This window comes from Abramis brama (assembly GCF_963993115.1).
Source record: "Abramis brama genome assembly, chromosome: 4".
In the NCBI taxonomy this organism is placed as follows: Eukaryota; Metazoa; Chordata; class Actinopteri; order Cypriniformes; family Leuciscidae; genus Abramis; species Abramis brama.
Window position 1 is genome coordinate 20,090,821 of NC_139966.1, and position 72,089 is coordinate 20,162,909.

The 72,089-nt window shown below is 40.6% G+C and overlaps 1 protein-coding gene across 1 annotated transcript; it reads left to right on the forward strand.

Moving 5' to 3' along the window:
* The first annotated feature begins 19,606 nt into the window (after positions 1–19,606).
* Positions 19,607–51,184, forward strand: LOC311081121 (NLR family CARD domain-containing protein 3-like). The gene is made up of 8 exons (XM_084111528.1): positions 19,607–19,669; positions 28,147–28,425; positions 28,554–28,616; positions 30,077–31,883; positions 32,142–32,315; positions 36,580–36,753; positions 42,206–42,252; positions 50,090–51,184. The coding sequence occupies exons 2-8, from the start codon at positions 28,167–28,169 to the stop codon at positions 50,632–50,634; spliced, it is 3,069 nt and encodes a 1,022-aa protein (XP_083967654.1). The 5' UTR covers positions 19,607–19,669; positions 28,147–28,166; the 3' UTR covers positions 50,635–51,184.
* Positions 51,185–72,089: the final 20,905 nt, after the last annotated feature.

The following is a 72,089-nucleotide window of genomic DNA, read 5'->3' on the forward strand; positions in this document are numbered from 1 at the left end:
ATATTTCAAGAGAATCGTTCACTTTGGTATAGAAGCATGAAATTTGGCACAGATACTCTCTAAGGGTCACTTTTTGGGAAAAAGGCGTTGGCCACCCAAAAATTCAAAATGGCGGCCATTTTTTCAAGATGGCCGCTATTTCTGTCAAATGCTCATTGTCAATCATTCAAACAGTGATGTAGGCATAACATTTTGTGAAAATACTCTCATCAGAATGTTTTTTTGGAAAAGGGTGCATTTTCTGAATTCGGAGTGGCAGTTGGGAGTTGAGAGTTGCCATGACGACTGTGGTATCCTCAAACAACACAGAGAGGACCACTGAAATTACACAGTTTTTGTTTCTCTTACTCTCATTTATTGCTAAAGGTTAGTAAAAATGATACGATTTCAGAAAAATAACTGTTATTCAGATGCTTTGGCATCTAATATTTTAATTCAATTGGATGTTCGTTTTATTAATGATTTTGGTTTAGTTCTATTATAGAAAATCTGTTAGTGTATCAATCATCTAACGTTACTGTGTGAAACAACTGTGAGAGAGTCTGGAATATTGTATTTATTATTATTATTATTATATTTGTTGTTTTCTTTGTGTGTATATTTGTTTACTTATTTATTGAGAGTTAAGAAAATTAAATTTGTTTAATGACATGGAAAACTATGATTAAATAATAAAAACAACACAGAGAGGACCACTGAAATAACAGTTTTCATCTCTCTCACTCTCATTTATTGCTAAAGGGAGTACTACACTTACCTGGAAGGTGTACAGATCAAAATGGTAAATGAAAATCCCATGTCAGCCAAGAGGCCAACTGATTGGATGAAATGTTGTATTTGTCAGACAGACACAAAGGAACCCATCCAATCACCACCTACCCATCACATTTCTCAACATGATGGCTATAAAATGATTGCCACCAACATTCCATTCTTTCACAAGATGAACAAAATGCCAATGACCCTGGATCTGGAATGACTGGATGAAGGTGGTGGTATAGAAGCTACTTTGAGAAGGAACCAAGCGAAGTATCACTACAATTGTCGACTTCGGTTCAACAACACGAAGTTACTTCGTGCCCAGAAGCAACAATCCGATGCTCAATGTAGTGAGACAGATGAAGGCCAAACAAAGTGTCGAAGAACCATGATGCAGAAAAGTCTAGATGATTAGGTTTGCTTTCTTTGTGAAAACATATCTCCTGAATCTGACCTACATCAGGTAATGACAATGCACCTGAATGACAGACTACATGAATGTGCACAAACACTGAATGATGGTAAATTATTGTCTCAGCTAAGTGGTGCTGATGCCATTGCACAGGAGCTGAAATACCATCATTTATGTCTCATTCATCTTTACAACAGAGAGAAAGTCCACCTCAGAAGGCTTGAGAAAGAGTCACAGAGTGAAACGATTCAACCAGCCATCTTTCCTATGGCTCTTTCTGAACTGGTCACCTATATTGTTGAAACCAGTCTCAATTCTGATGGTCCTTCCGCATTCCGTCTCGCAGATATGTGCAACCTGTACCAGCAGCGTCTAGATCAACTGGGTTTTCATCCCCCTACAGTTAACTCTACTAGACTAAAGGAAAAGCTGTTGGCTGAGATCCCTGAACTCACGGCTCACAAACAGGGCAGAGATGTGCTCCTGGCTTTTCAGAAAGATGTTGGCTTGGCTCTCTCTCAAGTGTCTGAATACTCAGAGGCACTAATCATGGCCAAGGCTGCAAAAATCCTGAGAAGGCATATTCTGGATCATCAGTCCAGATTTGATGGAACATTCCATGAGGGATGTATCAAAGAGGCCATCCCCCCATCTCTCCTGCAATTTGTTGGTATGGTAGAACATGGAGCTGACATCAGATCGCAGCTGAGATTTGGCACTTCACAGACTGCCCAGGCTATTGCACAACTGTTGCAGTATAACTGCTTCTCCCGGTACAACGAGGGAGCAGCTGCCCACAGACATTCCAAAGATAGAGAAACTCCATTCCCAGTATACATTGGTATGTCTGTGTTCGCCAAAACCAGGAAGAGAAGCCTTGTTGAAATGCTGCATGAACATGGTATGAGTATCTCATATGACCAGGTGCTGGAGATATCAGCTCAACTGGGAGAAGCCACAGTAAGCAAGTGTGTTGAGGAGGGTGTGGTCTGTCCACCGGTGCTCCGGAAAGGGCTGTTCACCACTGCTGTCACGGACAACATTGACCACAATCCTTCTGCAACAACTGCTACAACATCATTCCATGGCACCAGTGTCTCTGTATTTCAGCATCCGACAAAGGACAGCAGTGGTGAGGAGCGTCAGCAGCTTAGGTTTGGTCCAGAAAAAGTCAAGTCTGTTCCAGAACTTCCAGACTCTTTCACCAACATCCACCCTGCTTTTTTCAAGAAAAAGAATCCTTTACCACCAAATACCCCAATGCCAAACCCCGACACCAATGTTTTCAGGCCACAACTTGCCCTTGAGTATGAGTGGCTAGAGAAAGTAACAGTTGTGGAAGAAATCGATGATGCAGTTAACCTTACATGGTCAGCACATCATGCTTCATTAAAGAGGAGCCCAGAATTTAATGTAAGCATCACTTCACTGTTGCCACTCCTCAGAGACCAAGCCCACTCTGTTGCTACCGTCAAGCACATGATGGAGAAAGTGTAGGATATAGTGGCATATCTTAACCCAGGTCAAGTACCCGTCATCACAGCTGACCAGCCAATATATGCTCTTGCAAAGCAAGTGCAGTGGCACTGGCCAGAGCAATATGGAGAAGACAAGTATCTTGTCATGTTTGGGGGTCTACATATTGAAATGGCAGCACTCAAGTCCATTGGCACTCTTCTTCAGGGTAGTGGATGGACAGGTGCCTTAGTTGAAGCTGGAGTGGCTTCTTCTGGCACTGCAGATTCATTTCTGTCAGTTGCCAGTGTCACTAGAACTCGTCAAATGCATCAGGTAACAGCATGTAGTCTCTACAAGCTCTTGAAGGTAGCATACACTGATTACTGCCAAGAGAGGGCAGATAACAGTGAAGAAAGGTTGGGCTTTTGACGCAAAGAAGAAAGTCCACAGTTTCAATACTGGCACTTGATTCTTTCCATGGAACTGGTGATCTTCTTGCTCATTAGGTCATTCCGTGAGGCTAATTTTAGTCTTTACTGTGAGGCACTGAGTGAGCTGATTCCATACTTCTTTGCCAACAACAACACCAACTATGCTCGCTGGCTTCCCATCCACCTCAGGGACATGTTATCTCTGGACAAAAAACACCCAGAACTGGCTCAGGAGTTCAGGCGTGGCAACTTTGTTGTCCACAAAACCGTCGCAATTTCTCTGCACTTGCCCTTGATCAAGCCCATGAGCAAGCAAATGCCATCATCAAGGCCGACGGTGGAGCTATTGGTCTCACAGAGAATCCATCTGCGCTGAGGAGATGGATGGTCGCTGGCCCTGAGGTTAGCCATCTGGTGTCACTATATGAAACTGAAGTACAAACCAAAGACGCACAAGAGCAAACAGTCCACCATGAGCAAACTCCTCAAGCTCAAAAGACATTCCTGGAGAGGGTCAAGAAACTGTCTAACTGTCTGCAAGACCTAGGCAACCCATTTGAAGAAGAGAGTCGTGATCTGTATTCTATAGATACAAGAGATATTGTGAATCCCAACTTTGCTGCACTCCTACAGACACACCTTAAGAAGGGACAGACAAAAGCCCAGGACTTTGCACAAGGTCTGCAAGAGAACCCAACCACTTTCTATGATCCACTCAAGAGAAATAGAGTCGACTTCTTCAGCCAAGAAACCGCTACTGTTGAGCAATCAAAGCAGAAGTTAGTGAAGGAGGATTGCCAACTATTCTCCAAACTCTTTATCTCCTGTCAGAGCAGAGAATGTGACCTGCAGGAGTTCTTCCAACATGAGAATCAGCCCTACCCCACTGCACTGAGTGATGGTGGAAAACTTTATGCTTGCCAGAAATCGCAGCTGGTCTCCATCCTTGAAACCTACATCACATCCCCAGAAAAAGAACCAGACACTGAAGTCATCATCATAGATGGTTCAGCTTTGGTCCATACACTACCACCAAAAACATCGAAGACATTTGAGGACTATGCAGCACTGGATGTTCTACCCAGTATATATGCTTATGCCATGAAGTACAAGAGCACACATATTGTGTTTGATGTGTACAATCCATCAAGCCTCAAAATGGAAACAAGATCTAAACGAGGCCAGGGAGGTCGACGGCAAGTGACAAACAAGAATAAAGTTCCATCAAATTGGCGCAATTTCCTGAGACATAATGATAACAAAACAGACCTCTTCCACTTTCTGGCTGACAAGATTGCTCAAATGACTGTGCCAAACATAGTTGTTGTAACCAAGGGACCTGATGTCTTGAGTACATCTGAAACCTGTCTTGATCGTCTAGACAAATGTTTCCATGAGGAAGCTGATAGCCGCATCTTTGTACATGCCAAACATGCCACAGAGAAGGGCAGCAAATCCATAATGGTCAAAGCCAATGACACTGATATTCTTGTTATAGCACTGAGCATCTTCCCATCCCTCCGGGATCTTGGTCTCCAGCAGCTGTGGGTTGCATTTGGGCATGGTGTGAGCCTACGGTGGATTGGTGTTCATGACCTGTACCATGTTATTGGGCCAGTTAAGACCAAAGGCATTCTATTCTTTCACACATTTACAGGTTGTGATACTGTATCAGCATTTCGCAACAAAGGCAAAAAGACTGCCTGGCAAACCTGGGACATTTTCCCTGAGGCCTCTTTCATCTTTAGCAAACTAAGTCAATACCCTCCTGTTCTGACTGATGGTGACCTGGAGATCCTTGAGAAGTTTGTGGTCCTGCTGTATGATCGATCAAGCACAGCTGTTAGTGTAGATGAGGCTAGACTTGACATGTTTGCCCGAAAGCAGAGGCCATATGAAGCCATTCCTCCAACAAGAGCAGCTCTGCTTCAACACACTAAACGTGCTGCATACCAGGCAAGCTGCATATGGGGTCAAGCAACCCAGTGTCAGCCAGAAGCAAAGAGTCCTGCTGACTGGGGATGGAAAAAGCTTGGTGAACAATGGGGGATCTTCTGGACAGCAAATGCACCAGTTGCACAAAGTTGTGAACAACTAGCCAAGTGTGGCTGCAAATCAGAGTGCCGTGGAAGATGCAAATGTTTTAGATTGGGTTTCACTTGCACAGAACTGTGCAAATGCAAATGTGAATAAAAAAATGTGTCCATCTTGAAAATGGTCACCATCCTGAATTTTTGAGTGGCACATACCTTTTTCCAAAAGAGTGTTTCTTGAGTATTTCTGCCTAATTTTATGCTTGCATCACCATTTGAACAATTGAAATAATTCATATTCGACAGGAACGGTGGCCATCTTTAAAAATGGCGGCCATCTTTAAAAATGTTGACCATCTTGAATTTTTGAGGGACAAGCATCTTTTTCCATTAACATGTCCTTTAGAGAGTATTTGTATCAAATGTTATGCTTGGATCACTGTTTGAATAATTGATATAATAAGCATTGAATAGCAATGGCGGCCATTTTGAAAAATGGCCGCCATATTGAATTTTTGAGTGGCCAACGCCTTTTTCCAAAATAGTGGCCCTTAGAGAGTATCTGTGCCAAATTTCATGCTTCTATACCAAAGTGAACGATTTTTTTACTAATCAGCTGCACTACATGTTTAAAATACACGTATGATCTTCATGACAACTAAATATTTTTGCTATGGTTATAAATATTAAAGAATGCTCTGTGCAAAATGACACTATTATTATTATTATTTACCACAGATATTTTGTTTTGGAAGTCACGACATTCGACGAGTATAACATCCTAAGATACAGTCAGGAGTTTACGTCAGTTTTAAAATAATTTTTATGTTAATTATTGCTACATTAAAACCATCCTTTTAACCTAAACCGAGTCATTTCCAGAAGTGGTCCAGATCATACAGCAGAGCCGACCAGTTACGGTGAACATGAATCGGCCCAGTGCTTTAAAGCCGTAACAAAAATGCATGTGCCAGAGCGAGCTGCGGGCCACAATCGGCCCGGTTAACACACGCCGATGCCGAGTCTGAGCCGCAGGCGCCGCGGGGCAGCCGAGCTCGGGCCGATTATACATGCTATCTGGGATCGCACTTCTGTCGGCCAACGTTAACAAGTTGGTTTTCCACGGGACATTCTAAAATGCTTAACGTGAAAAAAGCATTTAAAACACTTAAAGTGCACTTTAACGTGGCTTAATGTATGTACACAGTACACACTTTATTAAGAAACCATACTATGTGCAGATAAGCAGAGAATATGAACACAATGCGTTCCTCCTATAGTAAAGCGTTTTCTTTACATAATTTGATATTTTAATTTAAAGCACCTGTTCCTGATTATGGCTGCGGTCTGCACTGCATAAGGCCATAAATCTTTAGGTAACTCACTCTCTATCAGCATGCACCGTGCCATGTCAAAAAGTGTACGCCAATTTCGCTCTGCCGTACCATTTTGGTGGGGAGAATATGGCGCAGAAGTCTCGTGTCTAATACCATTCTTAACCAACAGAGTTTTGTATTGCTTTGCAGTAAACTCAGTGCCATTGTCTGATCGAAGACGCTGAATTTTACCATATGGGGCCATATCGGCAAGAAACCTCTCCGTTGCTTGTAGTGTGTCACTTTTACTTTTAAGACTATATACAAACACAGCACTGGTAAAATCATCAGTAAATGGCTCAGTGAAACCGGCAAGCGCGGGCAATGTGTCCCTTCAGACCACATCTGTAGCACACCACATCCGCTGCAGCCCATTCAGTTGAGCCTGCACTGGTGGGTCTCGCAGGCCACTGTTTTGTCCGCACAGCCATTACATTATCCTCTGCAGCTGGAGCACGCATCTTTTCAATGTCCTCGTAGCTCCGAAGCTTTGTTTTAAATTCAGCAAACGTTATCCTGTCATCCGATTGCGTTATATGGATGGCAAACTGTTTAAAAGTCTCAGGAAGCCCCTTTAGAACCATAGCAACCAGCAGTCCGTCACTCAAAGTCTCTCCAGCATTTCGTAAAGCCGTGATAGCAGTTTCAGCACGAATAACATATTCAGTCACACTCTCGCTGCTTGATTTTTGAAGCGAGGTTAGCTCAGTATACAGGCTTATTACTCGTGGCTTTCCTTTACCTGTGTAGTAGTCTCTCAAAATCTTTAGCGCTGCGCGCCCATCGTCGGCTGCTTCTCGCATTACAAGCGACAAACTTTTATCGTCCAAGAACTGGATTAATTCTGCATATGCCTCGGCATTTGAAGCCGCTTCTTCCGGTGTCTCAACACCCGCTGATTCCGTAGTAATTATCTCTTTCAGGCCTTGCAGCCGGAGGTGGCCCAAAAACTTAACCTCCCAAAGTTTGTAATTCTTTTCATCCCCGTCGAACAGTAGCCGCGACCAGCGACCGCTATGTTCCGTTTTTCTGGCGTTAGGCCTACTCATGGCTCTACTTAAACAAACGCTTTACTTCTTGACTTTCTGGGCCCATAACCTATTCACAGAGTAAACGCAACAACGTATCTGACTTGCAACACACACACAGCAGCAGCTGTGCTCAATCAAGGTGATTTTATTAATTAAACAACCAATCACAAATGTACACACCCCCATTACTCATCACGTGCCATTTCATTCAGCTCGAACAATTCAGACATAAATATCAATCAATAAAGAGACAAAAAAAAAGAAAAAACCTTAATGCACATTGAGAGCACACGGTTAACACTGCATAACCAATGCGCTGTGAGGATAATGAAATATTACATAGAAGCTTTTTCCTTATTGAAAATTGTCTAAAACATTTAGATCCATTACAATGAATTATAGGCATATAATTAATTATTAACAGTCTATAATATGTCCGAACACTGCACTGATGAATTATCAATGAAAATTAAAAACAGCTTTATTTAAAAAACATTGTTTAACAAATTAATAAAACAGGCACGGTGTAGATACATTGCAGGTGGATTGGGAGACGTGGGTAATGGTTAATCCACTTTTCAACACGAACTGGAGTTAAGCAACAGTAATTTATAGCTAGTTTGAACTACAGAACTTAAAGATCTCCCTCTTTTCGTTTTTTGTTTTTTTGGGGGTTTTTTTGCTGCAGATGAAATGATTAAACGTCTGTTTTAGCCAAGCGGCAACCTCCCCGTCTCTCTCTTGAAACCAACACGGAAGTGAGTTAAACTGCAATTCATTAACTGGCCGCTTGAGGCTGGCTGCACAAGTGAGTCAAATCTGTATCTCCCCCATGTTAGTGAGTCAAATCTGTATCTCCCCCATGTTAGTGAGTCAAATCTGTATCTCCCCCATGTTAGTGAGTCAAATCTGTATCTCCCCCATGTTAAAATTACCAACTTTACAGCAGAAAAAAACATGTTTACAGCCTGGATCTCTCTGTGGCTTTGGTCTATACAGCTAATTTTGCCCTTCATAACAACTGTGAGGGGGGTGAATTTTTTCATAACTCATCCGTTTAGTTGATTAATATTTAAAGTTCCGCATAATTAAGGGTGTGTCCACTTGAGTGACAGGTGGATTCCCGCTGATGTCAATGCTAGCCGTTTGTTTGCTGTTACTGTCCGTCACTTCACCTCAGCAAATTTTTCGTTGTCGTCGAGTATTGTTCGAGAGAACAACCAGCGCTGTATTTCAGTTGTTTTCCTCTGTGAACATGCACTAATGGATGTCTGACAATTTCGTTGCTTTTTGGAGTTTTCAGATTTAAAAACGTCAATAAAGGCTTGTTCGTTCTGCTCTCGCGGAACAGATAGATTATATGTAAGTTACGGTCAGATGAAATCCTGCAGTTGTCGGCGCTTTCTCCATCCATGCAATAAATGCACATCCTTGAATGAGCGCGGATTTTCTAGCGCATTTACTTGAACTTCATAGGTAATATATCTATGGTTTAACCCATTTGAGAGGCGGCCAAAATCAGAATTTAAAATGGACTGAATAAGCTCTCTAGGTACTTGACGAGCGATGCCGCGCTGACGTACCGTAGACTATAAAAAAAGAGTGACTGACATGTAACGTTATGCACATAAATCACTGTCACACACACTCTCTCAGAGTAATAGTTACTGCATAATACATTTTCAACTAGCAGAATAGTACAGAATCACGATACACAGTCTCACTTGTAGCCATGTCTTTTAACTATTTTAATATTTCGAAGGGCAAAAATAGGAACTTTTAATTGGCGTTACATCATTAACTGTCAGTTTAGTGCGAGGCCCTGTGCAGTTGAAGACTTGGTACTGTCAGTAGTATAACGTTATAGCATTACCTCCCCAGCCTGAGCTAACTCGATCACGTCGGGCGTGATGATTTCAGATAGCCAGGCTCCTCAGCTCCACTCACGCCCCGCCTCTTTGCTCATTTTCTGTTATCCGGGAGTGACGCAAGGCCAAGACGGCGACGTCCGGCTCCACCCACTTTAGGGTTCAAAAATGCTCTTCAGAAACCTATGGGTGACGTCACGGACACTACGTCCAAATTTTTTTTACAGTCTATGGTTTTAGCGCAGGTGCAGTGAGGAAAAAGCAGTTTAGGGCAATCGGTTCGTAGCTCTGCTTCAACTGTGCGATATCACGAGGAGTGACCAAAATTTCTGACATGCAAGAAATTCATCCGACCATCCAATTGCTGGTTGTGTAAAGAAGGACTTGCTATTTATGTTCGGGGTAACGGGAATCAGCCAATCAGCACTTTTGTTTTGGAGTCAGAGAAAGGACACCTGTTTGCGCTGACTGATAATTTTCGTTTTGAGTTAGTAGTGGGAGTGGGGGAAGGGAGCATGTCACATCTACTGCGGGTTTCACAGAGGATGCAGAGGCTCAGAGAGCATCACAATACATGTGCTCGGAGACATGAACAGACAATCAAACAAAAACAACAGGAAAGAAAACAGATAATGGAAAGTAAGAGCAATCAAGAAAATGAGAATAACCACACATACTGTACACTCACGAAGACAGATAACCATCTGCTGGCTGTCAATAAATCCATTGAAGAGCATTAGAGCATTTGATTGCATTCTTAATGATGCATCACAGTGGTCACCTATTCTCAACTAGCTACAGTTACAGTCCTAGCATTTAAGTCACCATTACAGGTCGGAGAGGTTAATCGCCTCTCGTTTCCCCCTGAACACTGCACGACAAACAACGCACGACAAAGCTGAAAATCGGCCCGACCCGAAATAGAGTCGCACGAGTCAGAATTCGTCTCAAAATCGGATGAAAATCGCACAGTGTATGCCCGCCTTAACAGGCGTCAGGCGACTATCACAAGCTGGCCTCCATTCGCACACAATCCTAGAGAGGATGTTTGATTATTATAGCAGAAGCGCAACAAAATAATGCTTTACAAAAAAATAAAGCGTAGATGATGAACGAATGACAAGGAAGCACAAAAAATTAATGTAAAGTTCACAATAATTACAAACAAGAGTTGGTAGTTAGTTGCCAACAGCACAGCAGACACACAATGACACTCAAAACCAGTGTTACTTACGTGTGGAGTGAATCAAAGCAACATCCACGTCTGTTTTCAGGCCTTCCCGCTTCTCCCTTTCCAGCGCTGGAAAGCTTTTCTAATATTAACACGAGTCCTAAAACTCTTGCCACAGACATGACCCTTTATTTTCCAGTGATTTCCTCTGAGCTTTTCTCTTTTGTATTGTCTTATCTCTCTTTCTACAGTCTTTCTTCAAATATCCCTCTTGCTCGTTCTTTCTCCTCCACTGTCATACGCCCCCTTAATGCTGATTGGCTACACACGTTTGTTTGTGTGTAGGTTCGACTAACTTCCAAACAGCATTTTTCAAATATCACTTACCCCACCTTTAAGGCTGCAGATAGTAATTGACGTGACCTGTGCTAGGGCTGTGCCGGTAAACTTGAGAATCCGCACCGGTAGTGGTATGCAAAACACTTTTTTTGTATATGTATCTGTTTTACCTGAATATTATGACGCAAGTGAAGCACAAACCTTTGTTTACAAAAGAAATAATAGGTTAGCAATTAAGTGTTACATCGCAGCCATGAAAACATTTGGATTCATGCCGAATAAGAGAGGTACGTCACGTGAGCCCATAGCTTTAAGCTTTGTCAGCTTTGTGTTCTGTTTTGCAATCTGGTCACCCGATTATCAGCGAATTTAACAGTATTCCATTAGGCGAGTTATTTCACTGGACATGAAATCCTTTCTTTTTCCAAATCTTCACTCACATCTCACCTATTTCCGCAGCGGATTATAAACGTTTCTCCCTTTTGGTTCACGTTAATTACGTGTTGAACACTTAGCATAAGGTTATTAATGTGCCGGATTTTTTATTTAATTGGACGTTGCTGTACTGAGTCATTAATATTGCCAGAGTAAAAATGACTTGGAACAGTGTAATCTTCCAATTCACTGTCCAGAAGGATGAGCATCCCGTCATCTTCTGACACTCCAATGATCTCCAACTCGCTTCGAGGATCTGGCGCTCAACAATCTGGTGGAGAAAGAAATACACACTTAGGGTTAAGGTTAGTGTTACAGTTAGATTCTTATAAACAATGAAAATGTATTTAATTGAACATTCATTAAAGGTGCTGTAGCCATTCTAGAACATCTGACACTTACTGACCCAACGGATCAAATTGTTTTGGCTTTTCCTGAAATTTGTCAATTTTGTAGCAGAGAATATTTATCATTTTTGTGATGTCAAAAGGTGTTGAACAATCTTCTGTAATGGAAGAAACATATTTTATTACTTCTTTAAAACTATTGTTCACTTCTCCATTTATTGCACTTTAAACAATGTAAATGAAAATGACAGAACAACGTTGGTCTGCTCAACACTGTGAACTCTATCTTAAATGTGAAAATGTCATTACTTACAGCTTTTCCAAACCTGTATGAATTTCTTTATTTTGCTGTCTGGTTACTGACATTGTTCTTAATATCTTCTTTTGTGTTGAACAGAAGAATCATAAAGGTTTTTAACAACTAACATTTCGTTAGTTACACATTCGTTCTACTGCTTTTCCAGAAATGATTGTAGAAGTCTGTAAAGTTTTCTGTGAAGTCAACGTCATGATTATATCCGATCAATTCTTCCATCTCACTGTAAAACTCACATTTAATGACACCTCATCCATTGGATTTATTGTCGTGTTTAATTTTCTTAAAGGCGTCCTCCAGAGTTGCCCACGCTCTTGCCACCTTTGGCTGATCACATGTTAAATGAAACGTCTCAGTGAGTTTCTGGGCCACAACAGTTTCAGATGAATATAAAGTTCAATGAACAGCATTCACGTGTATTTATTCAATTTATTAAAGCATTTATTAGATATAAATATTTTTTAACATTATAAATGTTGTCTGTCACTTTTGATCAATGTAATGCATTCTTGCTGAATAAAAGTAATAAAAGTCTCTTTTTTAATCTGATCACAAATGAATGAATGGTATCATTGTTTCCACAAAAATGTTATGCAGCCAGACAGTTTTCAATAATGATAATAATCATAAATGTTTCTTGATCATCAAGTCATCATAGACTGATTTCTGAAGGATCATGTGACACTGAAGACTGGAGTAATGATGCTGAAAATTACAGGAATAAATTACCCTTTGTGAATATTCACATAGAAAACTGATTTAAACTGTAATAATATTTTCACAATATTACTGTTTGTACTTTATTTTTTATAAAATAAATGCAGCCTTGGTGAGCAGAAGAGAGTTTCAAAAACACTAAAACTTTTTCAAACGTTTTACAAACTGAATGTTTCTATGAGCAACTTTTATCATTTTGACTAAATTGATATCTCCTTCAACGTGTGTAACCTTTGTTGCTAACTTTGACAATCATCTCCCTTTCAATGTCCATTCATAGATCTGGGTCATCAACCAGGAGGTAGATTATTATAGTAATTATAGTAGTAATATAGTATAATTCTTATTTACTGAAGAACTTGGACATACATGTGTGGTTCTGTAACAAATTATACAACAGAAAAAACTTAATGTATACATACATATATTCCACAAACATAAACATCCATTTAAATAAAGAGTATTCAGTCATCCACCAGTACTCTGCCGCCTCAGCGCTGATGACGTCACAGCAATAGAGCACGCTGGTTGGTCAGGATCATTCGGGATCTAAACACAACCTGGCCTATGTTGTTCCAAACCCGTAAGACTTTTATTCATCTTCAGAACAGAAATGAAGATCTTTTTGATTGGGTTGTGCTGGTGTAATGAATTGGTCAAAAAAAGTCAGCGTTAGTTTTTTTTTCTGACAGACCAGCCCATGAAACACGTAGATCAGCGGCCCATTGGTTCTTTTCTTGATTGACACTGGGCTGGCTCAATCACAACTTTAAACGAGTGAGCAAGCATGCAGCAGTGTCAGTGTGTATCTGTCAAAATAGTCAGCGAGATGGAGAAGAAACGCAAAGAATGTGCAGAGAAATAGCGTGAAACAATAGAAACAGCCCCTTAAAGCAGACACTGTAAAATGTGTCAAAATATATGTTTTCTGACCTTCATCAGCTCCTGTGGCAGATGATGATAGTGAGGAGGATCAGGAGAGAGATGAGAAAGTGTAGAGCCTGTGGTAAGCAGAACTACTTTCAAAACACTTAGGCTATGTCATGAGTGTAGGAACCCATTACCCAGTAACGCATTATTTCCACATCTGCATTGTTTGACGATTACCGTAATCCACTAGAAATTTAATGAGAGGCGTTTGTAAACCATGTTTTCCGTCAAAATAAAAGCTTGATGCAGTTTGCGTCAAAATAAAAGATTATGTGTTTATCTCTTTCAAGTATAGAAATTGGTACAAAACTAATTATGAAAGTTTCTTTTATTTTTTAGTGCATTTGTTTTACAAAATTTGGTTATTACTGTCATTGGATTAATATTATAACTATGTAGTTAGTAGGTGTAATGTAAATAGATACTGTAACTAAAAGAGGTTTGAATATTCATGCCCCAAACCCCCCTAGAAGGACCGAGGTCCACCAACCACAGTTTTACCAAAACTCCTGTGAGAAACACTGGTATTGCGATGCCAATGCAGCTTATAGCTTGTTTTAGGATTCATCACTGTGGAGCATAGTTCAACTGTATTAATAAATGTCAAATTTTACTTATTTCATCTGTTAACTCTCACTCGTTCCTATACTCACTCATTACATGGCATTAGTGGTTTTAAGTAATAGGAGTTGGTATGCATATATTTAAGGGCGTGCAAAGATGGGTGGTGTTTATGATCATATAGTGACAGTATGTCACGTTATAAAAAGGCCCTAAAAGCGGCCAGGGCTGAGCACCTCCGCAAAGTAATAGAAAACAACCAAAACAATCCTAGGTTTTTATTTAACACTGAAACTGCGCTCGTTAAAATCACAAATTATTTATTTTTAGCTTCTGACCAAGGCTGTATCTCAATACTAGTTTTACTTGATCTTAGTGCTGCGTTCGATACTATATGTAACCCCTCTCACCGGGCCCTTCACACCCCGCTCCGTGCGGGTCTCGAACCCGGGTCTCCGGCATGAGAGTCAGGCACTCTAACAAGGAGGCTAAAGACTGCAGCCTTTAACATATGTCGCTAGAGCGCCTACTGAGATCAGAGGAGTGAGGTTTACTCGCACAGCAACTACTAGATGGCCTCCGTTACATTCACCCCCCTAAACCTCACTCCCATCCGGGTCACAGGACCAATGTAACCCCTCTCACCGGGTCCTTCACACCCCGCTCCGTGCGGGTCTCAAACCCGGGTCTCCGGCATGAGAGTCAGGCGCTCTAACAAGGAGGCTAAAGACTGCAGCCTCTAGCGTCTGTCGCTAGAGCGCCTAATGAGATCAGAGGAGTGAGGTTTACTTGCACAGCAACTACTAGCTGGCCTCCGTTACACTCACCCCCCTAAACCTCACTCCCATCCGGGTCACGGGACCAATGTAACCCCTCTCACCGGGTCCTTCACACCCCGCTCCGTGCGGGTCTCCGGCATGAGAGTCAGGCGCTCTAACAAGGAGGCTAAAGACTGCAGCCTCTAGCATCTGTCGCTAGAGCGCCTACTGAGATCAGAGGAGTGAGGTTTACTCGCACAGCAACTACTAGCTGGCCTCCGTTACATATAGATCATACAATACTCTTAGATTGACTACAAAATTATACAGGTGTTCAAGGACAAGCATTAAGCTGGTTTAGATCATACTTATCTGACCGCTACCATTTTGTCTATTTAAATGGAGAAAAATCGATCATAATTCCAGTAAACTATGGAGTGCCGCAGGGATCTGTGTTAGGCCCTCTATTATTCTCAATATATATGATGCCACTTGGAAATATTATAAGGAAACATGGTATTAGTTTCCATTGTTATGCTGATGACACTCAAATATATATTTCATCACGGCCGGATGAAAACGCTAAATTATCCAAATTGACAGAGTGTGTTAAAGATATAAAAGATTGGATGACGCGTAATTTTCTTTTATTAAATCCAGACAAGACAGAGGTAATACTTATCGGTTCAAAAAAACGCCCACAGAACCTCTCACAATACAACTTTGACATCGTAGGATGTCCTGTTACTTTATCCTCTACAGTAATAGACCTGGGTGTTATACTCGATTGTAACCTGTCTTTTGAAAATCATATTTCGTATGTTACAAAAACAGCCTTTTTCCACCTTAGAAACATTGCTAAGCTACGTAATATCCGTAATATCAGTTTCTGATGCAGAAAAGTTAGTTTGTGCATTCATGACCTCGAGACTAAATTACTGTAATGCTTTATTAGCCGGTTGTCCTGCATCCTCAATAAACAAGCTACAGTTAGTCCAAAATGCAGCTGCTAGAGTTCTTACTAGATCAAGAAAATATGATCATATAACACCGATTTTATCATCACTACATTGGCTACCTATAAAGTTCCGTATTAATTATAAGGTATTGCTACTGACTTATAAAGCCCTAAACGGCTTAGCTTCAGTCTATTTAACGGATCTTCTATCACCCTATAATCCATCACGCTCTTTAAGATCAATAAATTCAAGGCTTTTGGTCATACCTAGGATATCCAGATCAACCAAAGGAGGGAGAGCATTTTCACATTTGGCTCCGAAACTCTGGAATAGTCTTCCTGATACTGTTCGTTGCTCGGACTCGCTCTCCCAGTTTAAAACTAGATTAACCCTCTGGGGACCAAGCTGTTTTTGGGGTCCTTGAGATGTTCTGACCTGCCCTGACATTTGTGCTTTTTTCAGTTATTTATAAACATGTTAATGGCAAAGGTGTAAATTCACTCTATATAGCACAAACAGGGCTACCATAATATGCGAGCAACGTGTATGTAGATGTTTGTATTTTTAAGAGAATAATGTTTATGCGTGGTTATTGGAAAAAATTAAAATGAAAGTTGCTGAATTAAGACCACAAAACACATATTAAATATGTGTCCACAAGACTTTTGACTAATGGATGTTGTCCTTTTGAGTTCTAGCTTCAAAATGATGTGAAAATAGTCTTGCTTTATCATTCACAAAAAAAATACATTGATTTAAATGGTGTAAAACAGGTTTTGCTTGGAAAGCCAATATGCGAGGGGGAGGAGTAGTTTACACCTTAGATTACAATGTCCCACCCACTCTGCATAATGACTCTGCATAATTAGCCATTCATTCAGGTGTGACACTGACTGAGCCACAATGCAAGGACAAAAGATGTATTTAGAAGAAGACTTATATTGACCATTTAAGATTTCGCTTACATCTCTCTTGTAAATATGTTTTGCTATTTTTTTAAAAATGTTACAATTACAACAATAATTACAATTTCAACAATATTTCAAGTGTACTCTTTCTTTGTAAAAAAAAAAAAAAAAAAAAATCCCTACATTTTATCATATGTATTCATTAGTTTGAATATAGCCAACATTGGAACATCTAACATCTTAGTCTATGAATTTATTTTTGACAAAAATAGTATTTTTTTGCAGTTTAATATGTTGCTTATACAAATACATTTTATTTCAACATATTCCAGTCGATTTTTACTCATCTCAGTAGGCTATAGCAAAGCAGTTTATTCTTTCACAAACAGACGCGCGATTCATATTTAGGCTAAACAGTCTTTACAAATATGTCCCCTTCATTCATCTCACAGAAAGGCGAGTCATATTATAGAAATGCGATTCATCTTTTTGCGGTTTACATAGGCCTACACTAACGTTATTCCATAACGTTATTCCACACGTGAGAAAAGAAAACAGCCTACCTCACTCCTCAGCGGAATCTGCTCCCCATTTCAGGAGATATTGCTCCTCATCAGCACTGTTCTGAGGAATCTTTTCTCCATAAGGTAGGCTATAATGTCTCACTCGCGAGGAGTCGCGACGCGCTTTGTTTACAGCTGATGTGGGCGTTTCACAGCTCTGAAATAGTTCTCAGAATTTGCGTTTGAATAGCACGCGCTCTCCGGGGAGTGGTCACATTACTGTGAATTAGCTCGTAATGAGCTCGACAGGAGTCGCTCTCTTTTTATACAGATTACAGAAGCTGAGAATATTTGTTTTTTATATAAATGACTTCATTTAAAAGATGCGATCTCAAACGTTATGCCCGTGGGTCTGTTTGCCTGTTTGACTGAATTTTCGCGGAGTTATAGATCATTTTCGAATGCGTTTCAAATGGGAGTTTACTGACAGAGAGAAGGCAGAAATCGCATCATGTTAATTTTTCTTTATTTGTCAAAAAGCAAAACACTTTATTTTTATTGTGAGTATACAGAAAAAAAATAGAAACTGAACAGGATCGATTGATGTATTACACGAAAATGAAAGATCAAAATTAACAGAGCATTTAGTGTTTATTTTCATTGCTAAAAAAAAAACCCAGCAAAACGCGCGGGCGCGCTTGTGGTCCCCAGAGGGTTAAAGACGCATCTTTTCGGCCAGGCATTCATATAATATTGTTAATCTCACAGTTCAAACTACAATCCGGCCTCTAGTTCATAAATGCCAGAGGAGAACTGGCCCCCGACTGAGCCTGGGTTCTCCCAAGGTTTTTTTTTTTCTCCATTAGGTCACCTGATGGAGTTTTAGGACACCATTAGGTCACTTGATGGAGTTTTTTCGGTTCCTTGCCACTGTTGCCTTTGGCTTGCTCAGTTGGGGATATTTTGGGGATATTTAATTTTATTCTATCAATCAATAAATTCCACTAGAAACAAACTTTGTTGTATTATTTTATTTTAATTTAATACTGTGAAGCTGCTTTGATACAATCTGTATTGTGAAAAGCGCTATACAAATATACTTGATTTGATACTTGATTTGATTTTGTTTTCTTTTCTGGTTTGTTTCTTTAATGTTTGGTATTTTCTGAATTTGTATTTTTTTCAAATCATTTATTGTGATTAATGTATTGATTTTATCTAACCATTATTATGGTTGAGTTATATTGTCAAATTATTGTTTTGCCTATGCATATCTCTATTCCATCTTAATGTCCATTTCTCTCTTGTTGTCTGCAGGATCTGGGCACCCGGGGGCAGACGAGTGACCTTGTTTGGGTGGTGGCATCCTTCACTGTGTGTCGTGCTCTTAACTGACATTAGTCGGTGTGTGCTAGTGTGTGCGCACTGTGATTTGAGTGATTTTCCTTATTTAAGGGTGATATTCTTTCTGAGACTGCCCCTGTTGGTAAGCCACATTCCTTTGCCAGTAATAATTGAACTTTCCAAATGAGATGAGTGTGGCTGTCTGTCAATGCCTCTTTTAAATTGTCTATGCCTCTTTTAACTGTCAATAAAATATTTTTGTACGATTACGTTTGTCTCTGGCTCAAATGGTGATGAGAACCTGTGCGTGCTTTTAGAGGGTGCTTTAAATTCCATGGGCGAAATTCCCAAGGTGGCGTAGTCGGAAAATGATATCAATTTGAGTTTGCTGAGCACGTTCATAATTAGTGCTCTGCCTCACCCTATAGTCCCCGCTCTGCCACACAAACATCACGTGAGCTTCACTACGGGACGCAGAAAGTGTCTTCAAACTTCACGTCTCTGTTTTCAGCGACTCTTGTCAATTGGTTACATCCAGCCAATGTCCAACACACCTAACATGACACATTCACAAGAGGAGCACACGGCAAGAACACATGAGGGAAAAGGGAATCACATGACAGGAACCTTGACCATAGGTAAATTACAAAATTAAATACATGAAACATTGAAAGTGAAAACAGAACCCAAACCAGTGTGACATTTTTTCCCTTCTATTATCTACAGTCTTCTGCAATGCCATCCAAATCTCGTGAAGCCTGACAGTGCACTTGGAGATCCAAATAAGAGACACAGAGATCAGATTGCTGCTCAGTTGTTTCTCTGTTTAATACAGCTGGACAGAGGATATGTGTGTCAATACACGCATTAGCCTGTTTTCTGCTTGCGTCAAAGTTGCAGGCAGGAAAATCATAAAGAGGAAGAGAAAGTGTAGACAATGCACAGAATGGAAACTCAAACAGGGTGACAGAGAGCCAAAACATATTTTACACTGGCACAAATATCACATCATGGTAAGTCTTCAGGAATTAATCTTCAAGATTATAATAATATCGAGCTCTAGGGATTCTGCTTTTATTTTAGATTAATTTACAGACTCTTTACAATCTGAAATATACAGAGGTGGAAAGTAAACATGTAAATGTTCAACGCTTCCGCTCTTCTGTAGGCCAGGCGTTGATTCACAGACGATCAGCTTTAGTGAGAAGATCGATTATGACAAACAGATGTATTTTTGATGGCTACAGAAAATCTATACTCTCCAATTAAAGCGTCTGGATTGTGATATTTAAAGGAAGAAGCCAGAGTAAATAAAATAATAAATTATTTAATGTTTTTATTTCACCTATGCTCAATAATAATAATAATAATAAACTAGATTAAAAATTTTGTCGAGACAAACTTTAAGTTGGCTTGAGAAAGTTTGGACCAGAAAGTTTGAAGAAGTTTAAAGTAATCTGAAGTTTAAATTAGTTTGAAGTTTAAAAAGTAGTTTGAAGTAGTTTAAAGTTTGATAGTCGAACACCAGTATTTGTGGCAAACGTTAGATGCATTTGGGTTCAGCTCTGGCCTTATAAACATGATCCAAGTCTTGTATAGTGACATTGAGAGTATTTTAAAGATCAACGGTGGTTTAAGTGCTCATTTTAAAGTTCATAGGGGGTCAGACAAGGATGTTCATTATCTGGTATGCTGTACTCCTTGTCCATAGAGCCTCTTCTGCACAAAATAAGACAATCTATTTTCGGTGTAAACCTTCCTGGATGTGAAACATATACTATACTCTCATTCCTGCGTAATAATCAAGAAACTTTGCTGCCGTACCATGGGTGCAGCAGGCGTAATGATATGACACAGCGCCTGAAAATAGGTCTAATTAGTTAGACAAACTTAGTCCCAGTCACATTGGAAGTTATCGAGCTGGGGACTATTTTCAGGCGCTGCGTCATATTACGCCTGCTGGACTCATGGTACGGCAGCAAAGTTTCTTGATTATTACGCAGGAATGAGAGTATAGTTCCTAGCCATATCAGCTTAGAAAATCGCAACTTTTCATTTTCTGTCGGTATTAGTACACAATGTAACTACAGAAGAGTCACTAAAATATCTAAACTCTGTGGTCATTTTTTTGAGAGAGATGCTAATGGTCTTGTCCGATTCAATGATCTATGCTAAGCTATGCTAAAAGTGGTACCGCCAAACACAGAGTTTGGCTGAATGGATTTGAAAACGGTAAAACTCAACTGTTTAACTCTGGGGGAGTTGTAAAATGAGCCTATTTCCAAAAAAAAGTGGAGTATCCCTTTAATGTATGGAGTTCTGAAACACTGATTAAACAGGAAGTGTTTCTCATTCCTTAAAGAGAATACTTGAGTCAACATATGCATCAGATTTTCACAATGACTTTTGGAAATTGCAGGGTGAAACTTGTGCTAAATGCAATTTTGAACCATTGACAAAATCTAATTCTTACAGATTCTTACACACTTTTTCTACTTTACAAAGTAAATTTGCTTTAAACAGCACAAACGCAACTTCAGCTTAACTCACTGACCCCTTCTCTCCTAAAGGCTGAGGAGGTCTGGCTTAAATACTCTAAATTACAAAACAATTACGAAAAAAAAAAAGAATGTGCTTTGCGCTCATGTGTTTCTGTCACATGGACCAGGTGACGATATCATAACTGCATCTCATCGTCACAGGGCCACTGTGGAATCATTTGAAAGCACCTTTATTAGTTTCAGGAGTGTTTCTCATCAGACTCTTGTTCATTGGTTTGTTTTGTGAGACACTCGACTGTCGTAAGGCTTTCATCCAACGTCAGACACACACTCTCAACTGACGCTGGTATACGGTACAACAGAGAAGAGCTGTTCTGTTAAAGAGCATGTAGAAGGAAGAGTACGACCTGATCACACAAGCTTTTCAGAGTATGTTTTGATCATGATCATTGCTTGCATTTATCAGTCTATGTAATCCAATGTTTTGATATATGATTAAGAGGAGTAATGAAGGATCTAATGGCTTGTTTCCACTGAGTGGTACGGTACTGTCACAGTGTCTGGTTTATGTTCCTTGGGTCACCACTAGATGTCCTCTGTGTCCATCACACTCTTGAACTACATCCCCCATGATCCTTGTCTTTTCATTGCACTCAGCTGTCCCTTATCACTGATCATTGCACTCAGCCTGTTCCCCATTAGCATTGTCATTTCCCTGTGTATATAACCCTGTCTGTTTTAGTATGTGTCACAGAGTCCTTGTATATTCACGCCTCTTCTGAGTTCTGTTATTGCCCGTTGTCTTGTTCCTGTTTATGTTTGATTGCTACCTTGGTTTTGACCCTTGCCTGGACTGTTTCTGAGTAACAGATTACCCTTATAATAAACATTAGTGATGGCAAAATGAGGCTTCCTGAACCACTGAGACCTCGCAGGCCATTGCTTCAGCTAAAGGTTCATTACTCGAAGCTTCATTCAGCATTGCTCACTAGTGACACCTAGCGACTGTGCAAAGAAATAGCAGACAAAAAATTAATTCATTCTGAACCAGTGTCGCGCCCTCCCTCCCTCCCTAATTTTATAAAAAATATTTTATTAAAAAATATATATTTTATAAAAATGCTTTTATAAATAAAAATATTTATTTGTAATGTAAATATATTTATATTTAAATGTATATTTTATAAAAATATTTTTATAAATAAAAAAATATTTATTTATTTATTTTGTACTCACTGTTGATGTTTGTAACCTTTCATTTGCAATAATAAAAAGACATGATCAGACATTTGTCCATTACTGTGTATAATATAAAATATGTATCTTTCTCTGTCTGAATTTACTTGTCCAGAGTAACACTCACAGTTCATTAATTATTCATAAATTGTTTGGATAGGGACAGTATGAACAACAACAGTGACACTGTTGAGTGCAGTGCTTATGTTAGAGGGAGTGTAATAAAGTACATTTATTAATTTAACAGATTATAGATAACAGATTAAAGTAAACTGCAACAGAATAGTCCGGAAGGAAGGAAAATAAAAATTGATTTTTTTTTATTGAGAAACAGAATTATTACAAGTGTGTTGGGGTTTAGACGATTCCTCTTCTTGGACAAAATCTCTCTAGCCTTGGAAAAGATCCTTTCACAAGGAACAGAGGATGAAGGGGAACGTAAAAATGGCAGTGGTACAAATGAGGACACTGATGCTTCTGTTGAGCCCAGACAGGGGAGGATTCCCTCTTTCTTGCTGGCTCCATTACCTGGAAAAAGGAAGAGTCACAAAAAGCAAACAAATCCAAAAGGGCAATCCAAATCAAAAAGCAGTCCAGTCCAGATCCAAAAATCCAGAGCAATCCAAATAATCTTAACTAATTAATATAACAAGACTATAATATAGGCCTACTATAATAATAATATACTATAACTATTCATAACTATTCTAACCTGATAATGTAATAATATACAGCCCTCACATATGACACAATACAATGATAGTTTTATAACTCTCTGACTCTCTTACTCTACAACTGCTTCTACTACTGCTGACAACACCCACAAGGAGGCGCGAGTTTCGAACTGGCTTTAATCCGGAAGCGACACTCAGACCGAACCGATGACGTAGCCACACAAACCGAGGCCTCGTTTGTCATTAGTCACGTGATTTTCACGTTAACAACACAAGCCTCGAATCGCGGCTTCATCTGGCACGCCCACTTTTTCTCGACACACGCTCCGACGCCTCGGTTCAAATGTCACATCACTAATAAACATACTTACTGCGATTGGATCTTCGCCCTATTTCCTGTGTGTGAGATCGTGACAGGTATGGTACAGTACGGTACGGTTCGGTAAACCATGAATCGGCTTGCGGTTCCACTTCCAACAGTACCCTTACTTGATAGGCGTGGTGTAGCCTATGCCAGAAAGAAGCAATCGATGTCATTTTTGCGCGAAGAAAGCGACATAAACAACAATGGATGACATACAGCAGATCTTGTTCTTGCTTCTCGGCGTGTTTGTCACAAGAAGCCAAGTGCTGACATAGGAGTTTCTCAATAGCAAGTACGCAAAGTTCAGACTTAATTGCCAAGTCTGACTCAGGAGAATGACTCCTGAGGACGCGAGTCCGGTAATTCTGCAAATGGAACAGCGCGTTCTTCAAAGCATCACTCAGCTCACTCTGCTACTACAGTTATCTCTGTATGTATATTTTAGGCAACATTAAAATGAAATATGTTATAAAAAACCACACCGCCTCTTTTCGTTTTCATTTAAAGAAATCTTAAACATTATAGCCACACAAATGTGGTTCAGGCAATGCGTATTGATTATATTCACTGCATATAATGTTAGCCTATTTATAACAAAACGAAATATAAAACACAAACCTGCCTCTTTTCGTTCAAATATAATATAAAAATATTAAACATTTTAATATGGTCCAGGCAATATGTGCATTTGTACTAAACAACAGATGTTGCAGTAAACAACATTACAAGTTTATTTATATAGCACATTTCATACACAATGGCAATTCAAAGTGCTTTACATAGAAGAAATTAAAATAATAAAAAGAAATAAGAATAATTAAAACAGTTTAGAAAAATAAAAAATAAAATACAGTACAGTACAAACAGTCTGACGAACATTGGCACAGTGCTCATTCATTAAATGCATAGCTAAACAGATGTGTTTTTAGTCTGGATTTGAATGCGACTATTGTAGGAGCACATCTGATCTCCTCTGGAAGCTGGTTCCAGCGGCGGCTGGCATAATAGCTAAAAGCGGACTCGCCATGCTTAGAGTGAACCCTTGGTATTTCTAGCTGATATAATCCTAGTGATCTGAGTGATCTGTTGGGTTTATATTTAGTGAGCATATCTGCAATGTATTGAGGTCCTAGGCCATTGAATGATTTATATATACCAGTAATAATACTTTAAAATCAATCCTAAATTTAACTGGGAGCCAGTGTAAAGACCTGAGGACTGGTGTGATATGTTCATATTTTCTGGTTCTGCTCAGAATCCTGGCGGCAGCGTTCTGTATGAGCTGCAACTGTCTTATGGTCTTTTTGGGAAGGCCAGTGAGGAGTCCATTACAATAATCCACCCTGCTGGTGATGAAAGCATGCACAAGTTTCTCTAAGTCTTGTCTGGAAACAAAGCATCTTATTCTTGCAATATTTTTCAGATGATAGTATGCTGATTTAGTTATTGCTTTGACATGACTACTGAAACTAAGGTCTGACTCTAGTGTCACACCAAGATTCCTGACTTGATTTTTAGTTGTTTGAGTGAAGGTATGCGTTCACCTTGAGAACTTCATCTTTGTTTCCAAATGCAATGACTTCAGTTTTGTCTTTGTTTAACTGAAGAAAGTTTTGACACATCCAACTGTTGACTTCATCGATGCATTGGCACAGGGAGTCAATGGGGCTGTAATCGTTAGGCGATAGGGCTAAGTAAATCTGTGAGTCGTCTGCATAGCTTTGGTAAGCAATTTGGTTCTTTCTCATTATTTGGCTCATTGGGAGCATATACAGGTTGAGAATAGAATAGTGGCGCAAGAATTAAGCCTTGAGGGACTCTGCATGTCATGGATGTCCACTCAGACTTATGGGCCCGGTTTCACAGACAGGGTTTAGACTAAGCCAGGATTAGACCATAGATCAATTAGGACATTTAAGTCATTTTTATAAACATTCTTAGAAAAAAAACATTACCGATGTGCATCTTAAAAATAAAAAGGCACTGATATATTTTTAAGATCAGTCAGTGCAAGTTTATTTCAGTGGAAACAGCTCAGACTTACATTTTAGTCTAGGACTAGTCTTAAGCCCTGTCTGTGAAACCAGGGGATGATCTCCTATACTCACATAATAACCCCATCTAAGTATGACCTGAACCATTTTAGGACTATCCCAGAAAGCCCCACCCAGTTTTCCAGCCTGTCAAGAAGTATGTTATGATCGACAGTGTCAAATGCAGCACTGAGGTCGAGTAGTACCAGCACTGATAATTTGCCTGAATCAGTATTTAAGCGAATATCGTTTATTATCTTTATGAGCGCTGTCTCTGTGCTGTGGTGCGGTCGGAAACCAGATTGAAAATTGTCATAGTATCCATTCGAGCATAAGAATTTGTTCAGCTGATTGAAGACAACTTTTTCAATGATCTTGCCTATGAAAGGAAGATTTGAGATCGGCCTATAGTTGCTTAATATGGTCTTATCCAGATTGCTCCTTTTCAGGAGGGGCTTGACAACTGCAGTTTTTCAGGGAGTTTGGAAAACTCCCAGAGAGAAGTGAAGCATTTACCATTTCTAGAAAGTATGATATTTTACAGATCATCTTTCTTGTATTAAAATTTAAAATGACAAAACTCAACCCTGTCTCTTTTTGTTAAATTTCTCTTTTATCAATATTAGCAATTATAAAAGTATAAGTAAAAGGTACAAGAAGCTATACAAATAAAGCAAACAATTCAGTCAAACATACAAAGTCAGCGCTCTAGTCTAACCATACAACGGTAAAGTTAAATAGCTTATATGAAAGTTATGAAACTTCACTCAGCCCTCAGACAAAACGATTGACCGGGGAACAAATTATAGATTCACGAGACCAAAAATCGCCCGTTAGATACTCAAGACGAATTATATCTCATGTTTAACCACTATAGAGACGTCAGAGTCAGCGGCAAACGTCAGAACGACTAGCCAAGGAAAGGCTGTTCCAGGCCTGTTAAAATTTTCATAAATCCTTATAAATAAACCACAGATTTGAGTTAAACAACTACATTCTACAACTACAATGTAGTTAAACAACTACATTCTCGCCTGAAAAGCTCTTAAAACTACATTTCATGATACAAAAACAGTAGTATTATATTTATATTTATATTAAAAAATGGTGCTTCTTATGTTGTCATTCCCCTTGTAGCACGCGCAGGTGACGATGCACTGTCAACCAATCAACGTTCTGCAGTGAGTCTAGCTCCACCCTTTAGTACCGTACCACTGTGCTAGGTACCCCAGCAGAAGGGTACCTAAAAAGTCGTACGGTATGGTTCGGCATTTTGGTACCATTCACAACTTTTGACAGTGGAAATGCAAATAATTGCGTATCGTACCGTACTGCTCAGTGGAAACGAGCAATAAGGGTTTTCAATAACCATTGTTTTATTTTCTTTCCTTTTATATTTAATTTAATATTAATTTATGTAGTTGTCATTTGATTTATGATTTGTTGATATTATTATTTCATTTACATAATTTATTCATTTTATCATTTAGTCATTATTATTATTAATTTGTCATTGTCGGTTATTCAATTTTATATTACTTATTTCTCTGCTCTTGCAGTGCTTGTTGTTGTTTAATCTCATGATTGTGTGGGTTGAAGGGATGTTTGTCTTCATGAGTTAGAGATGAGAGAATGTCTCCATTTCAAGGTTTTTAACGTCACAGGACGATGTTGTGAAGCAGTAATTTTCCATTGCTTTTTTCTTGATAATGGCAGCTTGATAGCAGCAGCTAATTTGCATTTAAAGAGACAAAAACAGGATGAGATAATAAACTACATTTAAAAACTACATCGAGACAAACTTTGAAGTTGGCTTGAGAAAGCCTGACCAGAAAGTTTGAAGATGTTTTAAATGCTTAAAGTTTGAAGTTTTTGAAGGCAATACAGTCTATCAGAAAAACAGACAAGACAGATAGATAGATTGATTTCAGGGTGTTGCTATGCGGTTGCTTGAGTACTTGGGTTGGTTGCTAGTGTGTTGCTCTGTGGTTGCTAGGGTGTTGCTATGCGGTTTCTTATAATGGTTGCTAGGTGTGATGAGGTTCAAATATTGTGGGTGTAGGAAGGAAGAAGACAGGGGTCGGCGTGACTGGGACTCTCGCTTTATTTGTCATAAAGTTAATCAAAACAAAAGAAAAGTGTGCAAACAGCGCGTTCACCGTGCCCAAGCAAAGCAGAAACAAAACAATACTTCAAAGTCTCTTTTGATGATCTCTTCTCCAGTTGACAGCAGCACACGAGGTCCCAGTCCAAATCTCTCTCTCTCTCTCGTTCACGCCGGTTTATATCCGGTCTCTCCACGCCAATTACTGCAATCAGACACAGGTGTTCATCATCTGCACTTGACCTACTTACTCACCGCTCAGCCCCCTCCTCTCTCTCCCGCTACAGACTTCGTAAAACCACGCCCCCCTCACCACACTAGGGTACTCTGGGTGGACATTAGGGTGTTGCTATTTTGTTGCTAGGTTATTCTGGATGGTTACTAGGGTACTCATTGCTAGCATGTTTCAGATAGATGCCATGCAAAAAGGAGCATTATAGGACCCCTTTAACAGATGAGTTTGGATGAGAGTCCTGATCCGATCACAGCTTCATTTCATAATCCATATAACATTTGAGCCCTTAAGTCAACTTGTTAAGAGTGAAACTACTTCAGATCTTTTTCTTTTTATCCTGCAGCTGTGAATCTGTGAAGGACGATGGCGTCTGTTAAAGAGCTGCTGTTAAACTCACTGAATGAACTAGTAGAAGCTGAACAAAAGACATTTAAGTGGCACTTACAGAATGATTATGAGTGTATAACAAAGAATGACATGGAAAAAGCAGATATCTTAGACACAGTGGATAAAATGGTAGCATGTTTTGGACCAGAAGAAGCTGTGAAGATCACTGTGAAGATCCTGAAGAAGATTAACCAGAATAATCTGGCTGAGCAGCTGGAGAACAATCACAAGCAAGGTAACATTTAATTCACAGTGACTGTGACTGTTTACCAATGTAATGGTTTGAATTAAACTTTGCTCTGCTGATGTGTTTGTGTGACTTATGTTTCCCAGTGAGTGATCCTCTCTCTCACACACACACAGGTCAGGCTGAAGGCAATATGAAGACATCTGCAGCTGTTGGAGCTCATTCAGAAGTGATCAGGGGTAAATAATCCCTGTCTGTACATGGAAACAAGAGAAAATATAACAGCAGCCAACAATTACAGGGCCAAGAAGAACAGCAGCAGATCTTATAGAAGTACATTTATTAGAACAGACTGTCTAGTCATTTTTTACGAATGGTTAAATGGTTTACAAGAGTCTTAAATGCTGAATTAAAACTTCTACAAGCAACTTCTACATACGCAGGGTCATTGCAATAACCCCAAACTAACACTAATACAGTCTCATGTATTGTTTGTGTCATGATCCTGGCTCTTTCCTTCTCTTTTTCTTTCCTTTGTCTCCCTCTGCTGGCTGTTTTACGCCTTACTACCTCCTTGCTCACACACTTACGCACACACTCATTAACGCTTCACCTCATCGCCCTCAGCTGTTTCTCATTCGCATCCCATCTACACACCTGTTCTCTATCTTTCACTTTTGTCTTCGCTATATCTAGTTCTCTCTTTCGTGTCTGTATTGTCGGATTATTGTTTCTCTGTGATGCACGTCGGCTGTTATTGCTCTGTAGGAATGTCCTGTCCTGTCCTGTCCTGTCCTGTCCTGTCCTGTCCTGTCCTGTCCTGTCCTGTCCTGTCCTGTCCTGTCCTGTCCTGTCCTGTCCTGTCCTGTCCTGTCCTGTCCTGTTGAGTAATACTGTGCCACTGTTTTCAACTGCTGTGAGTTACCTCTTCTGTACTGTACCCAGTGTTCTCCGTGGAGAGTAGCAGAGGGTTCCACTGCTCACCTACTTCCAGTCCTCGTTACTCAGGAGTGGTCCAGATCGACAGTTTTCTCTTCAGTTTCTATTTACATTGAGAGAAGCAGCGAACGAAACCTTTGTTTGATTATTTGAGAAGTGACGTTCTGTTATCAGCCTGTACGGCATTTTCCTTGTTTCTATTAAAAGAACTGTACCTGCTTTTCGTCTCTGGACCTCTCTGTTTCATCACAGTTTGGTGTGCTAGATGTCAATGGTTTGATCAAAAATCTTGTAAGAATTTTGGTCAGCATGGCCTTAAAGGAATAGTTTACTTAAAAAGGATAATTCTGTCATTTACTCACCCTCAAGTGGTTTCAAACCTGTATGAATATCTTTCCTCTGCTGAACACAAAGGAAGATAGTTTGAAGAATGTCGGTAACCAAACAGTTGATGGACCCCATTGACTTACATAGTAGGAAAAAAAAATACATTCATACAGGTTTGAAACCATTTGAGGATGAGAACTATTCCTTTAAGTTGGTCTGAGTCCAATAGTGACAATCCGATAAATCCAATTCCAATTGCATTCAAGTTTTAATCAAGGCATTTCTATGTTGTCAACTTCAGCATAATCAGTGTAAGATGTGCTTGTAAACACTATTGCAGTAAGAGTGTGATTCATTTGAATATAGTAGAAGCAGGAATTTATGAAAAACACAATCACTTACTTTTTGCTGTATTTTCCCCTATTTCTTAAAGGCTCTCTGTGTAATCATGAAGCTACACTTCATGATTACACAGAGACAAGCCGCAGACTGAAGAACAAATTAAAACGGGACTACGAGCAGATATTGGTTGGTAATTCAGAGACGGGTCATCGGGAATACCTGAGCGATGTCTACATTGATTTATATGTGGTGGGGAATGAGACTGGAGGAAGAGTGAACGACCATGAAGTGATACAGATCGAATCAAATCACAACCGACTGACTGCCAAGGAGAAGCCAATCGTGTGTAAGGACATGTTTAAAGTCCAGTGTGACACAGGTCGACGAAACAGAAAAGTGCTGACAACGGGGATCGCAGGAGTTGGAAAAACTGTCTCTGTCAATAAATTCATCTCTGACTGGGCTGAAGGAACAGAGAATCCAGATATAGTCTTCATATTTCCACTTCCATTCCGTAGATTGAATTTGATTAAAGAAGAGTACAGTCTCATGGGACTGCTCAACAAATACTTCTTTAGAAGTCCTGAAGAATTGCCCTCTCTTCCTGAAGGTGATGGTAAAGTTATGTTCATCTTTGATGGGCTAGATGAATGTCGCTTTAATTTGAACTTTAAAGAAGATGACACATTTACAAATGTAAATAAAAAAGCAACAGTGAGTAAGATAATAATAAACCTTATCAAGACACATCTGCTTCCCTCTGCTCTCATCTGGATCACATCCAGACCAGCAGCAGCCAGTCTGATTTCCCGAAACTACATTGATCAAGTGACAGAGGTGCGAGGATTTAACAATGAGCAGAAAGAGCAATACTTCATCAATAACAGCAGTCCTGAGGTTGCTGGAAACCTCATCAGTCACATAAAGAAATCCAGGAGTCTGTACATTATGTGCCACATCCCTGTCTTCTGCTGGATCTCTCTTATTGTTCTTCAGCCTCTACTGGCTCGAGAGAGTAATAACAAAACTCCCACAACTCTTACAGGGATGTACACAAGCTTCTTAATTTCTCAGAAGAAACAGATGGAAGAAAAATACTGTGATGAGTCCGAACCTAATTCCAATGCAGTGTCTTTTGATCAGATTATTCTGAAGCTTGGGAAACTGGCCTTTCAACAGTTGGAGAAAGGAAACCTGATTTTCTACAAAGAAGATCTTGAGGAATGTGGACTAGATGTCAGAAAAGGGTCATTGTACTCTGGGTTATGCACTCGAATGTTTCAGGAGGAAAAGGTAGCAGCAAGAAACGTTTACAGCTTCGTACATCTCAGCGTACAGGAATTCCTTGCTGCTCTTTATGTGTTTATGATGGGCAAAGATGAGAAAGCGGACCTATTTCTTCAATCCTGGAGAGAAAAACTGACATGGAAACTGTCCAAAAAGCCTCAGTTTCAGCTTCAAAAGGCTGCAGTCAAGAAAGCTTTACAGAGTGAGAACGGACACCTGGACCTTTTCCTCCGGTTCCTCCTGGGTCTGGAGTTCAATCAGAGTGACCTGAAGGGACTACTGCCAGGACTGGAACTCAGAACAGAGAACATGAGAAACACTGTTAACTATATCAAAAAGAAAATAGAGAAGGAGGAATCAGTAGAGAGGACCATCAATCTCTTCCACTGTCTGAGTGAACTGAAAGATAACTTTGTGGAGGAAATCCAAAGGAATCTGAGCTCAGGAAACCTTTCAGCACAGAATCTGTCCTCTGCTCAATGGTCTGGTCTGGTGTTTGTGCTCCTGATGTCAGAAGAGACTCAAGAGATGTTTGAACTGCAGAAATACAGAAGATCTGATGAAGCACTGGTGAAACTGCTGCCAGTGGTCAAAAACACCAGAAGAGCACTGTAAGAGTCTCCTTTACATTAATTTATAAACACTGTTAGTCTTTTGTAATTGCCTTCATTTTAAATTGGTGACTTGTTGGCCTAGAATGTTCAGAAAAATGAATAAATGTATTGTGTGTGAAAATAAATGCTGGTTTGATGTTGAAGAGATTGTTTTAGCTTTGCTTAATTCACTACAGTTAAAGTTTTTTTTTTCAAGCTCCAGATTATAACCGCTAATAAGCATTACTACTGCTCTTTGTTTTGTTCTCCACACAGGCTACACAGCTGTAATCTCACAGCTCAGTCCTGTGAGAGTTTATCATCAGCTCTACAATCCTCAAACTCCTTTCTGAGAGAGCTGGACCTGAGTAACAATGACCTGCAGGATTCTGGAGTGAAGCTTCTTTCTGATGGACTGATGAGTCCAAACTGTCAGCTGGAGATCCTGAGGTGAATGGTTTTAAAATAATTAACTATGCTATAATCAGAGGCTGACTTAACCAATAAGCAAGGTAAGTGGCCGCTTAGCACCCCAAGAGACAAAACATTTGCAGGAATGTGATATTTTTCCATGTTTATACAGATGTATGACCCACATAGACTGCATAAGTTTAAGAAAAATATTGTTCGGGGAAGGGAATGGACTGTATGAAGATTGAATTTGCAACAGTTACTAAAACTGTAAAATGCTTATATTTCATGCATGATTCGCTTCTGACAGCACTGAACAAGCTAGCAGTGCCATCTAGTGGCTGTGTGCAGGACACAGTTAGCATCTCAGCCAGGGTTCAAAATTAACAACAGACACCAAATGGCGATTAACTGAAACAGAGTTACTTATCAGTTGGCTGGGATTTTTTTTTAATTAATACTAACAATGCATTGTTGAGAGAACAGGACATGGCTTAGTATGAATATCAGATTGTGAAGGTTGTGATGTATTCATATAAATATACATTCTGACTGTTAGGACCAAGGTTAGAGCTAGGCTGTGAGGGCTGAATGTAGAAGGCTAATGATAAAGTTATTCCAAAACTGTAACTCCAGTTGTTCCAGGGTGAGTGTTTCCCAAAAAGGTCAATTAAAAACATCTAAAAATGTCAAAGAGAAAATATAAGGACAACAAAAGTAAATGTCAGAAAATCAAATAGCGAGAAGAGCAAATAAATCCAAATAAAATCACAAGAGGCATTTACCAAAGACTGGAGAGGTTGGTCTCAGCATATCAAACACAAAGCAAAAACAGAGGAACAGAGCTACTTAAATACACTTACAGGGAATGAGGCACAGATGAGAACAATAACACATGATATGATGGTGGGAAACTGAAATGAAACACAATGAGGGCCTCTTGTGGCCAAAACTAGTCAATACGCTGATTTCACGCAGCCGCCATTTTGAAATCGAAAGTGAGGCTCCGGTGGAAAGAACCCCGGAAGTAAAGATAAACAACAATGCCTTGGACTACCAACCCGAAGCTGCTGCCGCGATTTACACTATTGGATGTTAATATCCAATATAGGATATGTATATAGTTCATTCCTGCTTCTTTTTTTACTTTCTGAATTATATATAAAAAAAATATTTTATTTATAAATGAATTTCACTGTATATAGTCTGAAGTATGAAAGAAATGTATGTACAGTTTTAGAATTGACACAACATCATTAAACACAACAATACGCCATCGCATTCACGACTCCTTTGTGATTAAAGGCGACACTTTCGGTTTTCTTCCCACCGGAGCCTCGCTTTCGATTTCAAAATAACGGCTGCGTGAAATCAGCGTATAAACCTAACACTGACATGCTCTGTGTTTCAGAGTGAAGCATGGCACTGTATTCATTTACACAAAAGCAACTCATGATCCTGGTTTTTCAGTGTGTCAGAGCGTCTTAGTTCACAGTAAATCATTGGTCTCAAACTGAGCTCCTGGAGGGTCACTGTCCTGCAGAGTTTAAATCCAACCAGCTCCAAAACACCTACCTGGAAGTTTTTAGTAATCCTGATCACTTTGATTAGCTGGATCAGATGTGTTTAATTCGGGTGGAGCTAAACTCTGCAGGGTGGTGGCCCTCGAGGAACTGAGTTTGAGTACACTTCAGTAAACAGAGCGAGCTGGGTGCCCGGAGCTCTGGAAGTCCTGGAGGGAGAGGGCCTCCAGGACCAGTCCAAGCCCAGCCAGGGGCCACTCTGGCTGGGGACGGAAAACAGAGCGAGCTGGGCGCCCGGAGCTCTGGAAGTCCTGGAGGGAGAGGGCCTCCAGGACCAGTCCAAGCCCAGCCAGGGGCCTGCTACTCCACATGAACTTCTGCAAGTGATGTTCCCTCGAGGAACATTTTACCTAGATTTCTGTATTTATTTCAATGTGTCCCAATTTTTATACCAAAATCTTTTTTTAAGACTCTAAATCAACTGTAAGATTAATAAGGGAATTAGGATCAATATAACTCAAAGGGGATTGAATTATAGTGAATAAGAACCGAATTAATATGCAAATTATTCAGAATTAATATTTAACACTTTATCAACTATTCGTCCACCGATAAGTTGAGATTAGGGTATTTTATAAATTCTGGACAGAATATTATCCCGTGGCCTAGGGTAATAATATCATAAAATTATGATAACTGATTATGAGCAAGGTAACAAAATCTACAGTTTAAGGCAGTAACTTGTAAGCACACAGCACAAGACGCTTGTATGTAAAATCAACCAAGACTTTACTGAACTACTCTAATACACACAAACTAAACTAACGAAAACACACAAACATTTATTCAAACAGTGACAGAGAAAAGTGATGTTATTAACGGAGGGTGAATGGAGTCCCAAATGTCTAGCGTTAGACACTATTTCTGTTGTGAAACAGAGACGGATACAATTGCAAGTAAAAGGTTTCTTTATTGTAGAAGGTCAGAGGCACACAGGTTGAGGAAACAAACACTCAGATGGTGAGATGACGCAGGGACTTCAATGGGCAACCCGGTGATGGCGTGCGGTGATCGACGTGCTCAGGAACCAGGAACAATAAACAATCCAGACAGCATGAAATACAACGAAGAGGGTCCACGAAGACAGGAAATCCACACGAGGAGACGAGAGCGAAACACAGGAACAGGACACGACACTGGGGAAGCCACAACGATCTGACAACATGAGATGGGAATTACTGCACATATAAAGGGAACGGGGATTGATCACAGCTGGCTACACTAATCAACACAATGAGTAACCACACACACACACATCAGAATGAGACAGCCGATTCATGAACCATGACAATTTCTTGACCGCAACCTGAGAGAATCAATCTACTAGCACTTTAATCTTAGTTCGTTTTCTTAATAAGATTTGCACCAGTTCAGCCAGAATTAGGAAATATTGTGTACTTGCGTTTGGATGCTCCTGTGAGCGCGTGCGTTCCCTTCTGTGACGAAGTTGCTGGAGAGGGAATCTCTTTGGCACTGATTGGCTGGCAGTCAGTCGATGATGCGTTCTGAGGGACAGCACTCGATGGTGAGTGGTTGGTTGGCTTTGCCGGGTGGCGCTTCGTTCGCGGGATTTCCTGAATTTCGGGTTGCTATGCAACAGAGTTTCCTCTGAGTCTGGAGCGAATCTGAGAGGGTTTTCTTTGACGAAGTTCAACGAAGGATCTTATGGAAGAGTTGATGAGTTTTGAGTGAGCTCTTGGTGGTTTGAAGAGTATGTAAGCATACACGCTGGACGATGGAATGGTCAGCACAAACATAGGCAAGAGCAAAAGTCACTGCAAAAGCAAGGCAAAAAGCAACCAAAAAGCTGCTTGTCATTGGGTTATAAGCGTGTCCATCTGACCCGTCCTTCCTAGTGCGACAGCCAATCAGATATTGTCTTGGGCGGGACCTACACCCTGTTCTCCGGTTCTTGCATGTAATTAGCGTAATGTCCACGTGATCGTGTGTGCCCAAACTCCTGAGAGTTTAGTTGAACGCTTTAATAAGCAAACTTAATAGCTTAAATATGGTGCATCCTACACACATCTTTATATCAAAATTCTAGAAATCATTTACCCATCAAGTAGGTACCAAAATACATATACTTCCCATAGTTGAGGTGGAAGTAAATAAGGATTTACCTGTGATAAGTGTTTAACACACAAAATTAACTTGAGTAATATAAAGCATACATAATACAGAGAATACACATGTATGAGGCAACTTCTGGTGATTAGTTCCTATAACTGAGGTAGAAAACCCTACAAATAGGCTGTAATGAAAGTTAAACACACAGAGAGAACTCCACAGGTTATATAAAACATACATGATACTTAAGATATATGTGAGGTAAATACTGGTGATAAATTCAGCTTATTGGAAGCACCATGACTGTGTTTTATGACTTACTAATGGTTCGATGGGGAATCGTTCCGAACTGTGGAATGCGGTGTTGGGTTCATATGAAATGGACTGTTCAAGGATAATCCTAAACAACACATCTCATCTTTTATTTGGAACAAAGGACCAGCCAGAATCTGTAGAGAAATACTTCAGAAACCAAAGCTCCCCAGCACCAAATTATATATTTTCAATTCAAAACAAAGTAATTTGGGAAAAAAATGTTTTTATTATTTATTCTTAGATTCTTTTGGGAAACGCAGCCAAGATCAGTGTGTGATAGTAACGTCTGATTGCCAAACTAATGTCATGTGGACTGTTGCTGTATGTCTTTGTAGATTGTCTGGCTGTATGGTGACAGAGGAAGGCTGTGGTTATGTGTCTTCAGCTTTGAGTTCAAACCCCTCACACCTGAGAGAGCTGGATCTGAGCTACAATCACCCAAGAGATTCAGGAGTCAAGCTGCTCACTGATAAACTGGAGGATCTAAACTACAGACTGGATAAACTCAAGTATGTAGAGCAGGGATGGGCAACTTCAGTCCTGGAGGGCCACTGTCCTGCAGGGTTTAGCTCCAACCCTGATAAAACTCACCTGCCTGTAGCTTTCCAATTATCCTAAGACACTGATTTGCTTGTTCAGGTGTGTTTGAGTAGGGTTGGAGATAAACTCTGCAGGACAGTGGCCCTCCAGGACTGAAGTTGCCCATCCCTGATGTAGAGCATGAAGAATTGATTAAACAACTCCAAAAACAGCATTTCAATCTTCACTTATTACTCAAATTACTACATTTACAAACGTTCTTATTGAGAATTTACAGAGGTGTAGCTCTAGTTATGCTACGGAGCTGTTGAATGCTTCATTCTGATTGGCTGACAAGCATTATAAGGTGTGCAATTATTTACAGTAAACGCACAGGTAAAGTAGTTCTAGGCAGGTCTAGACTGCATTAAAGTTCCATATCACTTTGCAAAATGATTTCAGTTATTTCAGAGGTCCTGACAGCCTACAACAGCAAAAGAACCAAAACCCACAAAGACACAGAAATATAACAAACAACAGGATATTAATCACAAACCATATCCATGATTTTCCTACAAAATACATTTTTATTCACTTTATCCAGCTCTCCCATAAAAACGCACACACAGATTTCATCAGTAGATTAGTTTTGCAACTTATGTAGTATGTCTGAAAGGGGAACTGTGTTAGGTGTGGTCCAGTGGGTGACGCATGTGCACATACCTGACTTTTCTTATTTCAAAATATATTTATTGGCATTTTGTGCAGATACAACATCTTGTATATATAAAAATGAAATGAACCACCACAGCTCTGCTTTTCTCCCCTCTGCTCTTAATGCCCCATGTACAACCATATTACACATACTATAAGTGTAATATTTAAACAATACAATAAGTGTACAACACAATAAAATACAATGCAATATAAAGAAAAGGATAATATATATATATATATATATATATATATATATATATATATATATATATATATATATATATATATATATATTAGGGCTGTCAGTTAAACGCGTTATTAACGGCGTTAACGCAAACCCATTTTAACGGCGTCAATTTTTTTATCGCGCAATTAACGCCTAGCAAACTTTGTAGTTTTTTTTATTAATTTTTTTTTTTTGACATGCTTTTGCAACAACTAGTAACGTTAGTACAACACCACCGGATCTAGCTAGACCGGAAACAAAACAACAGGCACGCCGCACACACTTGTTTGGGCTTGCGAGCCGGCCAAAGAGTGGACGAGAAGCCGCGTCTATGGACAACTTGCATCGCACATCGGACGCGTACTTTCTCAGTTTATGGCCAGCAATAAAAGGTGTGTGTACACTCATAGAGAATAATGTGTTCGAATTTTAAATACGAGGCGCTGCGCTTCGCTTCTCGTCCAGTGTGCGACCCCCTTTAACATTATTTTTTGAGTGGATGAATGATGAGCGCGAGACGCCGTAATGGATGCCAATAAGATTCTGAATGGAAAGTTTAATTTTAAAAAAGTGGCCAAAATGTTTCAGTTGACAAGACCAAAGTGATCTGTGTGTTTTGTCATTGTGAACTGAGCTATCATTGCAGCACGTCCAGTTTGAAATGGCCTACTACTTGATGGCCAAGCACACTGATTCGCTGATGCGAATTCTCCACCCCCTCGTCAATATTAGGACCTCGTCAGTATTTCTTTCACCCTTTTATTGATGGACAGTGTTACATTGTGTGAGAGATTATTTGCTCCAAGTGAGAATGTTAGTGTGAAATTGAACACTACAGTATGCCAATGTTGATTTCAAAAAGAAACATTTGCTCAAAGCAAGCCGATCCACTTTTCCATGTTGATAAGAGCATTAAAATGAGAAAAAATAATGGGACAAAAAGAAATCAAGAGACATTTAGAATAGATAAAAATGTGCGATTAATTGCGATTAATCGCGAGTTAACTATGACATTAATGCGATTAATCGCGATTAAATATTTTAATCGTTTGACAGCACTAATATATATATATATATATATATATATATATATATATATATATATATATATATGTGTGACCAGTCACAGAAAGTAGGGACACAAATCGGTTCTGGGGCATTTTGAGTTATTCACATATTCTGAAAGTGTAGTATTCAAGCTTTCCAACGATGTGTAACACATGGAAATCTGATAATATTTGGAGAAGTTGTGGCCATTTGAAGGTAGGCACTCAACAAAACTGAAATGGTAGAAATCTGCTTCTAAAGATTGGCAAGTTCTCACCTCTCTTTCCTGCTGGGAGTGACAATAGAGGCTCATTTACATCTCATTTAGATAAGTCATACCCCCCTGTAAAGCTCCCCCGTCTCTCCCTCCCCCCTGAATGTACCAATTCTACAAATTCTCTAAATAAAACATCTGCAGTTAACTGGCAGAGCATTAATTTCGTTCGTTTTTTAAATAAGATACTAGCGCTGTAATGTGTTTTTTTTTAATCAAGTGATCAAAGTGCTCGTTGCCGCGGCGATCAGTGGCGCAGATACAGTGTTTACTCGTGTGGCTCGCGCACACACTGCATTGTCTTCACTCGACGCGCACTTCTATCCGTTGCTTTGCGGATACGCTCTATTTGTTCTGTTGAAATAACAAAATAATTCAAACGTTTGCGTGTCCCTGCCTGATATACAACCACTGATGAACATAATCGTTTTGATGAGAGAAAAAAAACTATACGAAAAAAAAAACCTATACAAGGGCAGATTCAAACTCTCAACCTCTGACACGGCTGGCGAACGCTCTTACCACTGTACCATTCATACACACATTATTTATGTAGTCGGATCTACATTAGATCTGTATTAGGCTACATCTCATTAAACGACAAATTAAACCCCATGTAAGCTACTATTTAAATCGATTGCTGGACATCATTATGTTATTGGCGTCCATCTTCATTGAATTTTGAAATCAGATAGAGCCGGACAGAGCGCTGCATAATAAGTAGCCACGCCAGCTTATTCAGTATGGAAATACACAACGACAATGACACGCCCCTACTGCGTGCTAGAATCTCCGAAAAACAAGCCGATTTCAACATAAAAATGTACGCTTTTAAATATACCAATACTGCTATCTCAAACATGGAGAGGCTTCTTCGTGATCTCAACTAACAGATTCTGCAAAAAAACGAAAATCACCCATTTTGAAAAAAAAAAAAGCTTCTTTCTCATTTTGCTCGAAAGTTGTGCTGCCGACTTGTGTCCCTGGTTTCCGTGACGGGTCACATATATATATATATATATATATATATATATATATATATATATCTATATATATATATATATATAGTTAATCCTCGTCTGCGTTTTCAAGTGCGAGATCAATGGTATCAATATCATTTAACAAAGGTTTCCATGTTTTATGAAAGGTTTTTTAAAGACCCTTTCAAAGATTTTTTTCCAGCTTTAAACACATGATCTTTCTTTTATCAATCTATCATATGAAGGAGGGCATGCATTTTTCCACTTAAAGAGAATGAGCCTCCTGGCCAATAGTGTAGTGAAATAGTGTAGTCTGGCATTGGTGTAGTGTATTCTATGAAGAATCTTGCTTTGCATCAAACTGTGCCGGGCGCATATAGAGGAAGAATGTACTAAATCTATTTTATAATCCAACTCTTTTTCAAGTATAGTAACCCCCAGCTCTTGTTCACAAGTATTTTTGAGTGTTTTTCAAATATTTTAATCAATCTATCAATGCATTAATTAAAGAAGAAGGGTGTCCATTTTATAATCAGGAAGAAGATTAGAAAACTGGGGAAACTGACTTTGTACAAAATGTCTGATCTAAAAGAAGCGAAAGAGATGTGTTTTAGGAAGATCGAACTTTTCTGACAATTCTGAAAAGGATAAAAATAATCCTTTATCATAAAGGTCCTTGATGATACTGAGACCCCTAGAATTAACGAAATAGAAAGAGAGGACCACTTCTCTATACTGCCTTATAACATCAATTAAAGAATTAAAAAACATTCTAAAGATATCTGTGTGTTTTTAGTGATGAATACGCCTAGATATCTGGGCTGGGTTTCCCGATAACGTTGTCTCTTAGCACGCTACGAAGACTCTTATGGTATAACTTAACTAAAGGTATACCATTACTAGGCGTGTTCCCTGAACTATGCCTTAGAAAGCTGCTTAAGATATACCTTCTTACATGCGACGTTACCCGGTGCTGTCCGTGGCGATGGTGCTGAATTGGTTGATATCGATGGCTCGAGAATCAATTATTCTCTCGTGCAGGGGCTGTTTATGTGAGAAAGCGGTGTTCTTTATAAAAGAAGCACTTCAGAAACAGTTGAAATTGCATTTATTAGGACTCATGGGATATTATACAAAATAATCCAAACTATAATAGCCTATAATAGCCTAGCCTATATATTTTCAAATTGTATCATATATTGCTGCCACAATAACCATTTAAACATTTTTACATGCTTTCATCTCTTTCCCATTTTCAGACATCCCAACCTGCACAAAGTCATTTCCGGGAGTCAAGAAATCTCCAACGGGGGGGGGGGTGATTCGGTTCTGATTAATTCGGTTCGAGAAATCTCCAACGGGGGGGGGGGGGGTGTTTCTGATTAATTCGGTTCGAGAGTAGAGATAAAATCCCGAGGCACACACGCACACTAGCGCACACACGCAAGGTCTCTCGCTCGCTCTCTCTGCCGTGCGCGCGCTGCGCTGCGCTTGCGCGCTCTTGCTTCCGGGAGATTTTAACTGATTTGCGGGCATCAGGGAGCCGCTATCAATATGCGGGAGACTCCCGGAACTTCCGGGAGACTTGGGATGTCTGCATTTTTGTTCGCTGAGGTGAAGCTGCGATGAAATAGTGTTCTTGTAAATACTTTCCAGCATTTCAGTAATAAAAGTACATCTTACATATGGTACTCGGTACTCGGTAGTGACCAAAAAGGATTTAAACAGTGAATTTTAAATATCTCTTCTTGTAAACTCAGAGATTTGGATTCAGACTGCAATTAAATTCCCACACGACCTGTTTCACAAGTTCACACTTACATACAATTTGAGGGGGTAAAGTTTAATGCGTATTTGGCGTGCTGTCTGGGGGGATGGCTGCGCAGTACGCTCAGCCATCAGGAAGTGAGTGCTTCTAACTGACTTCACTTTTCTCTGTTGAATCCAATGGGATCGCTGTGTCCATTTCTTTTACTGTCTATGTTCGTGGCTGAGCAGAAGTATGTGCACTGCACTGCATTTCTGTGTGTTTACTGAAGTTAAAGAAGTTCTCTATATGTGTGTGTGTGTGTAAGTGAGAATGTCTGTGTGTGTGCGCGTGAAAGTGAGTTTGTTTGTTTATGAATGTGTGTGTGCTTGAGTGTGTGTGTGTGTGTGAGTGTGTTTACTGATTAATTGTCACTATGTGTGTTTCGTAGTGTGGATCATGGAAGAGAGATCTGGATTACAGCAGGACTACACAAATGTAAATCTACACATTCACACACTTACAAACACACATGCACACTCACACACACACAAATTCTCTCTGACACACACACACACACACACACACACACACACACACACTTTCTCTCTCTCTGTCTCTCACTTACACTCACTCAGTCACACACACACTCACTAATAACACACACAAACTCACATACACAAACTTACAAACACACACACACACTCATTCACACACACACACACACACACACACACACACACACACACACACTTTCTTTCTCTCTCTCTGTCTCTCTCACACACACACTTTCTCTCTCTCTCTCTCTCTCTCTCTTACACACACACACACATTCACACACACACACACACACACATACACTTTCTCTCTCTCTGTCTCTCTCCCTTACAGTCACTCACACACTCACTAATAACACACACAAACACACACACACTTCTGATGGTCTGTTGTGATATTAGTACGAAGAGTTTTGAAAATGTAATGCTTGTGAAAATTGTGGCAAAGCAATTAACAAAACATACTCGGTTACTAACGTAACCTTGGTTCTCTCTAGAAGAGGGAACGAGTACTGCGTAATATCTTACGCTATGGGGAAATCTCTTTTCCGCGAGATACTGAAGCCAAAAATTATACTTAATTTTGGAATAATGTAAAACGCGTTGCGGCAGCATGCAGACATAGGCGAGACAGCTTGTGCACCTATTGGCTGCCCTGCTGCAACTGCAGCAGCCTATCGAATGGCCCCATCGTGACGCCAGCTCCAATGGGGGCGCTTCACACCCACTGCATCATGTCCCACCGAAACGGGCGTGGCCTTGGGCTATAAATATAGCTTCGAGAGGCTGGTTTAGCTGGTTTTTCATCACCGGAGCGAACCAGAGCGTGTTGCAGGCATGGCAAAGATACGCAGTATTCGTTCCCTCTTCTAGAGAGAACCGAGGTTACGTTAGTAACCAAGTACGTTCACTTACGAGAGGTTCTCTCGTACTGCATAATATTTTACGCTATGGGGAACACAGTGTAAAACGCCGTGCATGCTGAGATCCAATACCAAAGTCCCAAGGGCAAGTGCCCGGGGCTCATATAGTACATGATCATTAGGGACTCACAGAGAGTCCAGGAAGAGGGGCTAGAATAGCATCATTCCTGTTATAAATAGCATCCTATCAGAAGCAATTATATTGATAGTGTTCCACACAGCCAGGGCGAACAATCTCGGCCTGGTCTGATGAATATTATGGGTCTTACACACTGCCCATAGAGCTGCGTGATCGATCAGCGAGCGTTTGCTCAAGCAGTTTCAGTATTCTGGGCCGAAAGCATCGGGGCAGACAATACCGATTTATTAGATCGAAAGCAGCTTAGCCTGCAAAGCGGGAACCTCTAGGTTATAAAACCTTATAAATGTAGACGGGGAGGCCCAACCTGCCGCCATACAGATGGCAAGGCAATCCCACTAGACCAAGCCCACGACGAGGCCATGCCTCTTGTGGAGTGCGCTCTGACACATAACGGGCACTGCAAGCCCTTAGAGGCGTAAGCTAGCGCTATAGCATCAACTATCCATCTGGATAGGCTCTGTTTCGACACAGCTAGTCCCTTAGAACGTCCGTTAAACAAGACAAAGAGCTACTCTGTCTGTCTGAAGACAGACGAGCGAGACACATAAGCCCTTAATGCCCTGACTGGGCTAAGGAAGCTGGCTTCCTTCTCCTCGTTAGAGACCGGCAGGGCAGACAGGGAAATCACATGAGCCCTGAACGGTGTGTTGAGGGATTTAAGAACGTACCCGTGCCTCGGTTTGAGTATGACTTTCGAGTCATTTGGCCCAAACTCCATACATACACTCACTGAGAGCGCTTGTAAGTCCCCTATACGCTTTACTGAAGTGAGAGCCAGAAGAAACACTGTCTTGAAAGACAAGTGTTTGATATATATTGATTGGATTGGCTCGAAAGGGGCACCTTTCATGGCCTCCAAGACCGTAGAAAGGTCCCACATGGGAACTGAGGGAGGTCTGGGAGGATTTAAACTCTTAGATCCTCTAAGGCAGGGGTTCTCAAACTATCTGGAGATAGGGACCCCTCATAGGGCAGAAAAAATTCCAAGGACCCCCTCATAACCGCAACACAAATGTAATAGCTAAATGTAATAGCTAAATAGCTAAAGAGAAAGATGGGATAGGGGCAGGGGCGTTTCTAGGTTTTAAAAACATCAGGGGCTGAGCCTGAAACATTAGGGGCTGGGGGTGGGTTACAAGATAACATTATTCGATACAGATAATAATGTATATTGTAGGTCTATATACAGGGGACAGCCACACCAGCCCACATTACCCCACAGACGCGCGTATTCAAATGTGAGGTAGTTAGGGGGGTTGGGGGGCATGCTCCCCCGAGAAAATTTTGATTTCTCTGAGCTACATATGTGCATTTTAAGGTGTTTGAAGGCCCCCAAAAACTGGATAACAATAGCTTTAAAAGCATGTCAGTGGGCAGCAGCATAAATTATCAAGCAGATAACAGATTCTTAAACATGAGAATGAGAATAAATGTTGAAATGAATGGTCCACACTACAAAATGGAAATTGAGAATGTTTCTGCTTGTTGACAATACACAATCACATATTCCAAACAGGAATGGCCTTAAATGAGAAATCTTTCAAGGATTATTTTGCATATAGATGTTACATTTCAATCAAACACCAGTGCAATCTTTTGTTTGTTTATTTTATAAATATATATCTATACTTATATTTTGCTTATAGTTTCTGTAATTATGTAATTAGCAAAGAACATCTGTGTTAAATAGGAATACATTGTAATAATGTTAATCAAGCTGACTAAATCACACGACTGTGCAGCAGTTCCAACACACTCACAATAAAAATACAATATAATTTAAAACAAAGACAAGCTCATTATACAAAGGAAATAATATTACAGATCTAGACAAATTGGGTTGCTTATAGTGAAAAGAATGTCAAGAACGATCATTTAGGCTAGATGTATTTTTCACATTTTTGGTCACAAAATATTTTTTTTATGACACGAGTCAGTTTTGATGACTTTGCAATATTGATAAAATGTTAGAATATTAATAATGAAAAATTACGCAGTTTTAATCTCCCTTTTGGTTATTTCAATACTTAATTGACGACAGAACATGACGTACATGCTCTTAGTTTCTTTTGCGTGATACAGGGCGCGCTGCATTTGTGCTTGATATTGAAGAGTGCGCGGTGCGAGCACACGGCTGATACGACAGGAAAGCTTTACTGACATATGGCAGCAAAGCAGCAGCAAAGCCAAAGCACAATGAAATAAGGCGACTTATGATTTCGGGGGTTTACATAGGCTATTGTCCAGTTTCATTTTTGTCAGTCAACTTTTCAAAAAACATTCAGGGCTACACTCAAAACATTCGGGGCTGAAGCCCCGGCAAAATTGTTAACGCATGTGCTGAGGGGGTGCTAGATCATTGACGGGGGGGGGGGGGGGGGGCTGCGCAATTATATATATATATATATATATATATATATATATATATATATATACTATTAATAAATGAGCTAAACTTGGCCACTAAATATTTAATATTCAATTATTTTAGTGATCACAATTAAAGTTTCAATTTTATTAAATTGAACAAGCGCAACATTCAGCATTCAATCAAATATTCTAAAAGATGTATTAATTAATAGTAATGTTATAATATGTGTGCGTACAACAAGCAAGATGTGTGTTTGTAAATCCGGTGGCGCGTGCATTGATTTTTATTACAGTGTCGGCTGCAAAGATGAAGTTGACGATCACCATATTCGTAGTGAACGCGCCTATAGAGAGAAATGCACATCATGGATTACATAATCAGAGAGTAGCCTTTTTCTTTTCGTTTTGAATTATTTCGTTTAAAGACATTTCAAGCTTTGTGTATTTGATGTATTTCTCATGTCTGTGTGAGGCATACGCTGAGTTTCGTTAAGTTAGGATGAGATGCGCTCCAGTTCACGTGCAGTGCAAGTGACCGCGCGGGCGCCTCCATGATTATTGTCTGTTATATTTGCATCTTATTCATTAAAAACAATCAATTGGTTGATGAAAAATGTATTAAAATTAAGATACAATTTATACAAAACGAAATTCACTTTAAAGAAAGGCTTTCTACAAAACAAAACTTAATGAAGTGGTCAAAATCATATAACCCGCTCCACGTCTCTCGATATATTGCGCATTCTATCTTACTCGTGCTGTTGCACTTTTCATAAATCAACATAAACGAAACAAAATAACATCATAATATTTGAACAAATATGAAACTAAATGCGCTTATTTAATGGCTACAACAGTATAGTAGGCCTACAGACTCTCTGCAAATTGCTGCACATTCATTTAATTCTGAATTTTTCACAAACAAGTTGAAAGGCATTTGATCAAATCAAGTTCACGGATAATTGTGCGTGCATTTATTAATCATTATGATACTAAAATCATAACAAAGTAGGCTATGTAAATCAGATGAGCCCAGAATATGAACGCAACGTTCAACACAACAAATGCATACACGTTAAGCATTTTCCTCCCATAGAAAACCATTATAAGAACGCTTAATATGGCTTAATGCAGATAAGAATGTCCCCTTATTATGGCGAAATTACGAGATATTATGTCGAAATAACGACTTTGACAGATTGACGTAATACAACAGAGTTTCTATTGGCCCAAAGTTAAAGCGAGGGGAGTGCTGATGAACACAATGCGCCTGTTTAATTTTAATTGTTTATATTTTATAGCGAACTTTCCACGGACCCCACTTTGAGAACCACTGCTCTAAGGAAGCGAATGACCAGATCGTTCCTTCCAAGTGACTGGCCAAGCGTCGATTTAGTAAACGCTGCTATAGCCGCCACGTAAACCTTGAGCGTGGATGGGGTTCTGCCCTCATCCAGTAGCTCTTGCAGGAAGGAGAGAACCTCCGTCACCCCACAATTTGGGGGTGAAAAGCCACGGGCTGTGCACCAGCTAGAGAACACAGACCATTTTGAGGAATAGAGCCGTCTAGTAGAGGGGGCCCTAGCCTGCATGATCGTGTTTAACACTCCCTCCGGGAGGTTAGCGGGTACCCTTTGATGGCTCACGCATGTAGGGACCAAAGCTCCGGGCGAGGATGCCAGATCGAGCCCTTGGCCTGAGAGAGGAGGTCCCTCCTCACTGGTATTGGCCATGGGGCAGCGCTTGTCAGCTGCAACAGAACTGGGAACCAAGCCTGGTTCTTCCAGAACGGAGCCACTAGTAGCACTGAGCATCCGTTTTCCCTGATCCGCTCTAACACCTGAGGTAGGAGTGCGACGGGGGTAAAGCATAGAGCGGGCAGTGGGGCCAGATGTGGGCCAGCGCATCCCTGCTCTTGGAGAAAAACTCCAGACAGTGAGCGTTTTCTTGAGATGTAAACAGGTCTACTTCCGCTCTGCCGAATGTCTCCCACAGCAGCTGGACTGTCTGCGGGTGTAGAGTAGGGTTGTAACGGTATGAGATTTTCACGGTATGATAATCGTCTCAGAAAATACCACGGTTTCACGGTATACGATATTAAACTCTCAATCATCAAAAATCATCAGCTACAATGACCCTTAAATGAATGAAAACAGATATGGTTTTTGGTTGAACATGGTTTATGAAAATGCAATCAGATCAAATGTAACAACTTTTGTTTGAGAGGTTTACTAAATTAAAACATGGACAAAAAACTATACACGATAGTAATATATTTCAGTCATTATTTCTTCAGGCTAAACCAAACTTTTTTTGACAGGTTGTACTGAACACCTATGAGTTTCAGTCAGTGTATTTGATGATTATTCTTTTAGAAAAAAATATAAAATGCTCATTAAGTGTTCTCTCAGAGTAGCTCTGGATATGTTCATGTGTTCACGTCTTCACATACATAGTGAGTGAGACAGCAGACGCTTTAAAAACCATGATGAGCATCATGCGTACTTGAGTGTGTACTAGATCTACTAGACGAAACGGCGCTGCTCATTCATACAGAGACACGCTAAATATAGAATTAAGGGGGTCGCACACCAGTCTTTTTGCGCTATATATTCACAGACACGCACATCGCGATTTGATTTACTGCACAGCTATATTTTTATTTATTCATCCATCTATCAAATCGCACATTTTACGTGGCATCTGTATTGTACTGTAATTGTTTACAATTACAATACTGGATTCCGGGATTCCCTCTGCATGACAGAAATATGGCCTTAACTTATAAATGGAATTACCTTTATCTTCACGGAGGGATGGTGTTCCCGAATATGGGAGAACATGTTCGACGTGTTTCCTCCTTTTGCCGCCACTCTTCGTCCACATCTCTTGCAAACTGGATATCCATCTTAAAGGACAACCCCACGATCGTTTTTCGGAAAATATTCCCATACTGCAGATTTTAATTGGGTTTTTTTTCGGCGGAGGATAGAGATTCGCAGCGTCTCGGACATTTTCAGCGCTGTACAGGTATGGGTGGAGTGTAAGCAGTCAAGCTGAAAGAAGTTGCATAGGCCTATATGCGGCAGCGCGGGTGAAATCTGGTTTCATTTTTTTTTTTTTTTTTTTTCAAAACCGCGGATAAGCAAATGTGCACGATATGATAATCGTACATGTCAATATCGCAATAAACCGCCATACCGGTATACCGTTACAACCCTAGTGTAGAGACCAAGCTCCTGCCGGAACATTGTTCCTGGACAGTCTGTCTGGTCCCACATTCAGGTGGCCAGGCACGTGCGCTGCTCTCAACGAGCGCAGATTGTGCTGAGCCCAGACCAGGAGGCAGACCGTCAGCCTGTAAAGGTTTCGGGACCTGATACCTCCCTGGCGATTTATATAGGCCACCACTGACATGTTGTCCGAACGGACCAAGAGAGCTGCATGATCCTTACCCAGGCAGGAAACGCAGATGACATGGCGGTCCCCATCGCTGAGTGGGGCTCGGCACGAGCCACAGAAAGTACGAGACATCTTGAAAAAGACGCTCGGCTCTTTTAGTAGAGAGAGTGTGAGTCGCGGCGCGAACACACACTAGCAGTGAAAAGAATATAATGCGCCGGATAGCGCAGCAGGAACGGTGACTGAAGGCGGCGCGGCCAGCGGCTTCAGATGCAATGGCTCGTCCCGCTGACAAGGCTTTTTGACAAGGCTGACGGCGTGGTTTCTTTCCCTCAGGATCCAGCGATGCGTGAGCTCCGCTGAAGAGATGAAAAATCAGCAAAACCAGCCTCTCAAAGCTATATTTATAGCCCAAGGCCACGCCCGTTTCGGTGGGACGTGACGCAGTCCATTGGAGCTGGCGTCACGATGGGGCCTTTCGATAGGCTGCTGCAGTTGCCGCAGGGCAGCCAATAGGCACGAGAGTTGTCTTGCCTATGTCTGCATGCTGCCGCAACGCGTTTTACATTATTCCAAAATTAAGGATAATTTTTGGCTTCAGTATCTCGCAGAAAAGAGATTTCCCGATAGCGTAAGATATTACGCAGTACGAGAGAACCTCTCGTAAGAGAACTGTAAAACTGAAAACTGTAAAAGATCAGAGAGTTTCATAATTCCTGATTACAGAAATATTTGAACATAAGAATCCTATCTTTTCTGTTTGGTAACCATGGCGATTTCAGTCAGAACCCCATTCAGGACAAAAGCTGTTACAGAATGATATTTCTTTAGTAATTTATTATGATTGGTTGCTTACAATCCTAAATGAACTAGTCAGATCTGAAATGAAGACTCAAGATAGAAAGTTTCTGTAATTCACTGATGTGTTTTCTCTCCATCAGATTCTCATCAGTTCACTCTGGATCTGAACACAGTGAATGAATACCTCCGTCTGTCTGAGGAGAACAGAGTGATTACTGTCACTGACACAGAGTATCCTGATCATCCAGACAGATTTGATGTGTGTCCTCAGGTGTTGTGTAAAGAGAGTGTGTGTGGACGCTGTTACTGGGAGATTGAGTGGAGTGGGGTTGGTGTGTTTATATCAGTGTCATATAAGAGCATCAGGAGGAAAGGATCGGATTATGAGTGTTTGTTTGGATATAATGATCAGTCCTGGAGTTTGTTCTGCTCTCCCTCCAGTTACTCATTCAGACACAACAAGATAAAGACTGACCTCCCTGTAGAGTCCATCAGCAGGAGAACAGGAGTGTATGTGGATCACAGTAGAATAGGAGTGTATGTGGATCACAGTGCAGGAACTCTGTCCTTCTACAGCGTCTCTGACACAATGATTCTCATCCACACAGTCCAGACCACATTCACTCAGCCGCTCTATCCTGGGATTGGGGTTTATTATACTGGATCATCAGTGAAACTGTGTTGATGAATGAGAATAGACTGATGAGAGATTCTACCCATAATGCTTTGAGCTGCATGATAAATCAGTAACAGTGAGATGTTCTAGAGTCTCTTATTGTCTCTTCATTACATTAATAACACAGCTGAACTTCTGTCAGTGAAATAAAGAGAAACAGACAATGATACACAGAGAAGAGAGAGGAAATATGAGACACAATGAGACTCGCTGAAACATGTCTGGATGATACGAGCAAAACTAGACTTTCAACTCTAAACTCAGTTTAAGACATTCAGAGATGTTCTGAACTTCTCGGATCTGTTCAAAACATGATTCCTCTGCTTTGGGTTATGTCTGTATTATTAAAGGAGAACTCCGGTCAATTTTAACATTGAGCAGTTCTCCACTGTTCCTTAGTTACCTATGATCACGCGGTGAACTCGACAATCGACTACTATGGACTTCGACCGAAAACAGGAAATAAATACAGGTATGAGCGCTGGCCGAATTAACTTCACTTTTATTCATATCTTTCACATCTACTGCAGTCAGATTCACCGTGTTCACTCTGAAGGAATCACTCCCCACTGAGCAAGCGACGTCTGTGGACGTACAAAACAGGTTGATATCAAGTCCGCCCGTCCAGGCCATGATCTGAACGTCCATTGACAGCCAGAATTAGTCGATTAATGACACTGAGTAATTTTGTCCAATCTGGCCATAATCTAAACGTCTACTGACAGCCAGAACTAGTTCAGAAAAGACGTTCATACTGGCTATAATCTGGACGTCCGTTGACATCCAGAAACAGTCCATAAATGACGTGAATAAAGATGTCCAATCCAGCCATAATCTAAACGTCCACTGACAGCCAGAACTAGTTCAGAAAAGACGTTCATACTGACTATAATCTGGACGTCCGTTGACATCCAGAAACAGTCCATAAATGACGTGAATAAAGATGTCCAATCCAGCCATAATCTAAACGTCCACTGACAGCCAGAACTAGTTCAGAAAAGACGTTCATACTGGCTATAATCTGGACGTCCGTTGACATCCAGAAACAGTCCATAAATGACGTGAATAAAGATGTCCAATCCAGCCATAATCTAAACGTCCACTGACAGTCAGAACTAGTTCAGAAAAGACGTTCATACAGACTATAATCTGGACGTCCGTTGACATCCAGAAACAGTCCATAAATGACGTGAATAAAGATGTCCAATCCAGCCATAATCTAAACGTCCACTAACAGCCAGAACTAGTTCAGAAAAGACGTTCATACTGGCTATAATCTGGACGTCCGTTGACATCCAGAAACAGTCCATAAATGACGTGAATAAAGATGTCCAATCCAGCCATAATCTAAACGTCCACTGACAGCCAGAACTAGTTCAGAAAAGACGTTCATACAGACTATAATCTGGACGTCCTTTGACATCCAGAAACAGTCCATAAATGACGTGAATAAAGATGTCCAATCCAGCCATAATCTAAACGTCCACTGACAGCCAGAACTAGTTCAGAAAAGACGTTCATACTGGCTATAATCTGAACGTCCGTTGACATCCAGAAACAGTCCATAAATGACGTGAATAAAGATGTCCAATCCAGCCATAATCTAAACGTCCACTGACAGCCAGAACTAGTTCAGAAAAGACGTTCATACTGGCTATAATCTGGACGTCCTTTGACATCCAGAAACAGTCCATAAATGACGTGAATAAAGATGTCCAATCCAGCTATAATCTAAACGTCCACTGACAGTCAGAACTAGTTCAGAAAAGACGTTCATACAGACTATAATCTGGACGTCCTTTGACATCCAGAAACAGTCCATAAATGACGTGAATAAAGATGTTCAATCCGGCCATAATCTAAACGTCCACTGACAGCCAGAACTAGTTCAGAAAAGACGTTCATACAGACTATAATCTGGACGTCCTTTGACATCCAGAAACAGTCCATAAATGACGTGAATAAAGATGTCCAATCCAGCCATAATCTAAACGTCCACTGACAGCCAGAACTAGTTCAGAAAAGACGTTCATACTGACTATAATCTGGACGTCCGTTGACATCCAGAAACAGTCCATAAATGACGTGAATAATGATGTCCAATCCAGCCATAATCTAAACGTCCACTGACAGCCAGAACTAGTTCAGAACAAAATGACAAACAATATCTGTAAATTAATTAACTGACTGTTAATTTACAGACTATATCATTAACTGTTAAATTGATCTTGCTGGTCAGACACCAACAGGGTTCATGATGCACACATGATGCTTTTAAGTCCTCCTGGGAAGTTTGTATTCATGAGGTTTTACTATTTTACTATTTATGTTGAAATTAATTTATGAAGCCACTGTAAAATGTATCATTACATGTTATATTGTAATACTACTGTCATATTTTGTGCAGGCATTAGCTTACTTCATCGTAAATAGAAAAGCCTGACAATGTAACTGCTAAATACCAAAGTATTGTGGTATTACATGTTTCTCACTGACACACTCATAACTCTTCAAGATCGGGCTAAAAGAAAATCCCAAGCTTCCTACTCATATTTTCATCATTGTGGCGGCGTTCATGTATGTTCAATTTGTAAATACGATCTTTATGATACAGGTATGTTTTGAATGCATCAATAGCTCTAGTTTAGGGACAATCCATACAAACAATCTTTACTAAACAGACTGTCACAGTGAGAAGATTTTTGTCCTTTATCAATGCTAAAGGCCTAACCACTGCAGTTAACACCAAGCTGTTAAATAAAAGTCTGTAGGCAAGTCTTAAGGTTAGGGTTAGGGTTAACCTTAACCCTTAATTTCTAACCCAGACCCGGTTTCACAGACAGGGTTTAGATAAAGCCAGGATTTGTCCTTAGTTCAATTTGGGTATTTAATTATAGCTTTTAAAAATGTGCCTTAGAAAAAAAAAAACATTACTGGTGTGCATCTTGAGACAAAACAATGGCACTGCCATAAGATATGTCAGTTGCTTTCAGGTAATACTGCTCAAACATGCATTTTAGTCTGGGACTACAGGCTTAAGTCTTGCCTGTGAAAGTGTGAAACCCGGGGTATTATGTTGTAACTTGTATATAATTATGCCAATGTTACCAAAGTGTTGCGTTGGACAGAGGATTAACTCTAAACCAACAGGTTGTGTACCAGTGCCACACAGGGTGAAAAAGGATGTTGACATTATTAGGCATAAGAGTGTTTCTAAAGGAAAGGTCAAGAATTTGTGAAAGTGTAAAAGGGTCATTATGGGTCACATGAATGTAACTGTCACCACCATGATACCAATTCATTAGATTTTCATATAGATCTTACAGAATTGTATATGAATATATGCAGTGTTTGCTCTGTTTAATACACTGTTTGCTCTATTAAATTGCGCTTTATAAGAACAGTGGTAAATACATATTATATATGGTCAGTTACTGTAAGTTCTTACAGTATTTTTAATCTTTAATTTTTAATCTTTAATTTTTAATCATGCACTGCAATGAAAAAAACATATATATATATATATATATATATATATATATATTCATATTTTCCTGTAATTGCAATGTTGCCACACTATTGGCTGTCTCTCCTAGCTGTTTTGAGCATGATTGGTTATTCTCTGTTTATTCTGACTGTCATCCAGGAATCTAGCCAATGACAACTAAGCGCGCCTTTATGAGTCAAGTTTGAATAAACGTCAGTTGAGCGAGTCGGTGTTTGCTTTGCTGCTGCGCGGGATCTTCAATATTAGCCTATTCTGTGGGTTTTACATCGTTTAAAACATGGATTACTTTACATCGGACTGCTAAATGTTTTGAGCGAGTTGCTGGGTGTTGCTGGGTGTAAATGAAGAACAAACAAGGAAATGGACAAAGAATTTTAACAACGGACATATTGCAATCTACGGAAGGTAAATAACTTTATTTTATACAAATTCTGCTACATCAAGATATAGTGTATTAAAGTGAGAATCTAAACGCGATTAGAGCAATATTATTAGTGCATACGGTATTCCCAATGTATTAATGTTATGTGCTGCTAGGATGTGTAACGTTAACTTGTCTAACTTTATGATAAAAAATAAATGCTTTACAACGAGTGAACTGAGAATATTGTATCTTAGACAGAAAGGAACTGTCACAGTCTTACTATAAGAATCTCCAAACTAGGCTTTTGAATATTGTTGATCGCGGGATGGCTAACCGATCAGTTAAATTAACGAGTCGTAATAATATGTTTTGGAGCTGGTGAGTCAATTTTGCAAGCTTTTGCAAATGTCTCCGTTAGTAAGTAAAACAAATAACTAATATTGATGTGTATGTGTGTGTTTCCTTCATGATCCAGGCATTTTGGGAATAAATATTATCCAGCCACACGATGTTCAGATGCGGTGAGTATTGTCATAAAATACACGTGAAATAGAGGCAGAACATGTAAACTCTGCTCAAATGCACTGGTTCAAACCCTCCAGACAAGCTTTATCTTCTTGAGTTTACAGGCCTAGCTGACCCAAAAATAAATGTCTTTCAAAATGAAAGTATTTTTTTCAAACCTCTATAACTTACTTTTGTGAAACACAAGAATTTTGGGAATAAAACAACTAGGCCTATATTCATTGTATGACAAAAATAAAAGGCATTTTTCAAGATATCTTAATTATGGTTCTACACAAGAAATTGATAAAATTTAAAATTTTAAAAATTAAACTCATAAAATTTCAACACCAGGGTGAGTAAGCTAACTCTATTTTTTTTTTTTTTTTTTTTGGATGAGCTGTTCTTTTAAAGGATTAGTTTACCTCAAAGTTAAAAATTGTGTCATCATTTACTCACCCTCAAGTTGTTTCAAATCTGTATGAATTTCTTTCTTTCTTTCTTCTGCTGAACACAAAGAAAGATATTTTGAAGAATGTCTGTAACTTGGGTCCCATTGACTTCCATAGTATTTTTTTTTCCTACTATGGAAGTCAATGGGACCCAAGTCTGTCTGTTTACCGACATTCTTCAAAATATCTTTCTTTGTGTACAGCAGAAGAAAGAAATTCATACAGGTTTAAATCAACTTGGGTGAGTAAATGATGACACAATTTTCAACTTTGAGGTGAACTAATCATTTAAGGACATTTGCTAAATTAACCATGTTTTATTTATTATAGTGTAGAAACCATGTTTTTATGGTGGATTTAATACAACAATTTATTAAGTAAGTATAGGAGCAGGCTTCACTGCATATATTAATAAAGTTTTAGAGTGCTGGCCTGGATAATTGTAATACGTAAAATAGGAAAGAGGCCACACTATGCATAAACTTATATTTGCAAAAATGCGTTTCGGCGCGTGCAAACTGATGAAGGCACACGCCGAAACGTGTTTTTGCAAATAAAAGTTTATGCATAGTGCGGCCTCTTTCCTATTTTACGTATTACAATAATTTATTACCATTTGGTTAGTGTCGCAAAACAGTGTTAATTTTTAGTAAGGGTTCTCCAGATTTATATAACACTTATGGAACATTAAAAAAATGGTCCTATGTTACCCGATCAATAATCCTATTAACACTCTTTTAAAAAAAAAAAAAATTTTTAGATCAAGCATTGGACTTACGGAGCAGAATAGGCACCAACAGAGAAACAAGTCCATCACTAGTAAGTATCCACTGCAGTGTCTGGTTACACTTTATTTCGATAGTCCACTTTAGAAATTTTACTAACTATAACTTTTCAACTACATGTCAACTAACTCTCATTAGAGTATTAGTAGGCTGTAGTAGACAGTCAATAGACTGGTAGGTTAAGTTTAGATGTTAGGAAATGGGTTAGGAGAATAAGTTGAGTTGTAGTTGCCAAGTAACTTATAGTCAGTAGAATGTCTGTTAGGGGACCAACAAAACAGAGTGTTAGCAAATATTAAGCAGACAGTCTACTAATACTCTAATGACAGATAGTTGACACGTAGTTGCAAAGTTACTTATAGTTAGTAGAATGTCTAAAGTGGACTATTGAAATAAAGTGTTACCCAGTATCTAAATCCGCAGTCAATTTTAAAGGCACAATGCACTCCGAAATTAAAAATCTGACTTTCTTTCCACAAATATATATTTTTTAATTATCCATTATTCTAAGCCAATATAATGCAAGTGCATATGCCAGAAACTTCATACAGCCTACTCACAGCTTGCTGTGTTGTTCACACAAGATGTTTTCTGCACTTATCATGTGAGCAATGCTCTTGGACTTTTTCGACCTTCAGCATTTTGGTGTCTATTCACTTGCATTATTTGACACACAAACACAAGAGATGGATAATATTTCTAAAAGTCTAGTTTATTTTTTCTAAAATATGTGTTTTCATCTGAAGAAAGAAAATCATATACCTTTCGGTCGGCATAAGGTAGATAAAATGAAGGGGGAATCAGTTTGCTCTCCTTTACCTAGTATTATTTATAAACCTTACATGTGATTTAATAAATGTACAATTAAAGGGGTGTTCCAAGCAAACATCTAAATCCCTTCACAAAGAGCCCTTCCACAAAAGGGTTAGCAAAGGGGGACATGCATGCGATGGTAAATTAACTGAAGTAATTTTATCTTATAGTAATTTTATATTATATTTATGGTAATGTGACCTAGGATGGCAAGTTCCTGTGATTCATTTTAAAACTAGATATGGTGGAAGAGTTCCATTTAACATTTGTTTGGGTTTGCTATATTACACACATTTTCATCATACCGAAGTTCCATAGGTAAAACTTTTATTAATAGATGCGTTAATGTAACTACCTGCAGGGTTAAAAGAAAAGACGTCAAGAACACACAAACTTAAGGAACTTTTACTCAACAACAATGTACTAAAAACGGAAGAGTTCTTTCTTTGTTCAGATGACAACGTTATTAAAACGATTACCATTTGGACAGATCCACTGTGTTAATCTACATGTTCCTTCTTTTGGTGATGCACATTTTTCTATCAGACATAAGTTTTAGATACCAGACAAAACAGATGAAATGTGACCCATGCTAATTTATTCCCCCCTTTTACCTCTCTCTTTTATCTTTCTGTGGCCAGGATCCGTCATTCATCGGAACAGCTACCAAGAGAAGTGAGTATTCGTCCTCTACCTCCTTTGTCTCAATGTTATTTCAACACAATTGGTCTCCAAAGTACTATATGTATGTTTATATTAGGGGTGTAAGATTAAGAAAATGTCATAATTCGATACAATTGCGATTTTCGATTCAAAAACGATTCTCGATAAATAAAAAAAACGATTCACAGTATGTAAATGTAGTTACTTTTCCTATGTAGGTATTAGGGATGTGCATCTCCATAACTGAGGCTGATACGATGCGCATCTCGATGCATAGCCAACGATACAATACATTAATGATACATATAAGCAGCTGCCAGCTACCAATGCAATGCAATACGATTCACTATTATTACGATCCGGTGCGATTCGATTTCGATTCAACGTATTGCAAAAATATGATGCTATGCAATTCAATATGGTATAGATAGTTAACTTTTATTTCTTTTGTTCAGACATAGGGCAAATCATAAAGTAGCTTAAGTGCCATCTGACTTTTAACACATGGCTCTCTCACAATCAAAAGTTTTGGTTTCCACAAAAAAAGCAGGTACTGTAGGCTAACTGACCAGAAAGCAGGTGCTGTTATTATGTGTTTCACGGGCCGTTTATCAGTTTGGACCAGTGCAGCGCGAGCCGATCTTGATCAAGCGACACTGTTACTACACGGCGCTAATAGATCCCCACTGAAGTAATAACATCGCTGCGAGATCTAGTGAGAAGCATTCATATTTCTCTGTTATTAACGGATCAAACAGCGCTGACGTAGAAACATTGTGCCATGAATGAACAATCCAGTGTCCACAGATCAGCAACATTCACCATGGATTTACTGTAGTAACACTAACTGTAACCATGGAAGTTTGGCAGGAATAGTAGGCTATAATGCTTTCAAGTTACATTACGTTGGTTTTATTTTTTTGACATAAATAAAATTACTGCCCTCAAATGTTAATCTGAACTAAAATAAACCTTTGTTTATAACTACAATATTACATTTCATTTTTTTCAAGGAGCTGTTTTACATGCTTCTAAGAGTCAATTATAGCTTCATCATTCCTCAAAGTAAAAAAAAAAAATCATACTTTATGATGTTAGGTTTAATACAAAAAAAAAGTTAAAAATATTAAAACAAGGAAATTTCTCTGGTATTTCTTTCTTTTTCCTGTATCGAAAACGTACCGAACCGTGACACAAGTGTATCGTATTGAACCGAACCGAACCATGGATTTTGTGAACCGTTAACTTACACCCCTAATATGTGCGTGTGTGTGTGTGTGTATATGGGGCTGTTTAAACCTGGCCACTTGATGCGTTTTCTCAGATCGGATAGCTATCTGTTTTATCACAACAATTCCATTTACACCTGGTCACATAATTCCCTCGATTCCCTCGCTATGCAAATTTAATGGCGTTCACGTCACCGAAAGCAACAGATATGAGCTGCATTTTATTGATCATCCGTTAAAATTTCTAAATCAAAGACCGCAATAGGAGAGAGCGCAACAGCCCTGGTAAGATCATTTCGTTTCTTTACTTTTAATGATGATAACTGTGTGTTAAGAATCTGGGACTTACTTTCACTTTGATTTGCGATAGTTTGCACGTTGGCTTGATGAATAACGTTAGATGGTCAGCGGCGATGCGGCAGTAGCGTCGTCATAACTGGCTATAACATGACATATAGCCTATAACACGCTCTCACACCTTTATTTTAGAGCGTTTTTGGGAGGAGTAAAATTTACATATGTGGTTTCAACAACCAGATGCATGTCCAGTTTCTTCTGGAATGCGACCCAGACCACCTCCTGAAGTGGTTTGAGCATTCAGATTCAAATGCGTCACGAATGCGTTTCGGAGGGCATTTACACCTGGTCTTTTCAAGATCATATAGCAATCCGATCACTAAAATCGCATGAAGTTGTAAATGGCCCCTGTGTGTGTGTGTGTGTGTGTGTGTGTGTGTGTGTGTGTGGAATGCCTTATATCAGGCTTGATGTAATTTTACTTGATTTGTGATTTATTTCATTTAATTGATTCGAGTACTCAAATTTTCAACTATGTATCTCTGCTATAAGCTAAACCACAACAGTGGCATTTGTATTTATTTATTTTACATGTGGATTTTTTTGCTTTGATTGTAGCTGCTGTCATGAAATGGGACCCAGCTGCAACAGAGGCCCAAAGAAAGTCTGTAGCCGATCATCTGGAACTGCTTGCTGCTATAAATGAAGCTTGTGAACCTTATAGCAGCCATATTTTGTTAACTGTTATGTTATATTTTTTTAACAACATTTTATAGATTATTTAAAGGGAAATTGTGTTAATTTACAACTTTACTGTTCTGTCTTTTAAGTTTTATTGTGTTAATTTATACTTTACTCTTTCGGCTGTTAAGATTTAAAATAGTAATAAAAATATATCTTGAGATTTAAATAGTTGATTTCTTGGAGTGATTAGTTTGGTTTACAGGAAAATGGTAAGCAGTTTATTAGTTATATTGTTAAGATATACAAATGCAAGTATATACACCACAGTTATTCAATTGAATATACAATATTATCAATATTCTTTAAAATCTTATTTAGGTCTATGGTCTGTGTGTCTGCAGTTTCATGACACGACAACCATTAACAAGGAGTAACTGGGTTTTTCTCAGTGAGAACTAGCTCACTCACAAGTTCAACCACTGTTTTATAAATATTTGTAAGTAAATATTTTTTAAAGTTGGATCCTTGCAAAATGCACATATGGGATTTCCATGTCAGTATGGGTCTTTAACAGTCTTTGACATTTCTACTACAGAAAACACGTCTAATACAACTTTTATTCTGGCTGCCTTTAGATGTCTAACAATTACGTCTGTAGCACGTCTTTACTTGACATCTATACAATGTCCAGAAAAGACGTAAAAAAAACTTTCATTCTGGCTCCTGTGAGGACGTCTTCTGGATGTCTAAGAATGACGTCTGTAGCACGTCTTTAATTGACGTCTATACAATGTCCAGAAAAGACGCAAAAAAAACGTTCATTCTGGCTTCTGTGAGGATGTCTTCTGGATGTCTAAGAATGACGTCTGTAGCACGTCTTTAATTTACATCTATACAATGTCCAGAAAAGACGTCAAAAAAACTTTAATTCTGGCTTCTGTGAGGACGTCTTCTGGATGTCTAAGAATGACGTCTTTAGCACGTCTTTAATTGACGTCTATACAATGTCCAGAAAAGACGTAAAAAAAACTTTCATTCTGGCTTCTGTGAGGACGTCTTCTGGATGTCTAAGAATGACGTCTTTAGCACGTCTTTAATTGACGTCTATACAATGTCCAGAAAAGACGTCAAAAAAACTTTCATTCTGGCTCCTGAGAGGACGTCTTCTGGATGTCTAAGAATGACGTCTGTAGCACGTCTTTAATTGACGTCTATACAATGTCCAGAAAAGACGTCAAAAAAACTTTCATTCTGGCTTCTGTGAGGACGTCTTCTGGATGTCTAAGAATGACGTCTTTAGCACGTCTTTAATTGACGTCTATACAATGTCCAGAAAAGACGTCAAAAAAACTTTCATTCTGGCTCCTGAGAGGACGTCTTCTGGATGTCTAAGAATGACGTCTGTAGCACGTCTTTAATTGACGTCTATACAATGTCCAGAAAAGACGTCAAAAAAACTTTCATTCTGGCTTCTGTGAGGACGTCTTCTGGATGTCTAAGAATGACGTCTTTAGCACGTCTTTAATTGACGTCTATACAATGTCCAGAAAAGACGTCAAAAAAACTTTCATTCTGGCTTCTGTGAGGACGTCTTCTGGATGTCTAAGAATGACGTCTTTAGCACGTCTTTAATTGACGTCTATACAATGTCCAGAAAAGACGTCAAAAAAACTTTCATTCTGGCTCCTGTGAGGACGTCTTCTGGATGTCTAAGAATGACGTCTTTTAGACGTCTTCTGGACGACTTTTTGCTCGCTGGGTCACATTGGCTGTGCACTTGTAATGACACATCAAGGATGTTAAGAGGCTAAAAGCAGGTTTAAAACTTGCCCCATTTAAGTCAACAGGGTGCAAATTTTAAAAAGAGGATAACACGGTGTAGGCAACACCGATTTTTGTCGTTGTTCTCTGTACTGACAGCACTCCAAATTTACAAAAAAAAATGAGCTCAATGTTAAAACTGACCGGAATTCTCCTTTAAAGACGCTTCTGCTGTAATATATTGTATACTGTACTAAACCTGTTAGTGGGGGTTTATGGATTGATGTTTATCTTTTTATTATTATTATTTTTGATTGTTTGATTTATTATTTACTTTTCTGATTGTTTGTCTCTCTGTTGTTGTGAAAATTCAATAAATAAATCATAAAACAGAGACATTTAAAGATGATGTCAGAAGACAAAGATGTTAAAGTTATGTAGCGGGGCGAGAAATCGGAGGAGATCGACTAGCGACTACGCCACCCTGGAATCTTGCCAGGGACAATACAATGGAATTTCTGCTTTAAGACAACACAGGTTCGTTCACAGTCAAGTGGCAGGAGACGTGGATACAAAAATATATATAAATTTTATTCAAGATAAATACTTTATATAAAATTCACAAAACACACTCAACAACACGACAATGTCACTATTCAACAAGACACACAGAGCGACCTGAGAAGTCAGCGAACAAGGAGCCGAGGCAGAGCAGGGGATAACGGGCACGTAAGGCCTCCACGGCAAGTCACCTTGCCCGTACACCTGTGCACACACACACTCACACACAAGTAAACACGCCACTCATGACACAGCACTCGTGAGAAAGACCACCACCAGGACCACCGCGCACACACACACACACACACACACACACACACACACGTAATACACAAACACGAAAGACAACAATCCGTCCAATTGTTAACAGCAAAGCAACAGCGCCTTCGGACAGTAGTTCCACGCAGTCCAACCGCAAGAAAGCTCATCGGCCATGCAGACGCCACCAATCCGTACTTGATGCATCTATAAAATTACAAGTTAACAATCAGACGAATTAACTACGAACAATTACTAAAATCTGTTTCTCTCGACAAAAGATCGCCACGCGACCCAGGCGAGAATGACTTAAATCACATACCTTATGGGTACGATTCCTGGGAACCAAACCAGTCAGGCAGATAAACGCATACATGCAGACTGAGGGCTCGTCCAGTCGATCGGGAGGACAGCGTGTGCCAGCGGAAACAAAGCACTTCCATATTGAAGTGTAAACATTCATACTGGCCGTACTTCTCACTCCAACCTTTGACTGTACACAAAAAAATGTCGCTACAATACAAGTGGATACAAAGTGTAAAACGTACTCGGTTACTAACGTAACCTCGGTTCTCTCTAGAAGAGGGAACGAGTACTGCGTTTATCAAAACGCTACGGGAAAAGTCTCTTTTCACGAAACACTGAAGCAAAAATTATCCTTTAATTTTTCATATATGTAAAACGCGTTGCGGCAGCAGCAGACAGCTGAAGCAAGACGGCTTGTCTGCTCATTGGCTGCTCTGCGGCAACTGCATAAGCCTATCGAGCGCAGGCTGATGCAATATCAGACCAATGAGGGCGCTTCGCGCCCTCCTCGCCACTTCCCGCCGAGACGGGCGTGGCTTACCTATATAAAAGGAGCTCGAGAAGGCTGATTCACTTGATTTTGATCGCCGAAGCGAACCAGAGTGAACCAAACGCACGGCAAGGGAACGCAGTACTCGTTCCCTCTTCTAAAGAGAACCGAGGTTACGTTAGTAACCGAGTACGTTCTCTTACGAGAGTTCTCTCATACTGCGTTTATCAAAACGCTACGGGAACCCCTTGCAAAACGCCGTGCGTGCTGGGATAAAAACACTGATCACCGGAAGCTATTTCAGGCATACAGTGCATAATCACCAGATAGACTCACACAGAGTCGGGGAATAAGGGGGGGGGGAAGCCTTAATTCCCTATACTGTAGCGTCTGCAGGCTTAACATGACCTCACAGGGAGAGTCTAAAGACAGGAGGGGATTCCTCCGTCCTTATATAGACATGTCCACAGACGCGAATATGACATCACATAGCCAGGGTAGGGAGCCTGCACTAATGTGGGAAAACGTGGGTCTTACACAGTTCTGCCCAGTATAGTCGGTAGCGCATTGCGCCTGTAATTAGATTACACCGACAAAAGCTTAGCCTGTAAGGCGGGAACCTCTAGGTTATAAAACCTGATAAATGTAGACGGAGAGGCCCAGCCTGCCGCCGTACATATATCCTGTAAGGAAATCCCGCTGGACCAAGCCCACGAGGAGGCAACGCCTCTCGTAGAGTGCGCTCTGACTCCCAACGGGCATTGAATGCCCTTGGCAGTATAAGCCAGCGCTATGGCGTCAACTATCCATCTGGATAGACTTTGTTTCGAAACAGCCGTTCCTTTGGAACGTCCGCTGAACGAGACAAAGAGCTGCTCTGTCTGTCTAAAGGCAGAAGAGCGGGACATATAAGTTCTTAAAGCCCTAACAGGGCAAAGAAAACTCGAGTCCCCTTCCTCACTCGACGCCGGCAGGGCAGCCAGGGAAATGACCTGAGCCCGAAAAGGCGTGTTGAGGGATTTCGGCACATAGCCGTGCTTAGGTTTGAGTATGACTTTAGAGTCATTAGGACCAAACTCCAAGCACGTCGAGCTCACGGAGAGCGCGTGCAGATCGCCTATGCGCTTCACTGAAGCGAGAGCCATCAAAAACACTGTTTTGAAAGACAAATGTTTGAGGCTGATTGACTGGATAGGCTCGAAAGGGGCACCTTTCATGGCCGCCAGGACCGTAGAAAGGTCCCACATAGGGACTGACGGAGGTCTGGGTGGATTCAGTCTCCTAGCTCCCCTGAGGAAGCGGATGACTAAATCATTCCTTCCTAGTGACTGACCCAGCGTTGAACCGGAGAACGCTGAAATAGCCGCCACATACACTTTGAGCGTGGAAGGGGATCTGCCCTTATCCAACAGCTCTTGTAGGAAGGAGAGAACCTCCGTTACCTCACATTCGAGGGGTGAAAGGCTCCGAGCTGTACACCAGCCGGAGAAAACCGACCACTTTGAAGCGTAGAGTCGCCTGGTCGACGGCGCTCTAGCCTCCGTGATGGTATTCGTGACTCCCTCTGCGAGACCAACGGGTATCCGTTGAGCGCCCACACATGAAGGGACCATAGTTCCGGGTGTGGGTGCCAGATCGAGCCCCTGGCCTGCGAGAGGAGATCTCTCCTCAACGGCACTGGCCATGGAGCGATGTCTGCTAACTGCATCAGAACTGGGAACCATGCCTGGTTCTTCCAGAACGGTGCTACAAGCAGCACTGGGCATTTCGTTTTCCTGACCCGTTCCAACACCTGAGGCAGGAGGGAGACGGGGGGAAAAGCGTATAGCGGGCAGCGCGGCCACCTTTGGGACAGCGCGCTGTCGGTCTTTGAAAAGAATGCGGGGCAGTGAGCGTTTTCGCGGGACGCGAATAGGTCCACCTCCGCTTTGCCGAATCTCTCCCACAACAGCCGGACTGTTTGTGGGTGTAGAGACCATTCGCCCGTAGGAACGTTGTTCCTGGACAGTCTGTCCGGGCCCACATTCAGCAGCCCGGGCACATGTACTGCTCTCAGCGAGCGTAGGTTGTGCTGAGCCCATAGCAGGAGGCGTTTCGCCAGCCTGTACAGGGGTTTGGAATTCAGACCGGAATGTTGTCCGAACGGACTATGACATGTTGGTCCTTGATGTGGGGACAAAAACGCGTCAGCGCGTTGTGCACTGCCAGCATTTCTAGGCAGTTTATGTGTTGGAGCTTTTCCCGTTCCGACCATAGGCTGAAGGACGGTCTGCCCTCAAGCAGCGCTCCCCATCCCGAGGTGGATGCGTCCGTAGACACCATCCTCACCCTCGAGGAAGTCCCCAGGCTTACACCTGATTGGTACCAGTCGTTCGCCATCCAAGGTACCAGGGCTGTGACACAGTCCTGATCGACCTTGAGGCGTAAATGACCGGACACCCACGCTCTGCGCGGAACCCGCGCTTTCAACCAGAACTGCAGCGGGCGCATGCGGAGCAAGCCCAGCCGGAGAACTGACGATGCTGAGGCCATGAGACCCAGCATCCTTTGAAATTTTCTGAGCGGGGTGAAAGCACCGCGGCGGAAAGACATCGCCGCGCGCTGAATGTTCAGCACGCGCTGTGGCGACAGCCGCGCTGTCATAGACTGTGAGTCCAGAACTATACCCAGAAACGGAATCGTTTGGCTGGGGTTCAGTGAACTCTTCGCCCAATTGACCGTGATACCAAGATTCTCGAGGTGATCGAGTAAAATGGCTCTGTGCTCTATGAGCTGAGATCGTGATTGGGCTAGGATCAACCAGTCGTCCAAATAGTTCAGCACTCGCATGCCTCTGAGTCTGAGAGGAGCGAGCGCTGCGTCCATGCATTTCGTAAAAGTACGAGGTGCCAGGGACAAGCCGAAAGGCAGGACTGTATACTGGTATGTCTGACCCTCGAAGGCGAATCTCAAGAATCGCCTGTGATGTGACGCTATCTGTATTTGAAAATACGCGTCCTTCAGATCTATCGACATGAACCAGTCTTCTCGGCGAACATGCGCGAGAATTTTGCTGGTTGTGAGCATTTTGAAACGGCGTTTCACTAATACTCTGTTCAGTCGTCTTAGATCCAGAATGGGTCTGATACCGCCGTCCTTTTTGGGGACTAGAAAGTATCTGCTGTATATCCCCTGTTCGCTTTGAACTCGGGGAACAAGCTCTATCGCCCCTTTGCTTATCAGTTTTGATATTTCGGCGCGAAGTAGGTGTGCTACATTCAGCGGTACCGAAGTTTCGACGCGCGCTGTGAAGCGCGGAGGGCGTCGATAACACTGTAGCGAGAAGCCTCTCTTTATAATGCCTAAGACCCAGTCCGAAACCCCTGGAAGCGCTGCCCATGCATCTGCATGGTTGGCTAAGGGCCGGATACAGAGCGCGCTCTGTTCGCCGTGCGACAGAGGTGCTACGGGGCTCACAAACATAGGCGTTATGCCTGCGGCATTTGAGGCGGGGGGCGCGCTTAATACAGCGGGCGGAGCGCTCGCCCTCGACCTTACAACAGTGTTTGACTGAGTGAGGGAGGGCTGCGCGAGCCCCGTGGGACTCATGTGTGCGAGTAGATGTGGGCTGGGAGCGGGCACATTTACTGCTTGACGCTTACAGGTCTCGTTTTTACAGAGAGCCTGTGATCTGATAGACATAGTGTTCGTGGGCACTGAGTAGTGGGCACTTTTACTATGTGGGGGGCGCAATCGACCTGAGTCGATTTTATTTGCGCGAGCCCTGAGTGCAGGGCTGTGCTTATGTGTATGGATGGGCACAGAGGATTGGGCATCGACACTACATTTATAGCACCATGTACCTCTCAGTACAGTGGCGGAAGCCATACAGCGTCCCATGGCTTGTGCGGCAGCTTTGGTGGCTCGGAGCGTGAGGTCCGAAGCACTCCTCAAATCCGCAATACAGACAGCATCAGGTCCAACCTCGTCCCATTTACGGAGGAGATCACCCTGGAAAATCTGTAATGTAGCCATGGTGTGTAGCGCTGACGCGGCTTGCCCAGCGGCGGAGAATATTCGCGCGAGCAGCGTCAACGTCATGCGGCAGGCTTTTGAAGGCAACACCGGTTTAGTCCGCCGTCCAGCAGAGGGCGGGCACAGATGGGTCGCTATAGCCTGTTCCACCGGCTGCAGAGAAAGGTAGCCTCGTTCATTCGCCTTGTCCAGTGAGGAGAATGCAGGCGACACAGATGAGCGCGTACGCGCAGAGTAGGGCGCGTTCCAGGCCTTCGCAACTTCTTCATGTAACTCAGGAAGAAAAGGAGCGGGCTTAGATTCCGGAGAATTGCGCTCACCTGGGAGGAAGCTACCATCGAGCCGGGTGCGCGAGGGCGGCTCCGGTGCAGACCACTCGAGGCCGAGGCTCGCCGCGGCCAAAGCGAGTACTCGCATGAGCTCCGTCTCAATGTTGGCTCTCACTGAGGGCTTTCGGGCAGGAGGCGCGAGGTCCTCAGAGCTCGCCCAATCCTCGCTGCCTGAAGCGAGGAGAGAACAGGAATCCTTTTCCCCCGACGCGGCCTCCGAAACAACTTCCTCTGATGAAGCGGCGGCAGGCTGCGGGCGCTGAGCATCAGGAAGTGATTCGGGGGAGGTCGGTGAAGCTGGCGGGCGAACCGGCGAGCTTGGTCGGGGTGGAGAGGGTTCCGGGACCCGCTGCGAGCGGCGCTTCTTACGGCGCGGCATCGCGGCGGAGAATGCAGGCTTCGAGAAGGATGCCAGGCGGGTCCTCAGAGCCACCATAGGCAAAAGCTCGCAGTGAGGGCAGCCGCCGTCAGCGAGCGCGAGCGCTGCATGGTCCTCACCGAGGCAGGAAACACAGATGACGTGGTCGTCTTCCCCGGCGAGTGGGGCTCTGCACGAGCCGCAGGATTTAGGCATCTTTAGAAAGACGCCGCTCTTTTAGGGGGTGAGTGCTACGAGAACACTCACACACACACACAAAACAGAGCACAATAAAGGATATGGGCGTCGGAAAGCGCAGCAGGTACGGCTGTAGAAGGCGGCGTAGGCCAGCGGCTTCGAGGGCTCGTCCCGCTGAAGTGCTTGCTTCGAACGACGCTGTTTCCGTGATCCAGCGATGCGTGCGCTTCGCTGAAGAGATTAAAATCAAGTGAATCAGCCTTCTCGAGCTCCTTTTATAGAGGTAAGCCACGCCCGTCTCGGCGGGAAGTGGCGAGGAGGGCGCGAAGCGCCCTCATTGGTCTGATGTTGCATCAGCCTGCGCTCGATAGGCTTATGCAGTTGCCGCAGAGCAGCCAATGAGCAGACAAGCCGTCTTGCTTCAGCTGTCTGCTGCTGCCGCAACGCGTTTTACATATATGAAAAATTAAAGGATAATTTTTGCTTCAGTGTTTCGTGAAAAGAGACTTTTCCCGTAGCGTTTTGATAAACGCAGTACGAGAGAACTCTCGTAAGAGAACCAATATGACTTCACCTACCAGAGGAGGAACAACCTTAATAAACTGCCAGCCGCAGGAACCTCGCACGCCACTCTGGATGGCAACCGAATGACGACCCGGGAAGGGCCGGTGACTCGTAACACCATAGCCAGCCCGTTTATATATGCTGCTACAGCCCACTGATAGGAAGAAACTCAACGAGTGGACTAACCAACCACATGCAGGAAGAATTTCATTGGCCCTGCCACAGTTAGAAGCAACAAAGAAAGAAATACAGGAACAGAAAGTTAAAGTCGAGGGAATGAAGACATATTCAAGAGAATGAATCAATATCACAGTTTGTTGATCAATTCCTGTGTGAATGAAGGACATTGTGTGTGTGTGTGTGTCACCTCAATTCTGACGCCTTTTGAAGATCAGATTTATTTTTCTAACATTTAAACTTAGAACACAGTGTTAGAACCCTTTGACTTTATGAATACACAAAAATGACAGCTTAATGATTTTTTATATTCTGTGCATTTATTTAAAGACTGCATGTAGCCCTACCATTTTTTACACTTGTGTTACCTTACTTATTTGGCAATATTAAAGGTTTTTATGAAATATTATTTCTATTTATTTATTTATTTTTTACAACTCCCTAACAGTAAAGTAGGTCATACCAGTGAGTTAAACTAAAACTTCATATGAAATCATGAGATAAATGAGAAGATTTTTGATAACCGAATAGAGGCCAATATCTATGAAGAAAGGCCTTTCTTCATAGATATTCATGAATTTGGAAGAAGGAAGTATTAAATATTAAAAATCAAATATTGCCACATAGATGGCTCAAGACGACGTAATTATTCAAATAACATATTGTTTTATTTTATAAAATGTGAAGAAATTGTAACCCTAAAGTGTTTTTCAAGTGTGATATTTCTGTAAAGGCTAGGGACAGAAAATGGACATTGCCATAAAATCACCCAGAAATGATTTTGCATAAATTTTACCCGAGCTATTATTTTACATAATAGCATCTGTTCAAAACTTTACAATTTTAAAGCAAAAACTGTGCTTAGTCGTCTTAGATCTTATTTATCCAAAGATATTCAAACAGTATTTTGTCCACCGACACACACCAGCATGATGTATTCGTGTGGGATGATTTTTGATGGCCGAATACTTTCACGTAGGCTATCTTAGCATGTGGGGGCGTGCGTATGTAATGTTATGTATGTATTTGTACATGCGTGCGTGTATGAAAAAGTATCCTAAATGAAAACCCAGTGCAACCCAGTGTCACAAAAAAGACTTGTAGGCTATATATGCATTATAATTAGATTTTCCACTTTAAAGTGTTAGTTTCTTTTGTTCGGGATTTTTTTTAATCTGTACATTTATTCACGTTTCTATTATTTTTGTCTATTTAAATTCTATTTACAAACTCACTACACACACACACACACACTAATGGCCAATAACTGTAATATATTGAAAGCCATCTTTTTTTCTGAAAAGTTGACACCTTACACTTGAAGAGCGCACATTGTTTTAGAATTTTACAGTCAAAAACAAATTATGTTGAAAATCACCAATTGTAGCTTCAGGTTCTAAAGGGTTAATTCACTGTTCCAAGCTCATACCAAGCTCATACTCCACCCGTCACAATGATGGTAAAAACCAAAATACCAGAAACTTTTCTAAACTATAGCAAAACAAAACATTAAACATTACTAAATCTCCCACTTAACATTAATCTGGTATAAAACAATTTTAGCATTTACTCTCCCTTTTAAGTGTCATGGCAAAGCATGCTGGGGAATAGAGATCCCACCCCAGTTTCAGTTAAATTTAAGTTTGTCTAAATTAAAAGAAACAAGTTCATAGATCTTGTAGCAACAATGACATCTGCTTCGTCCGAAAATGAACCATAACTCAGCGAATACTCAGTCAAACAGGCATACAGACACACAGGCATGAAGCTTGAGTTCTCTCCTTTTAAATGAAGTAATATATGTAAAAAACAAATATTCTCAGCTTGTGAAATCTGTATTAAAAGAGAGCGATTCCAGTCGAGCTAATTAGAGCTCATTCAGATGTAATGTGACCCCGCCCCGGAGCGCGCGCGCTATTCAAACGCAAATGTCTGAGGCAATCCGCGCAATTCTGTGAACGCCCCCATATCAGCTCGAGAAAACACATCAGATCATTGTACTTGTTTACGCAGTCTCGCAGCGCTGTGAGGAATAATACTATAATGGAAAATTTACCTCAGAAGTACGAGGAGCAACAGATCCCAGGCTATGGAATAATGTAGTAAGTTTTTTTTTTTCATTCTCAAGTGCGGCGCGTATCTGTGCATTAATGAATGAATGAACGGCAGAGATGCCGCTGTTTACCACTACTGGCAAAAGACGGTTTAAATTTGAATCGTTTCTGTCTGTGAATGTTTCGCTTTTAGCAAACTGTATTGCTATAGGCTACTGAGTAAAAATCGAGTGAAATAAAATGCATTTGTATAAGCAACGTATTAAACTGCAAATTAACATTTATATTTCTTATTATAAAAACGAAAGTTACTATGTTACAGACATATGAAAGACAACATTTCATTGATTAGTTTTAAATAGATTATACATTTTCACTGTAAAATATCTGCGACCTCAAATAAGCTTTTGTTTGACAATATTTGCTCATATGTTAAATATAGTATGTTTTGTCAAAAATAAAGTAATCAAATAATATGTTATAGTGTTTATTCCAATGTAGCCTAGGCTATATTCAAGTAATGAATCCTTAACTTTGAAATATGTATGATAAATGTATACTTTAGTTTTTACAAATAAATATTACACTTGAATTGTTGTTGTAATTGTAACCTTTTTAATAAAAAAAAAAATACAAGGTAGATGTAAACAAACTAATAAAAGGTAAATATAAGCCTTTTCTTTAAAATAATATTTTATTTTGTTTTATTAGTGACAAATTTGGGGAGAGGATAAATATTCCAAAACTGAAAATACAGTATGAGAATTAACTGCACAATTACTAGACATGTTTTCCTTTTCATTTCCTTTTCCTTTTCTTATGGCCAATACTAGATGCTTCCAACTGTTGCTCCTGCATTCTTTCTTGTGACACACCTGAATGAATGCCTCATTAAGTATGCGGCCCCATTGTCTCCAGGTGCAAACCACTAAATATGCATGATCGTTGACGCCCACTCCGCATATTGACTTTCCAGACAGAAAGTGTTTTGTAAAATTTATGTGAATGAAATTGTTATGTGAATGATTAGGCAGGATAATTTTCACATACTTTTGAAGAAAAAACACATGGCAACGACATCCATTAGTCAAAAGT

Bases quoted from the DNA above. Each gene is read 5' to 3' on its own strand.
- LOC311081121 (XM_084111528.1), top strand. From the start codon at position 28,167: ATGGCGTCTGTTAAAGAGCTGCTGTTAAACTCACTGAATGAACTAGTA. The intron at 31,884-32,141 runs GTAAGAGTCTCC...TTCTCCACACAG, and splicing joins AAAAACACCAGAAGAGCACT to GCTACACAGCTGTAATCTCA. The intron at 32,316-36,579 runs GTGAATGGTTTT...ATGTCTTTGTAG, and splicing joins TGTCAGCTGGAGATCCTGAG to ATTGTCTGGCTGTATGGTGA.